At 43.4% G+C, this 72,089-nt stretch overlaps 2 protein-coding genes across 3 annotated transcripts; one reads left to right on the top strand and one right to left on the bottom strand.

Annotated features, from left to right (window-relative positions):
* Window positions 1-1,996: 1,996 nt before the first annotated feature.
* On the bottom strand, window positions 1,997-9,302 carry cisd2 (CDGSH iron sulfur domain 2). Of its 2 annotated transcripts, XR_014569218.1 has the most exons (4): window positions 9,111-9,302; window positions 4,559-4,773; window positions 2,218-3,239; window positions 1,997-2,031 (listed from the first exon to the last, which is right to left on the bottom strand). XR_014569218.1 is itself a non-coding variant. In XM_083764810.1 (3 exons), the coding sequence occupies exons 1-3, from the start codon at window positions 9,211-9,213 to the stop codon at window positions 3,147-3,149; spliced, it is 411 nt and encodes a 136-aa protein (XP_083620936.1). In that variant the 5' UTR covers window positions 9,214-9,302; the 3' UTR covers window positions 2,003-3,146. The 2 variants fall into 2 exon arrangements, 1 of the variants encoding a protein (XP_083620936.1); XM_083764810.1 differs by having other exon boundaries at window positions 2,003-3,239.
* Window positions 9,303-21,841: 12,539 nt separating this feature from the next.
* On the top strand, window positions 21,842-46,872 carry suclg1 (succinate-CoA ligase GDP/ADP-forming subunit alph). The gene is made up of 9 exons (XM_083765126.1): window positions 21,842-21,927; window positions 25,161-25,261; window positions 25,778-25,894; window positions 27,581-27,793; window positions 29,474-29,531; window positions 30,875-30,958; window positions 31,702-31,853; window positions 41,380-41,568; window positions 46,359-46,872. Exons 1-9 carry the CDS (start codon window positions 21,894-21,896, stop codon window positions 46,383-46,385), a joined length of 975 nt encoding a protein of 324 aa, XP_083621252.1. The 5' UTR covers window positions 21,842-21,893; the 3' UTR covers window positions 46,386-46,872.
* The last annotated feature ends 25,217 nt before the right edge of the window (window positions 46,873-72,089 follow it).

The following is a 72,089-nucleotide window of genomic DNA, read 5'->3' on the forward strand; positions in this document are numbered from 1 at the left end:
CAACAGTCCACAAATCCCATATATGATACAACAATTTGCCAGCAGATGTCACTGTTGAGGGATCTTGCCTGTTTTCATTACAGCTCAAAAGTTCAGAACAGGCAGAGAAAACCACAGAACATCCTCTGAATGTTCAAAGCTCAGGTTGTGTGGGTGCAATTGAGGTCATAAAACCTAAAAGAAAGAAGACCCTGTCAATACGTCATTAAAGATTGACACCTACAACAATCTGTAAAACCAAACCATCAAAAAGATTTTTTCTATTTATGTCTTTCTTTTGTATTGTTTGTATACATTGTGAACTGTTGTGAAATCGGCTGTTATTTTTTTTGTTTTATTGCATTGATATGGCCTCCTGTTTTAGCTGTTTTGAATGGTGTGAATAGAATTCTGTTTAGTTTTATACAAGAAGACAAATCTTTAAAAAAATGATTTTAGCAATAAATTGTTACGAATACATGGAATAATTTGTTGCTGTGTTTGCAATTTGTATGTACAGTATATTGAACCTGAGCACTCCATAGCCATCAATCTAATTTACAGTACATCTGAATCACACATTAAATTAATCAGTTAGACCCTAACCCTCCATATTAAATTATATTCATATCACCTGGTCAATTCTAAATGGTACTTTAATTAGAACTTGCCTCCAACACTGCTACTATTCTCCTTTGTCTCTCAAAAGGTTACCACATTTATACCTGGGAACTGATTCTGCTAAATGTCTTCTAAATCATGTTTCTATAATCGGTGGCACTCAAACTATTTCACGTCAAGGACCCGGAACATTATATCGTTGCTGTCCGGAGGAAACATAACTACATTTTTGAGGTGAATCAGGGCTATTGAACACCCTTTACGTCTGTGTGTTGTTTCGAAAATATTGAACAAATGTAAAGTAGTAAAACACGCATTGGACAAAACCTCTTAACTCCATTAGACCCTCAAACAAAAACAACTAATTCCACCACCTCTCTCCTTCTCATGCAAGTAATTGACAATATCTAAAGTCACAACACCAACTTTCATGAGGCAGTATTGCTTCATTTAAAGAAATATGGTTTTCTTAATTTCCTTAAAAGTATACTATTCAGTCCTGAAAAAAGTTATGAGGTTTCCTCCGGACAGCAACGATATGCATTTTGCCGCCGACCCCATTTGAAAATATGTTGTTCCAGGGACACCCCCAGAAGCAAAGATGTGTTAAAAACGTTCGCTCTGAAAGAATATATATTCAAAGATTTGCACACATTTTCACTATTTAAAAATAAATAGTGCTGCGCTACGAGCTTGTAGATCTGCTATTTTTTCAACAGCTAAAGTTTAAAAATAATGATTAAAATCTATAAGGTGACACATATGCGTCAAGAACATAAACCAGGCCATTGTCTCTTATAAAACACGAGCAATGAAAGGACTTTATTATTGTTAATTATGAAAATATAGATCTGACAGATTATTCTCACCTTTATACAACATTGATCAAGAATGAGGGTGATTGTATACGTTTTTTTCAACAGGAAGGCAAATGAACAGTCGTTTTGACATTGATGATGATAACACAAGGGGAGTCAGACAGGCACATATTGATGTTAAATACTTACACATAATTGGATTCTGCTTAAGTTGAACATTCTCAAGGCAAATGGTTGAATAAAGGCAATGAACATACATATTACATTACAACATATTAAAGGACAACTTTGTTTTTCAACGAAGGTTCATGTTTTAGGTTGTTGTTCATTTATATATATATATTTTTTTTTTCGAACAAGTGGTTAAAAGTTTTTTTTTTAACAAAACATTACGGCAATGTCTTTGTTATTTACTATAGTCCACTCCTACTACACCTAAAACATGAACTTTGGATGGGAAAAATAAAGTAAAACTTAAAAGAATATTTCATGGTTTAAACTTTGCGAGCGTACGCAAAGTTTTTTAGGACACGACAAGCAAAGAGATTCATATCTCTTTGCTTGTCGTGTCCTAAAACCAGAATATGAATCATCAGGCTAAACAGTCTAGCAGCTGACAGAATACACAATTGTACCGGTAATAGTCCAACGATCTAAAGCGCTGAAATGAATGCTTGGTCAAATACATTCCATGAATTGTGCGTAAAAGGTGGGATTTTTTTGTTGTAATTCTCAACATTTTATTCTTAACACCAGGCAGGATTTGGAATACAGTATATGTTGGCGTATAGTACAGTACAGTACAGGGTGGTTACATTAGTGATGGTTACTTCATTGCTATTAATGCCATGATGGCAATTAATAATAACAGTAATACAAAATATTCCTAGAGTGGTCCCAGATGGTTTTCAAACAGGTGATTGAATCCAAGACTCCTAAATTGACATCTATACAGCAACACAGTGCAAAGTTCTGACTGTAACCACAGTAGAAATGGCTATTGAACATCAAGTGAACCAATGCAGGCACATACAGTAACTGAACAAACATCTGAAATAGTTCCGAAACGGAAACGATTCTCGCTCAAATGTGAATCTCGCTTTTCCTCCACAAGAATTGAGATCACGATTCTAACACGATTCCAACTTTCCATGAAATTATTAATTTAAAAAACAAAAACATAAGAGTAACTAAAATGAATTGGACAGCCAACTAGTCCTCTGACAACCTGGGTGGGCAGCGGACTGACCTCATGTTTCCTTCTATGCATGAGGAGTCCAAGCTGCTTCTTTTCACCTGACAGGGGGGGGGGGGGATTTCCCGGACGTAGCGCGTGGAAGGAAGACGTTATTCCGACCAGTTCCTTTCCCCTCCATCAGGCTACCGACTGTGCCACCGTGCCCCTCATCCATTTGGTTCCTAGCTATCATTTAGCTGGGTACCCCCTGGAACTCCCTCAAGGACCCTACTTTGGGAACCACTGCTGTAACAAGTTCGGACCCATGGTTATCATTGCACACTCACTATCATTAACGAACAACAAAAACATTTTCTCAATGTAGAACTGGGGAGTGTGTGACATAAATGGTGTACAACACTATGCAGGATCAATTATGCACTCATCAGCACAAACACAAACATCTGCAAATATAGAAAACAAACCTTTTCTAAACACACAAACAAAACGAAAAGGAAGAAAATGTTTTGTAAGAAATTAAGGCAAACGTACTAGCGAACCATCTTCTTTTTGAGTACGAGTGGCCCCACGTTGTCGCCAGTTAGCTCATTGTGCTTTATGTGCGACATGTCACAAACCGGAAACTGAAAACAGAAAGAATTCAACATATTAGCTGAAGAGTAATCATTAGCTGAATTGATTGAAAGTGGTTTAATACTGTAGTAATAATAATACATTATATACATATATTTTATTATATTTTCCTTGAGTTGTTAACACAAGTTCTAAATTAGGAAGCAGAATATTATCACGCCAAGTGTTTGTTTCATACAAATCCACCGTAGACATGTTACGAGCTACTTTCTGTAGATATTTGTGTTGGACTTTGGAAGCACTCATTTTTATTAGCGGGTCGTGCTGCTGCCTCCTGCATTATCTGCAAATTCAAAACAGGTGGAACGCAGGGCGGTTCAGTGACTTTGACGAGCGCTTCCAAACTACAATACTTTCTTGTAGCTCATAACATGTCTACGGTGGAGTTTTAGGAAACAAACGCTTTGCCGATTGAACGAGGATAATTCAAGCTTGCCCTACAGTAATGTTGGTGAGTTTAACGTCGTTTCATACAAGCAGATCGGACATTCGGTTTGTATGAATGGGGAGTCAATGGAGGGTATTGCAACTCTAGATTCATCTCATCCCATTATAAACAAATCTAGTGTTGCAAATTGCGGCTACAACTATGTAATCAATTTGCAAGAACACTTAAAGGACAACTTCACCACTTTTCAACTTATCTTAATAGATCCTCACTAATAATCATGATAAAATTGCATGATTTTTTTCTATACTCAGTCTGTGTCTCAGAGGAGGGTTCTGGGCAGTTTAGAATCCCATCCAACAGTGACATCATCATTAGGCAGATGTTTTTTTTAACAAGATGTTTTTTACAAAAATGTTTAGATTTTTATCATCGTGAGAACGATGGCTTCCATTTTCGCATTGCAACTTTTCAGGACTAGAGAGCCTGCAGTTTCTATTTAGGGTTAGGTTTAAGGACTTCAGTATTTTGTATACAATTGTATGCATAAGTACAGAACAAAGAATGTTTGTTTTTGCCATCTTTGTTGAAGAGTCTGAGCAATATGTTTTAGTTTATGTTATGCCAGTGTTTTTTTGTTGGCTAAGACTAGATAGTTTAAGTAGCCTAGGCAGGCCTAAAGTTCAATGGATTGTTCAAAGACTGAGCTTAAATCAGAATTTGCTACTAAAGGTAACACTAAGACTAAGTTGCTAAAATACTTTTAGTCTTACTAGAATTACTAAAATTACTAGGTAAGGTTTCTGGTTTAGGTTTAAGTTTATTCTAAATGGGGAACAAAGAACCTTTTTTGCATGGTGGGGAACATAGGTACGCTCCCGTTGAAAAGTGGTGAAGTGGTCCTTGTTGTGTATAACTTACCGTTTTGGAGCGCCAGCAGCGACAGTAGCAGATGTTGCCGGTGTTCAAGTCCTCTATATCGATCTCGTTGACCACTTTACGACACTCTTTCTGGATCTTCAGGTTGATGAGACTGTCCCTCTGCTTCTTCTTCTTGGGCAAGAAGGGTCGAATGGACAGGTAGCCCAGCAAGGTCAGGATACCCAGGAGAGGCAGCAACCGGAGCCACTCTGACACTAAGACAGATAGAACAAGCACACAATGTTTACACAAAGAGGGCCACATTAAGATGCCGCACTATGTATGAAAGATGTCGCTCTGGATTAAGAGCGTCTGCTAAGTGCTAAATGTCTAAATTGTAAATTGTATGTCACCCACCAAAGACCTGTGGCCATGGGACAAGTAGAGTGGTAGACAGACAAGATGCAAAGGATCCATTTACCTTTGTCATATTGTTACAATGTTAGTTGTCTCCAAGGCACTTATTTTCACCTGACGGGGGGGGGGGGTTCCCTGGTTGGACGTAGCGCATGGAAGGAACACGTATTCCAACCAGTTCCTTTCACATCCATCAGGCAATTTAGAGACCAGGATTACTGCATATTTTTGTGAGGGTTTATTTCCATGTGAAAGGCACAATTATTAGTCAAGCAGCTTACACCTGACGCCTGCCCTCCCCCCTCATTCCAGAGATCCACATCTCCGGGTGAAACTCCTCAAATCTGTCCTAATCATTCCAGTTTAGTCACCCCCACTGTTTCACCTAACCTCAGGCAGTATCGTTTTAACTTGCTTCAAGTCATTTTCCCAGCCTCCCTCCGACATGGTTCTGCCCTGAAATAACCCTGTACCAGTGTACTCTGACTTTTGGTGCGGAATTCTAATTTCCATCATCCCCTTTTCTTTTGTACCTCAGCTTGGACTTTAGTCAAATAAACTGTTTGCCTGCAATTAGTTGAATCCTGCCTACTGAGTACGTAATATAATTATAATTATCAAATTTAGGGAATATAATATTATCAATAATCATATTTCAAGATAAGCTATAATAGATTTGTCTAAAATTGACGACGGGCATTTCAATTAACTCATCTAGAATTTAAAAAAAAACACTCGTGACTAGGCTATACACAAAACACTTCAGGCATCTCCTAACTTCAAAGCCATTTGAAATTAATCCTCGCACAGAAATTATTCAAGGTTTCCAAAAATCTTGCATGCCTTGTCCGTCTCAATTCTCAAAATATTTTATGATGCATGGATGGAACGGATCTCAGAGACCCATAATTTATTAATTTGTGAGAGTGGTTTTCAACTCATTTCACATCAAGGTCCATTATTTATTCAGCATTTGAGCCAAAACCCACCATTTGATGACATTTAGCCCCAATGTTTTGTTATCGTTCGATACGATTTTGTCCACAGTTCCACGCTGTATTTTTGTTGGTACCATTAGGAGAGATAACAGGCAAACGATGATCAAAATATTAATTATCATGACGTTATCTAATTGTGCAGACTTCTTGTAAATTAAGTAATTTACAAGAAGTAATTTAACTCTTAAAGATCTATAGGTGTCCATGGTTACCAACACTTCATCATTTAGCTGGGGGACCACCTGGAACCCCCTCAAGGACCATTGGTTGAAAACCATTGGTTTTATGGTGACCGTTCCTGCATCACTTGTCACAGCACAGTTCACAGAGCATTGCTCAGCATTGGGGTTTTTTTGGGGCTATTAATAGGCGGAATTTGACACTTTGTAACCAAAGGTCAAGCGAATCGGGGACTGCCCATGCCTCCTCAGCTCGTCCAGATGAGAAATTATCCTCTCATCTATCAAATTATCTTTTTTATTTCATTACAATATTTCCAAATGTCAATTCTAGCAGCTCTCTCTCCCTTAGGTCACAAAATCAATTCAGGAACCGGCATATGCAATCCCTCTGCAATCCTACAATGTTCTGTACTGTGGACACACTTGCGTACTGTACTGTGGACACACTTGCGTACTGTACTGTGGACAGTGGACACACTTGCGTACTGTACTGTGGACACACTTGCGTACTGTGGACACACGTGAGGAAAGTACACTGCTGTCCAAGAGCACTTAAGTAAGTAGCCTTGCCGAGCCATGAGGCCCATAAGGCAGGAGCCTATCTCCTGTTTCTGTAGCGTGAGTACAAGTACACTCCCTGGACATGACGCTAGTATGTCGCAGGGACTTACACCCAATACAACCCTTGATGCTGAGTGCCAAGCAGGGAGGCATTGGGTCTCATGTGATAGTCTTTGGTATGACCCGGCCGGGGAGGACACTCAACCACAAGGCCACTGATCTGAAGAGCAGTAGGCCTACAGTATCTCTAACTCACACAGTGAGCTGTTGAATGACTTCATTTCCTGTTCTATGGTTACAATCCTCATCTTCTTTTCCTTTTGGCTTTTCCCTTCAGGGGTTCGATCGCCACAGCGAATCATCTGCCTCCGTCTCACCCTGTCCTCTGCCTCCTCAGCGAATCATCTGCCTCCATCTCACCCTGTCCTCTGTCGCCACAGCGAATCATCTGCCTCCATCTCACCCTGTCCTCTGCCTCCTCTTCTTCTTCACACCAACATAGCTGTCTGTCTGTCTCTAAACCATACAACATAGCTGACTGTCTCTAAACCATACAACATAGCTGACTGTCTCTAAACCATACAACATAGCTGTCTGTCTCTAAACCATACAACATAGCTGTCTGTCTCAGTCTAAACAATACAACATAGATCTACCGCCAGTAATGTGATCCTGGCGGTTCGCGAGTGTAGGATAGCGTTACCGTTGTTAAATTCAGGGTACATTGCGTTATGGGCTCCCCCATATCTTGCAAGTATGATTGAACCCTACAAACCCTCCCGCGCACTCAGATCAGCCAACGCAGGGAAGCTGGAAGTACCCTCACTAAAAACGCCGGGACAACGCTCCACACGTCCCAAACTCTTCTCCCTTCTGGCTCCAAAACTGTGGAATGCACTTCCCATTGCAGTCAGAACTGCAGCATCACTCCCAATCTTCCGCCGTAGTCTGAAAACCCACCTTTTTAGACTCCATCATGGCCCATAGCACTTACCCTACCCCCTTAGATAGCATTTCTGTAGACTTAGATAGCATCTGATACAGACTTATAGCATGTTATGTAGACGGCACTATAATTGCATTGTATATAGTCATAGCACGCCATAGTACGTATGTATAGCATAGTAGTATATATATAGTTTATATGTATAGTCTCATAATATAGATATTCCACTGTTACTTTCTTAGCTTACGCATGTTTTATGATAAATACTTTTGTGATGTATTCCCATGCTTTTGTTCTTGATTATTGTAAGTCGCTCTGGATTAAGAGCGTCTGCTAAATGCCTAAATTGTAAATTGTAAATTGTAAAATGGCACAAAGTGCATTTTAGAGAGAAACTGGGGACCTGAGACGCTTCCCAGGTTCGAGAATAGACTTTTACCAAGGTCTAGCAGGCTTTGTTTCGGTGAGTGGTTTCGTCGTTTTGTTTATTTGCTGGTATTAGAAAAACAGCGCACGGGAGTGGAAATATGACCAGAGGGCTGTGGAAGGTACTTCCACAGGGCGTCAGAGAGAGGCTCGCCTTGGACCAGGGCTAGTCACCACTGTGCCCATTCAGTAGAGTGACCCCCCATAGGGATGCAAATGTCTGCTTTTGTCTTTATGCAGTGGTGGGTCTGGGACAGCAGCATACTCACCTGGCAGGTTTTTAGTTAAGGAACAGACATTGCTTAATTTTGGACATGATACAGCTATCAAAGAACGCAAGGGAGCTACGTTTGACACAGTAGGCCTACTCAAGGACTGAAAAACGGTAGTGTACTGTATACCATTGGGAGAATAAGAAAGAGTGAGCAGCAATAATATGTGATTCATACATTGAAGCTGTTATTAAGGTCATAATTTAATAACAATTCACTATGTATATAACTTTAAAGGAAGTAGTGAGATTGATTTGGAATAAAACTATCAGACAGACAGATCTGTCTGTCTGGACACAATTCATAATGTGAACTCCTGCTCATTACTGCACCACACACACACACACACACACACACACACACACACACACACACACACACACAAACAGCATTTAGTGAAGAAAGTATGATACAATATGTCCACTATAGTACCGAGGTGATGAGATCAAATCAGAGTTAACAACCGTAGCAACATTAATTGTAACAACATTTTAGTAAAGAAAGAGGGTTTTGATACAATGTCTCTCCAGTACGAAGATGAGATCAAAGTAGCCCAGACATTTAGACTCTCGTCTAAATGTTGGGCTAAGATCAGAGCCAGAGGACAACCGTAGCAACATTGTGACAACATTTGGTAAAGAAAGTATGATGTCCACTATAGTACCGACATGATGAGATCATAGGACAACCGTAGCAACATTGTAACATTTTGGTAAAGAAAGAGCGTTGATACAATGTCTCCAGTACGGAGATCACAGATCAGAGGACAACCGTAGCAACATTGTAACAACATACTGTACATATAGTTACCTGTTAACTGTGTGAATCCTCCTATGGACTCCGGTAGAGGCAGCTTCCTGAGGTAGGCTGGAAGCTGGACTTTAATGATCCTGCATATGGATTCTAACACCATGGTTGGATAATAATATAATAGTTCTACTAGGGTGAAGACAAGTACAGCTACTCAGCTAGAAAGTTTCACATTTGAGTATGGTTCCCTCAGGCTGCTCTACGTCACTGCGCTTATTTTGGTGTAAAGCCTCCGTGCGTACAGTGGCCGTGGTGAAACGTGGACACGACCACAACGTAACGCAACGTCCGTTGGAGAATAGGCGCAATCAGGGTTGCCACGATGTGTGAGAGAAATAAGCAACCGGGTCCATGAAAATTAAGCCCAAAATAAAGCCTGAACTACTAGGCTATTTGAAAATGACAAATGTGGAATATTTTTGGAAACATTTTAACATTTGACAAATCGGTCCTTGACATGAGAATGGAATGTGTGAGAATTGGCTTAGATAGTGTCACCTGTGGACACTAACTGTAATGAATGATATACACAGACAATATGAACTTGAACTGAAATACATGTTATGCTGGCAAGTACGTGCCACTGTTGGACTGTAGGGGTGGGGCTGCGTTTGTCACCTGTGGACACTAACTGTAATGAATGATATACACAGACAATATGAACTTGAACTGAAATACATGTTATGCTGGCAAGTACGTGCCACTGTTGGACTGTAGGGGTGGGGCTGCGTTTGTCCTCTTTCCTTCTACAGACAATGAGAAGGCGGTGTCGCACCGTTATTGGAGGACCCGGGTATAAGAGAGGAAGCATTCGGCAGCGCGCTAGAGAAAACCGAGCTGAGACAGAGACGGTCGCAGACGCCGACACGCCGAATGCCACGCCGTACACGAAACAACGCCACCCATCCGACTACACGCCGAGCTCCTGACCAGACCGCTTCCTTGTTACACGCCAGCCTACTCTGCCTAAAAGGGACGGTCAATCCGAGCCGCAACATTGTGTGAGTGTGGTCCTATATTCAACTTCGCTCACTGTCACTGACGAGTCATATCCTCCTTCCCAGCCTCCCCGTCCTGGACGCCGCAGAACAGCGTTGGATCGCCGGCCGCATATCATTGATCGCCCGCCGTCTCCTCGAGGACCGCCGACGCAGATGGTTTACTGCTATATGCCAGACTACTCGGCCTAAAAGGGACGGTCAATCCGAGTCTCAACTTTGTGTGAGTGTGACGCTACGTTGTTTCCTACCACCATCGCTTACAGAGTCTGTTTCCTCCTCCTCAGTTTCTGTCCACGGCCGTGGAGCGTGGAACGACAACCAACTGTCAACGCAGCTCCGCATACCATCGCTTGACAGTTCTCGTTGCCAGGCAACCGACGCCACATACGGGGCTTCGCCTCGTTCGGAGTCCCGGTTGGATAAGAGACAGTGACGTCACGAGGGAGGACGGACAATCTGGGCTCTGGGGCCGTGAGTTGGGAAGCGATAGTGTTTATTATAGTTATTACTATTATTATTGGGCATTTGCTAACTTAACGGTGTGGCACGTATTATTGTAGTGTACAGTACATTGGGTACAGCGGTCATTCAGGCTTCAGAGGGCTGCTTACAGGGGTGGGATATTCTCAGTGTTGGCTTCACCTGTCTCCTACCGCCCCTATTGGTGAACACGCATGTTGTATTTTACTGCTGTGATTTCGATAGAAGTGTTATCCTATTTTGATATAGGCTTATTGCAGTGATCGTTTGTGTGCACTTGATTTGCCGTGGCATCTTTTGTTGGTCGTGCATGTACTAAGGACTTAGGAGATTGGGTGGGAACAAACACTGTACTTTATCCAGATTCCTGAGGTGGGCATTTAAGAGGAGCTTGTGATTGTTGCTTGCCTAGAATACAGTGCCTATTTATATTGCTACGTTTTAATAATTACTAGTCATACTGTATAAATTGCCACATTGCTATATACCTATACATTTACGTATTTCACTTGTATAGTGTTATATTGATTCCTGTTACATGTTTTTATACTTACCTGTTTTATCTCAGAGCATATAATAAACTTTGTTACTTTTATATAACGACCTGCCTGCTGCTTGTGGTGTCTCAGGGGTACATGATCATTGAGCCCTAGTTGGGTGACACAAGTTTGGCGCAGTCGGCAGGACCCCTGACACCCACAACAGTATGGCCGACGATGAAAATGTAAACGAACCTTTAAACCTAGCTCTTGACGGAACAGAACCAGTACGTAATGCAGGCATGAATGCAGTTATGATGCCCTGGTTCATGGGGGCTTCCTGGGTTCCCAAATTCAGTGGAGGGGGAGGGGCGGTTAGGTTTAGTCAGTGGCGGGCTCAGGTTGAATCCTTCTTACGGGCTCAGATGCTATCCCCCCAACAGAAAGTAGACTTCCTGTTGAGTACCCTAGAGGGCGGTGCCCATAGAGAGGCCCTGCTGCTCCCCCATGCGGATAGAGACTCTGACCAGAAGATCTTAGAGGTCCTAAGTCAAAAGTACGGAGACCACCGTTCAGTGGAGACCCTCCGAGAGGAGTACTTTGATTGTAAGCAGGCAGTGGGGGAGGGGGTTGATGACTTCATCCTTCGTCTCCGTGAGTGTTTCCATAGGTGGCAGAGGAGTGACCCGGTCCATGCTGGACCTGCAGATGGAGTATTGAGGTCACAGTTTTCCAGAGGACTTGGGGAAGGGTCTGTGAAGCAAGAATTACAGCGCCACCTGCGGCGAACCCCAAACCTCACCTTCGATGCCGTCTGCAGGGAGGCCAAGTTCCTGGAGAAGGAGGGAAAGGCCCAAGGGAGCGAGGCTATGATCTGCCAGGCTCGAGCTACACCCCAGCCCCCTGTACCCGAACCACAGTCCCAACTGCAGCAGCTAAAAGAGTCCCTCCGGGCTGAACTGAAACAGGAGATACATGACCAGGTGACGCTGCTGGGCAAGACAATCGTCGATGAGATCCGGGGGCAGTTATCCAACCCCCAACCGAACCCTGCGCCAACACCTCAGTGGGGCAGGCCCGCCGCTGCACCACCGTCCAGCCGACGCAGGCGTCCTGACTCCCAAGAGTCACGAGACTACCAGTGGGATGACCAAGGTCGTCCTATCTGCCGGGACTGTGGGGAAGCAGGGCACGTCCAACGTTACTGCTCCCGCAGGGCAACGCCCACCCAGGGTTTTCAGTCCCGCCAGTCACTGTAGGGCGAGTGACTGGAATGGGAACACCTTTAGAGTCCCCAGAACAGTCTGTGATGGTTGGCCGCTGCCCAGAGGTCGAGGTCCTTATACGTGGGGAGAAGGTCCCTTGTGTCCTGGACACCGGCTCTCAAGTGACTTTGTTCAGCCAGTCCCTGTTCAAGCGTTGCTTCGGTGATGCTGTGATGCTGGGAGTAGAAGATCTCTCCTGGTTGACTCTGAGAGCGGCTAACGGCCTACAGATCCCTTATATAGGGTATGCAGTCATGGACTTTACTATCGGAGGGATAGAGGTGCCGGGCCGGGGCATCGTAATTGTTAAAGATGACTGTATGAACACTGACCATGGACTGCTAGGCATGAACGTGATGTCCGAGTGCTGGGAGGCCCTGTTCAAGCAAGGCCATCCGGGGCAGGCTGCTTTCAAGTCCCTCTTCTCCCCAGCTGCCAGGAAAGCATGGGAAAAGGCGTTCACCATCTGCAGAAGAATACAGGTCACCCCCACCCAAGAGGTAGCCCAAGGCGTGGCCAAACTGGAGCGACAGGCACCCATCTTGGTCCCGCCAGAGTCCGAGATGATCGTCTGGGCCTACGTACCTCAGGCCCTGGGTGGGGAGGACTGTCCCGTGCTGGTGGAGGACCTCCCTGATGGCCAGGGCATGGAGGAGCGCAGCTGGCGGATTGCGAGGACTTTGAGCTGGGTCCGTGGAGGGAAGGTGCCTCTTCGAGTCTGTAACCCAAACCCCTCTCCTGTCCATCTCCCACAGAAGCAGGCACTGGCTGTAGTGTCCCGAATCGACCCCCTAGAGGTCCATGGAGCAAAGGAGCTTGTGATCACAGACACAGAACCTGGGGTGCTGGAAGTAGATGTCCGATCCGTGACCCACACACCTATTGCTGACCACCCAGCCTTGAAGTTGGAGGGAGACGGCTTGGACACGGAGCAACAAGGACAGCTCACCACCCTCCTAAGTCAGTGGACGCATGTCTTTGCCGCTCACGAGGAGGACTTTGGCCACACTGCCGCCGTCCATCATCAAATCCCCACTGCAGAGGCACCCCCTATCCGAGAACGGTACCGCCCTGTCCCCCCTAAACTGTATGCCGAGCTGCGGCTGCTGCTGCAGAGCATGATCGACAGCAAGGTGATCACAGAAAGCTCTAGTCCCTGGGCAGCACCGGTGGTATTGGTGCGCAAGAAGGACGGCTCCTGGCGCTTCTGTGTCGATTACCGCAAACTAAATTCCGTCACCCACAAAGATGCTTTCCCCTTGCCCAGGATCGAGGAGTCCCTCACCAGTTTGACACAGGCAGCCTGGTACAGTACCCTGGATCTGGCCAGTGGATATTGGCAGGTGGAGGTGGCTCCGGAAGACAAAGAAAAGACTGCTTTCACCACGCCGTTGGGCCTCTACCAGTTCGAGAGAATGCCTTTTGGGCTCTGCAACGCGCCCGCCACCTTCCAGCGGCTCATGCAGCGTTGCTTGGGGGGACAGGTACACGACCATCTGCTCATTTACTTGGATGATGTGATCGTGTATTCTCCTGACTTCCAGAGCCACCTTAAGCATCTAGAGCAAGTATTTCAACGCCTACAGGACCACGGCCTAAAGCTCCAACCAGGGAAATGCAAGCTCTTTAGACGCCGGGTGACCTACCTTGGACATGTGGTCAGTGCGGAGGGGGTTTCTACAGACCCGGAGAAAACCCAAGCTGTCGACAACTGGCCGGTCCCGACCACAGTGAAGCAGGTCCGCTCCTTCCTTGGCTTTGTAGGCTACTACAGGAGATTTATCAAGGCTTTCTCCCGGATTGCCGCCCCGCTGAATCATCTGCTGCAAGGGGTGACCGGTCGCCCTTCTGTCCCCGTGAATTGGACACCCGACTGTCAGAGGGCCTTTGAGCAGCTGAAGCAGACCCTCCTGAGTGCCCCCATCTTGGCCTTTGCAGACTTTTCCCAACCCTTCAAGGTCTATACCGATGCCAGCTTGGAGGGCTTGGGGGCAGTGCTATCTCAGGTGCAGGAAGGACAAGAAAGGGTCATCGCCTATGCCAGCCGCAGCCTTAACCCCACCGAACGCAACGACCAGAACTATAGCTCCTTCAAGTTGGAATTACTGGCCCTTAATTGGGCAGTGACTCACAAGTTCAAAGACTACCTGTGGGGGGCACAGTTTACCATCTACACTGACAATAACCCCCTAGTACACCTGAACACAGCCCGGCTAGGAGCGGTCGAACAGAGGTGGGCTGCTCAACTCGCCAACTACTCCTTCGACATCAAGTACCGCCCTGGCACCGCCAACAAAAACGCAGACCTGTTGTCCAGACTACCAGAGACTCTTACTGCAGTGGCTCAGGCTGTGGAGGTTCCGGCTGGCCCTGCAGAGGAATCGGTACAGGATCGTCCTACCAGCACAAACCCCCCAGAGACAACGCTCTGGAGAGCATGGCAGCAGCAGGATGCAGAGTTGGGCCAGATCCGCGAATGGCTGGGAACCGGTGAGCCCCCATCCCGAGACATTCGCCGCTGTTTATCTCCCTACCTGTCTAAACTGTTGCAGGAGTGGGATCATCTGGACCTACGCGAGGACCTACTGGTGCGCGTTTGGGAGGAGCCAGACACTAAGACCCTGGCATACCAGCTGATAGTCCCTGCTGCCAGAACGCATGCACTCTGGAAAGAGTACCATCAAGCAGCAGGCCACTCCAGTGCAGAGAAGGTGGTGTCCATCCTGCGCCGGCGGTTCTTCTGGTCGGGTATGGGAAAGGATGTCCGAGTTTGGACTGCGGACTGTCCAAGATGTGCAGTGAGTAAAGCAGGAACAGAGCCTCGGGCCCCGTTGATGTCCGTTCAGAGCAGCTACCCCTTTGAGGTGGTGGGTCTGGACTACTTGTCCCTGGGCAGGCCTAATGACACTTACCCATACATACTGGTCATAACTGACTTGTTTTCCCGTTACGCATTTGCAGTGCCAACCAAAGACCAGACAGCGGCAGCTACAGTGAAGGCACTGTGGGCAGCATTGATCCAACCGTTCGGTTGTCCCGAGAGGTTTGTGACAGACCAGGGACCTGCCTTTGAGTCCATCCTGATGCGACAACTCTGTGACCTCTATGGCTGCACAAAGAGTCGAACCACACCTTACCATCCCCAGGGGAATGGGACTTGTGAACGGTTCAACAAAACCCTAATCGGCCTGCTGAGCACGTTGGAGCCTGAAGTCCAACCCCTGTGGCATCAGCAGCTACCTTTTCTGGTTCAAGCCTACAACAACTCGACACATGCGTCCACGGGGATGACACCGCACTACGTCTTGTTCGGCCGACATGCCAGACTACCCATTGACCTGCTTCATGAGGTATCTCCCCCGCAACAAAGGGACTCCCTGGAAGGATGGGTGCAGAGTCACCATGACCGCTTGACAGCTGCTTATGCACGGGTGAAGACCAATGCTTCCCAGCGCCAGGCCTGGGACCAAGCCCGCTACAACAAGAAGGCCCGAGCACTCCCTTTGTTGCCAGGTGAACGTGTCCTGGTGAGAAACTTCCGGCGGCGCGCCCAAGGGAAGCTCGCCCCACGCTGGGTTCCAGATCCCTATGTGATCCTCTCACAGTTACGTCCTGAACAACCAGTTTACGTCATTCGGCCTGAAGGCAGGGGGGGCCCCACTCGTACCCTCCACCGCAACAATCTGCGGCCATGCCCCGCAGACATTGGGGAGAGGCCAGAGGAACCCGAACCCCACAACCGTCCACAAGAACCCCCAGGGGAATCCAACAGCCCCACTATCCCCCTGCTCCCATGGTCTGCATCCAACCTTACTGCCCGAACAGTTCCCAACTGCCCAGTAGTACCCCTGATTCCACCCCCCGAACCTACCCAAGTCGAGCTTGAGGTAGGACCCATTGGCCCTGATGTCAGAACAGTGCCCATTCCACTATTAGAAGAGCCCCTTGCGCCTCCTGCTCCTGAACTGGCAGACGCCCCTGGCCCTCCTGGTCCCCCTACCCCAGAGGTCCCAGTACTGCCCGTTCCCCCATTAGATGAGGCCCCTTTTGCCCCTGCCCATGAACAGGTAGATGCCCCAAGTTCTCCTGAGCCCGCCCAAGCAGGTCCTAGCAGGTTGGTCATTAACGAGGGGGCTGTTTTGAATAGGGAGGGGTTAAGCGGTGCCCGTAGTTTGGTGGGTGGGACGTCTCACCCCCCAGAGCCTGAAGAGGACCCAAGCAGGAGCCAGGATGATGTAAGGAAGGGTCAATTGAATGGACCTGACCTTCGCCGCTCTCGGCGAGTCAACTTTGGCATGCCTCCATTACGGTTTCGACAACTCTAGTGGTCGGGACGACCACTGACAAAGTAGGGGGGAATTATGTCACCTGTGGACACTAACTGTAATGAATGATATACACAGACAATATGAACTTGAACTGAAATACATGTTATGCTGGCAAGTACGTGCCACTGTTGGACTGTAGGGGTGGGGCTGCGTTTGTCACCTGTGGACACTAACTGTAATGAATGATATACACAGACAATATGAACTTGAACTGAAATACATGTTATGCTGGCAAGTACGTGCCACTGTTGGACTGTAGGGGTGGGGCTGCGTTTGTCCTCTTTCCTTCTACAGACAATGAGAAGGCGGTGTCGCACCGTTATTGGAGGACCCGGGTATAAGAGAGGAAGCATTCGGCAGCGCGCTAGAGAAAACCGAGCTGAGACAGAGACGGTCGCAGACGCCGACACGCCGAATGCCACGCCGTACACGAAACAACGCCACCCATCCGACTACACGCCGAGCTCCTGACCAGACCGCTTCCTTGTTACACGCCAGCCTACTCTGCCTAAAAGGGACGGTCAATCCGAGCCGCAACATTGTGTGAGTGTGGTCCTATATTCAACTTCGCTCACTGTCACTGACGAGTCATATCCTCCTTCCCAGCCTCCCCGTCCTGGACGCCGCAGAACAGCGTTGGATCGCCGGCCGCATATCATTGATCGCCCGCCGTCTCCTCGAGGACCGCCGACGCAGATGGTTTACTGCTATATGCCAGACTACTCGGCCTAAAAGGGACGGTCAATCCGAGTCTCAACTTTGTGTGAGTGTGACGCTACGTTGTTTCCTACCACCATCGCTTACAGAGTCTGTTTCCTCCTCCTCAGTTTCTGTCCACGGCCGTGGAGCGTGGAACGACAACCAACTGTCAACGCAGCTCCGCATACCATCGCTTGACAGTTCTCGTTGCCAGGCAACCGACGCCACATACGGGGCTTCGCCTCGTTCGGAGTCCCGGTTGGATAAGAGACAGTGACGTCACGAGGGAGGACGGACAATCTGGGCTCTGGGGCCGTGAGTTGGGAAGCGATAGTGTTTATTATAGTTATTACTATTATTATTGGGCATTTGCTAACTTAACGGTGTGGCACGTATTATTGTAGTGTACAGTACATTGGGTACAGCGGTCATTCAGGCTTCAGAGGGCTGCTTACAGGGGTGGGATATTCTCAGTGTTGGCTTCACCTGTCTCCTACCGCCCCTATTGGTGAACACGCATGTTGTATTTTACTGCTGTGATTTCGATAGAAGTGTTATCCTATTTTGATATAGGCTTATTGCAGTGATCGTTTGTGTGCACTTGATTTGCCGTGGCATCTTTTGTTGGTCGTGCATGTACTAAGGACTTAGGAGATTGGGTGGGAACAAACACTGTACTTTATCCAGATTCCTGAGGTGGGCATTTAAGAGGAGCTTGTGATTGTTGCTTGCCTAGAATACAGTGCCTATTTATATTGCTACGTTTTAATAATTACTAGTCATACTGTATAAATTGCCACATTGCTATATACCTATACATTTACGTATTTCACTTGTATAGTGTTATATTGATTCCTGTTACATGTTTTTATACTTACCTGTTTTATCTCAGAGCATATAATAAACTTTGTTACTTTTATATAACGACCTGCCTGCTGCTTGTGGTGTCTCAGGGGTACATGATCATTGAGCCCTAGTTGGGTGACAATAGCATTTGACTTAGACTTATAGCATGTTATGTAGACAGCACTATAATTGTATTGTATATAGTCATAGCACGCCATAGTACATATGTATAGCATAGTAGTGAATATGTATAGTTTATTATGTATAGTGTATGTATAGTTTCATCATATAGATATTCCACTGTTACCTTCTTAGCTTACGCATGTTTCATGATAAATGCTTTTATGTGATGTATTCCCATGCTTTTGTTCTTGCCTAAATGTAAGTCGCTCTGGATTAAGAGCGTCTGCTAAATGCCTAAATTGTAAATTGTAAATTGTAGAATCCCTGGTTTAAACGACATTAGGAAACAAGCCCAAATAAGCAGCTAGTACACTTTAGATTAGAAACAATCTTCCAAATAACCGCAACTAGCCTGCATAATATTTACAAGCAACTTTACAGAAAACAACAAGCCCAAAGTCGCTTATAATAAGTGGACATGGCACCTGCGTCCCTGGGCCGTGACGTCAGAGCGTTTGCCCAATGAACGTTAGAGGAGTTGGTGCTATCTGATTGGACGCCCGAAACCTTGGCACGTGTGTGTGTGTGTGTGTGTGTGTGTGTGTGTGTGTGTGTGTGTGTGTGTGTGTGTGTGTGTGTGTGTGTGTGTGTGTGTGTGTGTGTGTGTGTGTGTGTGTGTGTGTGTGTGTGTGTGTGTGTGTGTGTGTGTGTGTGTGTGTGTGTGTGTGTGTGTGTGTGTGCGTGTGTGTGTGTGCGTGTGTGTGTGTGTGTGTGTGTGTGTGACTGTGTGTGTGTGTGTGACTGTGTGTGTGTGTGTGTGTGTGTGTGTGTGTGTGTGTGTGTGTGTGTGTGTGTGTGTGTGTGTGTGTGTGTAATGTGACATAGCTCTGTTTACAACATGCTGTAGCCTGCTGCCTACCTCTTCCAACTGTATATACCTTTTCAACTGTTTTTATTGTATTGTGACACGTTTGCTTTGGCAATGTAAACATATGTTTTGTCAACATCATGCCAATAAAGCTCCTTTGAATTCACTAGATTATAAATACTTCATGTGATTGTTATTACGAGCCTAATTTGTAGGCTATCAGTATCTTGATATAAGACAAAATGACACAAAAACAAATGCATATCAAACAGCTTCTATGAATGTGCAGTTTGTCCTGTACATTTTGTCACACTGGCAACCTTTCTTCTTTTACCTCTTTTCCTCTCTTTCAGGGGCATCTTTTAGTGTAGGCTATGTAACCCAAAATGTGTCCTCCTAAGTCCTATAACACAAACATTGAATGCCATTGACTGACAAACATTGAAGACAAAAGTGAGGATGCACATTTTGAGAAGAGCGGCCCTCACTTCACACAGGTGTGATTTTTACATTACAAAACTACCATTTTAAAATGACAAAGTAGACACGGTGGAACAAAATCTCTCTGCAGTCACCGGATGAGTGTGTTCACATAATCACATTCACAACAGTCACATCTCTGGCAAAAATGCCAGAGGTCTATAGCCTACATAAAGTTAAATGCCAGAGGCCTATAGCCTACAATACATAAAGTTAAATGCCAGAGGCCTATATCCTACATAAAGTTAAATGCCAGAGGCCTATAGCTTACATAAAGTTAAATGCCAGAGGCCTATAGCCTACATAAAGTAAATGCCAGAGGCCTATAGCTTACATAAAGTAAATGCCAGAGGCCTATAGGCTACATAAAGTTAAATGCCAGAGGCCTATAGCCTACATAAAGTTAAATGCCAGAGGCCTATAGGCTACATAAAGTTAAATGCCAGAGGCCTATAGCCTACATAAAGTTAAATGCCAGAGGCATATAGCCTACATAAAGTAAATGCCAGAGGCATATAGCCTACATAAAGTTAAATGCCAGAGGCCTATAGGCTACATAAAGTTAAATGCCAGAGGCCTATAGCCTACATAAAGTTAAATGCCAGAGGCCTATAGCCTACATAAAGTTAAATGCCAGAGGCCTATAGGCTACATAAAGTTAAATGCCAGAGGCCTATAGGCTACATAAAGTTAAATGCCAGAGGCCTATAGGCTACATAAAGTTAAATACCAGAGGCCTATAGCTTACATAAAGTTAAATGCCAGAGGCCTATAGCTTACATAAAGTTAAATGCCAGAGGCCTATAGCCTACATAAAGTTAAATGCCAGAGGCCTATAGGCTACATAAAGTTAAATGCCAGAGACCTATAGCCTACATAAAGTTAAATGCCAGAGGCCTATAGCCTACATAAAGTTAAATGCCAGAGGCCTATAGCCTACATAAAGTTAAATGCCAGAGGCATATAGCCTACATAAAGTAAATGCCAGAGGCCTATAGCCTACATAAAGTTAAATGCCAGAGGCCTATAGCCTACATAAAGTTAAATGCCAGAGGCCTATAGGCTATAGGCCCTATAGCCTACATAAAGTTCAGCCTTTGGTGTCTCCCAGACAGTGCTCTTTGCTGAGTGGCTTTTCCCTGTTGCCAAGGATGTTTTCATTGCCTCTAAAATGTGAAACACCCTACCAACAGCCATTAATAAATGTGAATCCCTAGACTCCCTAGACTCCTTAAACTGTCTATTTGTACGTCTCTAAATGTTTTGATGGCCCAGCGACCCTTTGCTCTCAGGGGCCCTTCAGGGAAATTTGACCGCATGGTTCTGGGTTTGACGCCCTGAATATTTTGATTTTGTTACATTTAGGTCAAAAAGATGATAAAAACACGGAAAAACACAAAAATGTTGCGCGCACGCGCCCTATGGGGGTCCCTCGTGGGGGTTAATCCTTCCCTGGTGGACCCTCTTGTAAACAAGTGATGCTTTATTGGGTCGTCCACTCACAGTTAACAGTCTTTGTATTGAGTTGTGCTTGAAATGTACTGTAATTCTATATTCTATGTAATACATATTTCAATCAATCAATCACTCCTTTCTCAAAGAAACTGGCCCCTGTAAAAAAGTGATATTTCTATAGGCTATAAGTATAAACAAGTCTTTGTAGTGCTTTTCCTGGTTCCATCCTCATCCAGTTTTTGTATTTACCTGTCAATCAATCAATCAATCAATCAATCAATCAATCAATCAATCAATCAATCAATCAATCAATCAATCAATCAATCAATCAATCAATCAATCAATCAATCAATCAATCAATCAATCAATCAATCAATCAATCCCCTTAACAGTCTGTGTAAATAAAAACGCCTGTGGTTTCTGTACTGACCTGACCACATACTGCTCGTGGTAGTGGCGCCCTCTAGTGTTGACAAAGCGTTATTTCATGTATGATGTGTAAAAACATCAATATCCAGAGTTCCATGCCCGAACGTACTTATTTTAGTTTAACATAAATAAAATAAATGAAATATATTAGTGTTAAAAAAAATCAGAACCTATGATCAAGAACTGCCAAATAAACTCCATCGGGCCAGTCAGGCATATTGTGTGGTCAGCTATCAGCCCAGGTCCACAGCCTCAGTCAGGCATATCTGTGGTCACCTACAGCTCAGCATTAGGTCCTCAGCCTCCCGTGTCATTGGTGAATGACCGAAGATGTCTCACTGTAGGTTGTTTACCCGGCTGCTCTGTAAGTACAACACTGCTATTTAATAATGTTTAAATAAACCACAGCACAGACTAGTCTGTTGTCACTGCAGAACAATAGTAAAGGTCAAGGAGAACACACCGTGTTTAGCTGTCAGCTAACAGTGCTAGCACAGTGTTTGGCATTTCGCTTTGCCATGGAATGGATGTTAGCCGGTGGCTGCTACAGCTAGCCAGCCTCAGTGGTGGTAACCCTGGTTTAATTGAATACTTTATATTATCAGTGGTTCCCAAACTTGTTCATGTCAAGGACCCCTCAACATGACACTCATTAGTGTCATTTTGAAAATGTATGCCAAGGACCCCCATAAGAGAAGATTTGTACAGCTCTATAGCACTGATTTTCTACAATTTTAATTTCAAGGACCCCCAGTTTGACATGTATTAGTCTACGGACCCCCATTTAATCGATTTTCTATCCCTGAGACCCTGATTTATATTTTAAAATCAATGTTAATTTAACTCTGAGAGTGTACAAATCAGGTGTACACTCTCAGAGTTATATATATTATAGCTGGGGACCCCCTGGAACTCCCTCAAGGACCCCTGGGGGTTCCCCGGATCCAACCTTGGGAACCACTGCTTTATATGAAGTTTGCAGAAACGAAAAAATAAATCACAAGTGCAATTCAAGGTCTGCTATTAAAGAGGATTTATTCCCCAAGTAAGCCTATGGCTGGCTTGTTTCCATTGGGGTCCATTATATTCAATTCAAATGAACATTTAATGACACATACACTATGCCAAACTGTTAAAAATCAAAAGGAAATTATATGTACAATAAGGTGGGTGGGTCTTTGACCTTTTTACTGGGGACAGTTTCAAATTTCAACCACCCGTAAAGAGTGGGTTCACATTCCTTTTACTGTTGAGCCTGACTGCCTTCACTTTACAATTACAATGCTTTGTTTACAGTTCAGTTCACACTGACGGATACATAAAATACAAAGATACACAGCACATTTGCAACTGAAGTTGAAAGCAGCTCAACTTATTTGTATGTTTGAAGCTTTGCTACAAATGCTGGGTTGTCTGTTTGTATATGTGTCTTCATGTCGCTGCATAACGGCCATTGGAAGGATCAGAATGTTTGTATGTGACTTCTTCATGTCGCTGCACGGCGACCATTGGAAGCGAATGGTGGCCTGTTGTATCAGAGTAGAACTTTGCCCTCGCATGACTCTTGCTTATTTTAGCATGACCATGTGCTTCCTGCGACGCCCTGCACCTCATGCAAGTTATCTTGTCCTGGCTACGATTTAAAGTTTCATTCAGCTTTATGGGAGGCAGCTTATAATGTTTCTATGTTCAGCAGCATTTCCGAGGGGAGCTAGTCCTATGATACTACTATGTCCAGCTTTGAGGGTGTGTGTAAACACAAACATTGTCCAAACACAAACATTGAAATGCCATTGACAATGGAATGGACAGCTTTGAGTGTTCGTTGCGTAACATTGCGTAACACAAACATTGAAGACGAAGGTGAGGGCGCAAATTCGAATTTGCCGGAATGAGATGATGTATGATCATGTCTGATAAGAGCGCCCCTCACTTCGCATGGGTGTGATTTTTGCCTTGGATTTGACAGCAGTGACCCATCAGTTTGGCACATTTTACGTTAGGTGTTCAAAGTAACAATAATGCCATTTTGATAAATCACTGCCACTGACAAAAGGCTTTAAGGTAACCCTTCCCTGGGTTACCTTAAAACAATACATGAAACAAATCGACATACAAAATGATGGAAAATAATATTATCAGAAACCCATGAATTAATGACCGGGTCTGTAAATATGAGAGTGTTCAAATGGACCCAGCTTATGGCTCCATTTGACTCCTAATATGCCATAGTAAATCAGTGTCATACATATTCTGAAAAAAACCTGGAGACTTTGCATTCAGTAATTGGGTCTTGTCCGTGTTATCAAGATAACAACTTTATAATGGTGTGTAAAAGTGAAAACCAAATGGGCAATACCAAGTCTGTCCCACGGACACATGTGTCTGTGTACGGACAACATTGTTGACCCCATAATACAGGTTAAAGTGCTAAGTTCACTGATTGCTGGTTGCCTCAGAGTCGGTAGATAGAATAGATAGGCCATGTGTGTTTGAAAACGTGGATCAAGAGACTGGTTAATGGTTGGCTATAGATAGACTCAAAGCAATACACATCAGGTAAATTAAAATGATAACTGGTGCAGTGCATTTATATTATAATCTTACACACACACACACACACACACACACACACACACACACACACCATTCGATAATATCATGAAAGTCACTGACCTGCTCATCATGAGCAGTTAGTGTTCAGTGTCTTGTTCAAGGGCAGTAGGACACCCTGATTCCTCTCAAACGAGGGATTTAATTAATTTCGCTCCTATGCCACTAAAAGTTAATGTGGAACACACTACCGACTCCTTCAAAGAGCACCTACGGACGGCTGCAATTCGAAACTGCTGGCTCCCTTTTTTACTTCCTTTATATGATGATTTCCTGTTTTTATAGAAGCGTATATTTGTACGTCTCTAAATGTTCTGATGAATTGAAAATGCTGGACCCTGTTGTAAACAAGTGTGAGTGCTTAATCATGGTGTGTCCAAAGTAGCAGTTTTTGTAGTGACCTGTGCTTTCGTTTCGAAATGTACCCATTCTGCATACTGTGAAATAAGATTTTAAATCAATCGATCACTTTGACAATTGACATTAACAACCTATAGAAGGCAACAAATAAAAAATTTCATCATGCTTTATGTAGCATGTGATGTGTTGCTGAATCATTCCAAGCATTCGTTTTGCAAAAAAACGGCATCATCACATTTGTGATGACGGCCGTTTTAGCCCAAGGAGTGTTTTTTGTGTGCAAAACTAATGCTTGGAATGGATTCAGCATCATGAAAACCCCCTAGTTTGATACGTCATATGCTACTTAAAGCATGATGAAATTTAGATTTGTTTTCCTCTTATCACATATATATGTTGAGCAATTATGACAATTGCTCAACACATGCAAGTTAGCATCCAGCAGTTTCTACATGCTGGGGACCCATACTCAAACATTTCTAACATAAAGCCTTGGTGTACTCAACATGGCCGTGTTCACATTCTGGCAAGTGGACTTGCTGTTTATACATTTATGTTCAATAAACTAGTCAATCAGGCTACACCCCAAATCTCACTCTTTGTGGCCTTTCTTTGTCCTTCCAGTGCAGCAGACTGGAGTGAGGCACTGTTATACTGCCAGTAGGAAGAACCTCTACATCGACAAGAACACAAAGGTCATCTGCCAAGGGTTTACCGGGAAACAGGTTTGTATACAGTAACTACATGTCCTGGCTTCACAGTGTAGCCAATTACTGGATAACTTCCTCACATTAATGCTATCATTTGTTGACTGTAAATAATCATGTATTGATTGATATCAGGGTTTATGTTAACAGCTTAGTTGAACTGATGGTATTCGTGTGATGCAGATGTCTAACATGCTCACACCTTTAGCTGTCCACTTTAACCTTTTCAATATTCTTTACAGCTTCTCTCATGCCTAGAACAGTGGTTCTCAAACGTTTTCATCTCCTCTTATTAGAGGGTTCATTTGGTTCCATTTGTACAATCTGAGTTACAGTTTGTAGCTATCATTAATTTAGCTGGGGACCCCCTGGAACTCCCTCAAGGACCCCCTGGGGCTCCCCGGGCCCGACTTTGAGAACCACAGTCCTAGAATGGCATGTCAATATTTTACGCTGAGGCTGAGAATGTGTGGTTAACTGGCTATTCCTCCAGTTGCTATAATCCTTGAATGGTGAATCTCTGCTTCCCTCTAGGGGACATTTCATAGCCAGCAGTCTCTGGACTATGGCTCCCAGCTGGTCGGAGGCGTTTCTCCCGGCAAGGGAGGAAAGACGCACCTCGGAAAGCCAGTCTTCAACTCCGTAAAGGAGGTAGGTGTTTTACTGTAACTAAAGCCAGTCTTCAACTCCGTAAAGGAGGTAGGTGTTTTACTGTAACTAAAGCCAGTCTTCAACTCCGTAAAGGAGGTAGGTGTTTTACTGTAACTAAAGCCAGTCTTCAACTCCGTCAAGGAGGTAGGTGTTTTACTGTAACTAAAGCCAGTCTTCAACTCCGTCAAGGAGGTAGGTGTTTTACTGTAACTAAAGCCAGTCTTCAACTCCGTCAAGGAGGTAGGTGTTTTACTGTAACTAAAACCAGTCTTCAACTCCGTCAAGGAGGTAGGTGTTTTACTTTAACCCATTTAGACCTGAGGACGATTCTACAAATGCCTTCTAAATCCTGACAGTTTTCTGAAATGCCTCATGTTTCCATGTCCGTCATTCTCAAACATTTTCAAGTCAAGGACTCCAAGATTATATGTAATTGGCTGCCGAAAGAAATCTGAAAGTATGTTGTTCCAGGGACCCCCCCCCTAACCTGACGCTGCCAGATCCAAGAAGCTTGCTACACAAATTTGTTTCACAGCTTATTGGGATCTGGGATCGCAGAAGCAAATTCGATGACGGGGCTGTTCCTTTTTTTCAAGATACTTGGTAAATGATTGTCTATCACCATGTGGGCTTGCAAACACAACCAATCATATTGACGTGTCTATATAGCTTCACATCCGGTTTCGCACATATCCCGCCCTTAGCTCATGCTGATTGGTTCGGTACGGAACGGATTTTTGTCAGCTCAACTCCCTGAGAGATCCCAGATGAGTGCTGTGTTGGGGAACATGGTTACCCAATACCGCCCTCATCTGGCAGCGTCAGGTTACCCCCCCCCCCCCCCCCCAGAAGCAAAGATTTGAGTTAATAACGTTTGCTCTGAAAGAATATATATTCAAAGATTTGCGCCACATTTTCACGATAAAAAAAAAAAAAGACCTACAAGCTCGTAGCGCGTGCTATGAGCTTGTAGATCTGCTAGTAGTATAACATAATGCTATAAACGCCAAAAGAGGCTCCCGTTCAGAATGGGTTAACTAAAGCCAGTCTTCAACTCCGTCACGGAGGTAGGGGTTTGACTTTTAATGCACAGTAAATTGTCGGGAGTTATCTCAACATTGAGAACTGTGCTGTATTGAAATGAACGTGCGCACTGCGCAGGCTTTCAAAGAGCAATGAGATTAAACGTTGACAATCATGGTATTTTTTGGGGGATCCCTGGAACCATTAGATGGCGCTGTTTCATAACTTTAAATTGAGTTGAGTTTTTCTCCCCATACTGTACATGTTTTCCCCCCTTTTTACTTTCTTTATATGATGATTTCCTGTTTCTTTTTTCTTTCTTCTTTCTTTAGAAGTGTATATTTGTAAGTTTCTAAATGTTTTGATGAATTTAAAATGGTGGACCCTGTTGTAAACAAGCGTAGTGCTTAATCATATTTTTGAAAAATCGTGAAAAAAATTATATATATATATATATATATTAAAAAAAAATCTTTCTTTCAGAACGAACATTTTTAACTCAAATCTTTGCTTCTGGGAGGGTCTCTGGAACAACATATTTTCTATCATCAAAACTATCATGATTTTGAAGACATTTGTAGAATCTGGTATCGGGTCGAAATGGGTTAATCAATCAAACGCGCCTCATGCTTTCAACTTCTTGTGTTTTTTGTATTTTTTTAGGCGATGGCGGGCACGGGGGCACATGCCACTGTGATCTACGTGCCTCCTCCCTTCGCGGCGGCCGCCATCATCGAGGCCATCGACGCAGAAGTTCCTCTGGTGGTGTGCATCACGGAGGGAATCCCCCAGCAGGACATGGTCCGAGTGAAGCACAGGCTGCTGAGGCAGACCAAGACCCGTCTTATCGGCCCCAACTGCCCTGGAGTCATCAATGTAAGGAGAGACACACACACACACACACACACACACACACACACACACACAGTGTTGTTTTCATTGACTACCTTTTTCCACTGACGAAAACTAAATGGAAACTAAGACTACATATACTGACAATTCTGTCAAATAAAAACTAGACCAAAATGTTAGGAAGGGACTATAGTGGACAAAAGGTCCAGTATAAGTCATTTTACACTTGTTTGCAATCGCATGCTGCCAATGGCAGATCTACAAGCTCACAACACGTCACGCTGCGACACGTTGTGTGGGCTTGTAGATCAGCTATTTTCAGCATGTGAAAAAAACATCCTACGACTGCATCAAGGCCCTAAACACATTTTGTTTGACTAAACCAACTAGTTTTTGTAGTCGACTAAAATCTCATGACATTTAGTCAACTAAAATTAGACTAACACCAACACATTCCAGGTGACTAAAATGTGACTGAAACTAAATAAACTTTTCAAAAGACTAGAACACTGACACACTGACACACACACACACACACACACACACACACAATGGCACACATAATCACATTATCATACAACTGCCCAGGAGTCATCAATGTAAGAAAGACACAATGCATGGATTAAAGTTCTCAGTCGCCACGACTGATATCATAGAGGCCATCATCATCTTGTCTTCTTTGGAGATATGTTGCCAATGTTGTTTTTGAAATTTTAGTTTTAGTCATAGTCTCTTGAATAGTTTTTAATTTAGTAACTAATTTACGTCACCTGGAATGTTTTAGTGTTAGTCTAGTTTTAGTCGACTAAATATCAAGAGTTTAGTCTACTAAATCTACAGTTGATTTAGTCGACTAAAATGTATTTTGGCAGGCCTTGATGCCGTCATAAAGGCAGATTTTTCTTTTCTTTACACACACGCTGAAAATAGCCGATCTACAAGCTCACAACGCGCCATGTTGTGAGCTTGTAGATTTGTCTTTTACTTATACTGGATCTCTTCTCCACTAGTCCCTAACTAACATTTTAGTGTAGTATTTATTTGTTGACAAAATTGTTTACATACAATTTACATAGACCTGCTCTGTTTCACACAGATTTTGCTAAATATTTACTGTATAGATTTTAACCCATTTAGGCCTGACGTTTAAAAAATGTTTTCTAAATGACAGATAGCCTACCTATGTTTCTATATCAGTGGTGCTCAATATTTCCCCAACAATTATATGTAATTGGCCTCCGACCCCCATCTGAAAATATGTTGTTCCAGAAGCAAAGTTTGGTGTTAAAAACGTTTGTTCTGAAAAAATATATTTTCCAAATTTGCGCCACATTTTCACGATGTTTCAAAAAATAACAGACCTACAAACGTGTAGCGCACCACTCGGTGGCGCGCCATGAGCTTGTAGATCTGCTTTTTTTCAATAGCTAAATTATAACAATGTTTAAAACACTAAAAGGGGTTCTCACCCAAAATGGGTTAAATCATTGAATCCTATCGTATAGCCATAATTACAATTTAGGCATTTAGCAGACGCTCTTAATCCAGAGCGACTTACATTTAAGCATAATGAACCAACAACGTCCATGCATCGTATCGTCAACCATGTATCGTGATGCATATCGTAGCGCTGTTAAAATGTATTGTTACCACCCCTGCTAGTAACTGCAGTTATTTCTGTGAAATTATTATTTTTCTTTGCAGCCTGGGGAATGTAAGATTGGGATCATGCCTGGCCACATTCACAAGAAGGGCAGAATCGGTAAGGTTTTGATGAATTGTGTGTATGGAAATGTGAAAGTATTCAGAGGCCCAATAACCTGAAAAGGAAATGAGTTCTACATTTATATATGCGAGCATGTTCCTAGACTAGCTCATTCAAGACAGGGACCCTTTTTGGTGTTTTAAGCATTATGTCATACTTTAGCTATTGAAAAATTGCAGATCCACAAGCTCATAGCGCATAACATAGATGGTGTGTGTGTACTGCATGTATATCAATCACAATATTTGTATTACTCACAGTAGAAGGTTGATTTATACGTTGAATATTTGATGATGGAGGCCGTTTGGGAAATGGCCGTGTATTCAAGGTTAACCCATTATGACCTGAGAACAGATTCGACAAATGTCTTCTACTGTAAATCATGACCGTTTTCTGTGTTCTGTTTATATGTCAGTGGTGCTCAAAGTATTTCATGTCCAGGATCCCAAACATATGTATTTGGCCGTCGACCCCCCCCATCTGAAAATACAGTAGTTCCAGGGACCTCTCCAGGAGCAAATATATGAGTTAAAAACATGCGCTGTGAGAGAATATATATTGAAAGATTTGCACCACATTAAAAAAAGAAAAAGAAGATCTACAAGCTACAGTAGATCTGCTATTTTTCAACAGCTAAAGTTTAAAATAATGGTTAAAGTGGAGATACAGATGCGTTCTCAGATCTAAACGGGTTAAGCTGCACGGAATTGGTGTGAACGCTGGCGAGTGTTGCTAGTGAAACATTCCCCTCGTTGTAGGCTGGTCTGTGCTACGCTGCATTGCAATTAGCCCTTTGCTAAGTCCCTCCCCAACCTGTCCTTGTCCAATGGGCACGTTAGCAGCGAGGAGACATGAGGGCAAGCTGTCCTTCTCCCCCATAGAGATGCATGTTAAATGACGGGATTTCTCCATATAAATACATCGATCATTTCAGTAGCAAGAGCATCAAAATCTCTCGTCGACCAGGCCTGCAGTAGGCTATGCACTGGACAAATTTGTATGACATTATTTAAATGAACTAGAAATACGAGGAAATGACAGGGGGAGAAATCAACTTTTTAACGACTACCCGACAGGGGTTTTCAGGTTACACGGTAAGACTACGGTCATTAGTATTATTGCCATCACCTGGGGTGGGTCAATTGTGTAATCTTCCTGACGTTAAGCCGTGTATATGTTCAACAACACAGCCATGCAAAATAACACTGACAGCTATGCAGTGACAAAAGCTTGTCCTGCATAGCAACAGTTGCTAAACTACTTGGATTGGCATTGGACAATCGCTTTTTGGGGTGGGATTTAGCGAAAGGATAATTTACATTTCCCTTTGTGTTTTTTAGGCATCGTGTCCAGGTCGGGCACGCTCACATATGAAGCGGTGCACCAGACTACACAAGTTGGCCTCGGCCAGTCACTCTGCATCGGTAAGCTTTGTGTGTTAACCGCCATCCGTTTTAATGAATTTACTTCACACTAGACTGCAATACGGAATGCAACATTTTAATGGCTCTTCTTTGATCCAACCATAGCAATTATTTCTCAGTGTTTCTCATGTTAATGTTGATTTATTGCCTGAGAACACAATATGCAAATTCGGCTAAAAAAGTGTATTGTAAAACGTTTTGTAATGTTTGAATGAGTTATCTTCTTTTTCTTTTTTATCTGTAAAGTACTCAAAATAACAGTACTGCTGTTATATTTCTTGCAGACATGTATGATTTGTGTAACTATGTTTTGCATTCTGATAGATATTTGGAAACACTTGAACATACAGTAATTTTGTGAACCCCTCATAAAACTGGTATACTTAGTCTCTGGGATAATTGACAAACATCACCAAAATGTAATAAATTGTAAAGCCAAACAGCTTTTAGATTTTAGGAGCAAGCTCACAATGTGTTGCAGCGTGACAAGTTGTCCTGCTTGTAGATCTGCAAATTTCAGAGCACAACCAAACACAGAATGACTTGTCTTTTAGTTCTACTGGATCTCTTCTGCCAAACATTTTAGTCTAGTTTTTATTTGTTTACGAAATTGTCAATAAATGTACTCTTAGTCATCATAGCTTAGTTTTTATTTAGTTAAAAAAAGGTAGTCGACTGACACTTTTTGTCATGGCTTTTAGTCGATGAAATCAAACCCTGATGATGTTTGTATCTTCTTCCAGGCATCGGTGGCGACCCGTTCAACGGAACAGACTTCATCGACTGTCTGGAGGTGTTCCTGCAGGATCCGAGGACGGAGGGAATCATCATGATCGGCGAGATCGGAGGCAACGCAGAGGAGAACGCAGCCGAGTACCTCAAACAGCACAACACGGTAAGGAGGGGAAGGGGGGGACACAAAACCAGCACATTAGAATGTAGGCATATAGCAGACGCTCTTAACGCAACGAGTGCCGGGATTTCTTTCAAAATAGGAGCTCAGGGTGCCGGGCAGATTTTACTCAACTCTGAAAGCCCTTCCGTTTCCTACAAAAACCACAAGGCATAATGTTCCGTCTTCACCTCACGATGTCCAATATTCCAAACGAGAGGCTTGTTGAAGTCAAATGAAGACAGAAGTATGGCCAAAGAAGTATTGGTCAAAACCATGTAGAACTCCCTAGATTAGGAGATACGATGCATTCTTTCTGAGCCGTAAACGGGGAATCAGAATATCTTTGTCATTGTACAAGACAATTTCGTTGTCTTGTACAATGACAATAAAGATATTCTGATTCTGATTGTCATTTGGCATTTAATGTTTGTTCAGACAACGCTGAAATAATTGCGATTATCTAAAATAAGTGTGATTAGGCGAGTATGTATTACTTGTGACAGAAAGGCCTACCTGTCTGGTCTCTGTGAGGAGTGACCATCTGAACAGAAAGGCCTACCTGTCTGGTCTCTGTGAGGAGTGACCATCTGAACAGAAAGGCCTACCTGTCTGGTCTCTGTGAGGAGTGACCATCTGAACAGAAAGGCCTACCTGTCTGGTCTCTGTGAGGAGTGACCATCTGAACAGAAAGGCCTACCTGTCTGGTCTCTGTGAGGAGTGACCATCTGAACAGAAAGGCCTACCTGTCTGGTCTCTGTGAGGAGTGACCATCTGAACAGAAAGGCCTACCTGTCTGGTCTCTGTGAGGAGTGACCATCTGAACAGAAAGGCCTACCTGTCTGGTCTCTGTGAGGAGTGACCATCTGAACAGAAAGGCCTACCGGTCTGGTCTCTGTGAGGAGTGACCATCTGAACAGGGAGATTCACTGGCTTTATTCAAGATGTGTAAGAGATTGGTCACGGTGGTGATTTATGAACATCCTTTTCTGTGCCATTCACATTTGGGGTGAAGCGAGCTGTGAAAGAAAGTCGTCTTTTTTTGGAGAACTGTGTGGGTGGATTATATAGTTAGGACGCAAAATAACTTTCAAGTGGTGCTTGAATAGGCCTCTATGTGGGATTTTGCTTGCTCGGAGATGAGTTTTTCCTCTTTTTTTTGTGTTTGTCGAAGGTGCTCTGGAGCTGAGAAATGGATTTGATTTGCTTCCTGGCTGCTCTAATGCATGCAAATCTCTCCATGGTGTCTCAAAAGAATAACTCCTCTCAAAGTACACCCCCGCTTCGCCCCAACCACCCACCCACCCAATCACCCCAAGTGTTGACAACCAGAGACCATTCGCGCGAGACAACGACATGCATGAAAAAAAGACCATGGGCGTGACTGAACACATTGATCTTCCACTTGAAGTTGATTTTCGTGTAGTGCACGGCACACACAATAGTTTAGTTAAGCCTTTTTAAATGGATCGGGCCAGCACAAAATAAGCTATTGTGTGATAGAAGCTTGCTTAATTCTCCAAGACATTTGTTTTATTAATGGTTCAAACTGACGTCTCTTTCAGTTAAATATGTTTTATGGTAATTGCATTAAGTAAGACAGACGGGTAGTAATGGTTTAGTCTGGGGCTGGGTTTGAGAATGAATGACCATTCTTGGTATGGCCAGCCACGCGCTATGGTGAAGAGTTGATATAATGATTTGGGTCAGTGCTTCTCAACCAGTGGTCCCCCAGCTAAATGGAGAGTTGGTAACCAAATGGACCAAAAGGAGTTAACATTATTATTATGTTTTAATTATTTAGTCTACTCTGTCCTCCAGGGGGAGTCCTCATTCTTTTCTAAGAACAATTATTCAAAAATACATAACCAGTAAAAGAAAAACCACACCTCCATGTATTAGAAGGACAATGTCAGTCGCCAGAAAAGAGATTATATCATGGTTAAAATGGAGTTCGAAGTTACAATGGACTGAGTTTGTATAAGAAGGGGGTGGGGCAGCTAAAATTAATATTACATATCTAAATACCTAATCGAGGTAGACTATGAAATGACCAAACGTTTATTTGAAAGTGAAATATCCCCTTTTAAGGTCCAATACTTCATGAAATGCTGGCGTAAACATGCCCACACCGTCTTGCAGCTTAGTGCCGTTTACCATTGTTGTGCATTTGATTGCAATTATCCATGTGTCAAATGTCAATTTTGTAAATTGTGGCTTTTTCACAGCACTATTTTTGAATGTGCGTCTTTGACACAGCCATGGAGAGTTTGTGAAGCTGGTGCCAAGGTGTTCCGTTGGCCTAGCAAAGGCCTTGAAACTGTAGAGTGCCAAATGGAGTAATGCAGTGGCCAAAAAACAAACAAACACGTGAGGTTCCCAGTTTGATCCCTGTGGGCTCCCCAGAGTTAGTGTCAAAGTGTCCTTGAGCAAGATTCTGAACCCCTAATTGCGCCTGATGTGCAGGTTGGTGCCTTGCATGGTTTCCTCCACCATCTGTGTGTGAACATGTGTGTGAATGTAATGCACAATCTATGTAAAGCGCTTTGGATAAAAGCGCTATATAAATGCACTATTTACCATTTAACACTAAGTGTTTATTTTTTGCATAGTTGGGAGAAAATTTATTCCCAAATATGTGCATAATTACCTAATTTAAATGCACAGCACGAAGTGCATTGGAGCAGTGAGACCCAGTTTGCTTGGCAGCGGGCTTAGCCGGGCATTTCAACCTTTGTGCTTTGAGAATTGCACTTTATTATTTGTGAGTGTTTGTGTCGCAAGAGCCACACAATCCATTTCTGAATTTGCCTCTTATTGTTGTCTTCAATGCAGCCAATTGATCACCAGTATGGTTAACTTAAACATCAGAAGATTAGAATGTTGAAGTACATGACCACATTAACAGTATGTAAGTCCAGGCTGCTGGATTCCAAGTACAGTGAACTGCATAACAATGATATTCCAGGCTGAAGGGAATCGCTGATATGCAGGTCCCGAGAGACACACCAGTGTTGAAATCAGGGCTCGACAGTGCGACTAGGTAGCCGCATATGCTACTAAAAATAGCACCGTGCAAGTTTCAATTTGTTTCAATTTGTAGAACTGGTGCGTCTACAGAATTTGACCGTTCAATCGTGATAAAGACAATTAAGGCTCTGATCCCGCAATACACATTCTATTAGTTTCAGTTCTATACCTACATTTATATTTGTAGTACGGCGGTGTCGTTCGCCAAAAAGAGCAGATCTACAAGCTAACAACGTGTCGAGGCTCGATGCATTTTAGCACTCTGTGCTCATGTGCTGTGTGTCTGTTGTTCCCTTGCAGGCAGCACAGAGCGTCGGAGTGAACGCAGCATGATGGCGTCCCCGACACGTTGAATACTAAAATTTGTAAAGTTTGAACGCCAACTTTTAACCAAACGCGGGAGAAACACTGTGCACGGCTGCACACACAAATAAAGAGTGCACGCGCGTGCACATGACGGATTATTATCGATCAAAACAATCCTTAGCGTCGCTTACAAAAGCATGTGTTGCACAGCATGAATGATATTAGTAATCACCGACCTGGCTGGATAAATATCAGTGGTCCATCCATTGTGTGACCTGCTTAATAAGCAACGGTAGGCAGCCGAGTTTAGTAAATGAATAGTCTACTGTAGCTGACGCTGTGTCAGATGTTCTGTCTGAAGCAGTCAAAGCCAAGGAGAATGTTACAATTTAATTCACAATCGAGCAGAATATCACATGATAGAACAGCAGGATAAAAACGGATAGTCTGTCTGTCTGTCTATCCATCCATGCATCCATGAGCAACATAGATAGCTATATAGATAATAATTTAATTTATCTGCATAAAAAAACAAATAGTCTATCAGCATAAAAACAAATTGGTTATATAGATTATATAAAAATAAACATAAAAATGATATCCTGATGAATATCAATATTTTGATAATTGCTGAAAAGATTTTGTGATATAATATTTTGCCATATTGCCCGTCCCTACCTCATATCACTTTATTAAAGAAAAATCACACCTGGGTGAAGTGAGGGACAATCTTATCATCATACATCATCAGAATACCTAGCTGTGATTGGATTAATAGCTGATTTGCTCGTTTACATATGACGTACATATGACATTTTCCTTTCAATGTCAATGGCATTTAATGTTTTGATGTTTAATTTACATCATATTTAGTGGAATTTTGACCTGAATTCCCCTTTCATTGTCAATGGCAAATCATGAGATGTGTGGGGACTAAATCTATGTATACCGGTATACATAGGAAACACATTATTTGATAACTTTTCACCGTGCTCCTAAAATAATTAGTGTGCTACTAGATTTTTCAACTTAGTCGCACACGTGCTATTTGGAAAAATGCTAAGCGTCAAGCCCTGGTTGAAATGCAAGGAGTTGTTTATCCTACTATAAATGTGCCACGTCTCTGCGTGCGCGCGTGTCTGCGTGTTTGTACGGTTGTAATGCACGTAACTCGAGAACTGTTTGCTCCACCGACTTCATATTCGACACACACGTTCCACCCCCCCCCCCCCCCCCGGGCACTGCCCTCCGCAGGGAGGGCAGTGCCCGGACTCGAGTCAGTCGGACCCAAGGTTCTCCAGAACCACCACAAAAGGTCGGCCATACCAATAAAAAGGAGTGAGGTTTGGTCCTAAAAATGGGCAGTTTTTGTGCATCTTATGCCATTTACACAGTTTGCACTTTAACAAACTCCTCTTGGATTGTAATTGGATCCAGCTCAAAGTCACTTGGCGTACATGAGTGAGAACATTTGGAATCACGGCGACAGAAGGAAGGGTGCCTGGTGTGCATCCCGCCGTGGACAAAGGTGTGAGGTCCCCATTGCTGCATGCAGCTTTTTATCCGTTTTTGTGATTTTTATTTGTGTTATTTTCACAGGCCTACGTTTTATAGACGGGGTATTTTCAGCTCAAAAGTTATTTTTCAGTTCATTGAGTCTTTGAGATATGAAGCACATTAAGTTGTCTGTTCCCTCCTATCGCTGTTGGACAGATTATTTTATAGAATGTGCAGTTTTCTGGGCCACAGGAATCTGCACGCTAATGTCATGATCGATGAGTCGTCATGCCACATTACAGATACAGATATACAGATATTTATAAAGCCTAACTGGAAGAAACATATATTACACCAAATACATTCCACTACTTTGCCTGTGACCACAATGGTAACATATTTCCATTAGTTACTTTACTACCCCCCTCCAGTTTACAATTTCTCCACAGTCATTGAAATGTTACTAAACTTACCTGAATAATTTAGTCGACATTTGCTAAATCTCACTTTGCCATTTAGCTTCTCCTCCAAGATAAATGTTTAATTGTAAAATGCAGCACTTGAAAGGACCCTGCTCAAAGGTTTGAGCTTGTAGTGCAGTGATAAATAATGAAATGTTGTTGAAAAGGCATTACAATATAAAGGTGAAACACATTCATGTAAAGATTGTTACATATGGTCTATGTCAGGGGTGGGCAACTTTGACGATGGAGAGGGCCTCTATATTTCCACCCTCACTCCAGAGGGGCCATGTTGCATATTACTGTCGTAGCAAAAATAGCCGATCTACAAGCTCAAAAAGTGTGGCATTGTTTGAATTGAAACACTGAACTTTTCTTTCTTGCTATTTTTCAATTGGAATCCTGAAAAGTTAAAATTTTATTTAATTGCAAATGCCTTTAATTATAGTTACGTTAACTTTTTATGAACTAAATACAAAACATTGGACATAAATACTACTCATTAAGCTACTAATGACTGAAGTAAGTAAAGCAGTATTCTGACATTAACCTGAGGGCCGCATTAAGTGAATGTGGGGGCCGCATGTGGCCCCCGGGCAGCCAGTTGCCCATGTATGGTCTATTTGCATGGATTAAAATAGCCGATCTACACAACCGTAACCACAAGCACGGGAGCAGACGCTAGTGTCTGAATTACATCCGGTCCCCGATCTACACACATCGCAACGTGTTGCGAGCCTGTAGGTTGGTTATTTTAACAGGTTAAGTGCTATACTGCCGGGAATCCACAAGATGGGGCCGTTGCCCGTGCTAGAAGTTGTTTAAAAAAGTCCCCCAAATGACCCCAGATGTTTTGGTTGGTTTGTAGTTGAACCGGTAGTGAAAGTCGGCAATTTCGTTATACTGACCTAGGATCTTTTTGTTTTGTTATGAGCCATAATCAAGGGGCCAGCTATGCACTCCAATGTTGAAGCGCTGGGCCCTAGTGGTAAGAGGAAGGACTGCAGGCGGACCCGTGGATTCTTGACGAGGAAACCCCATGCAACCGAGCGCCCAATGTTAAAGCCCAGCTGCACTTCCGCATTTCCGGACTTCCAAATGCTGAATCAGCGAAAAAATGCGGAAATAGACGGTACTTCCGGCAGCCTTCCGGGTGCTTCAAAACGCCACTGAGCAACTTCCACTGACATGAATAGCGGAGGGGGCGGAGCTTCGCGCCAGTTTAGTCTCTATCCTTTTAATACTCTATGGCCATAATGCATATAGATACGGCTTGTGCGCGTGCACAGGCGCGCACACAGGGTTTTTGGCCGTTTTTACGTGATAATCGCTCAGAGCTAGCTAAAAATGTTGCATAATGCTAACGTGATGCTAATCAATAGAAATGAATGCGGATTAAACAACTTGCCTTTACTGCTCTGGCACCGGGGACAAAGTAAGTACTATTTATCCTGTTAAGATGAAAGAGTATTTGAAGTGATCAAACTAGTAGAATACAAGTTTAGAAGCATCTTCCAGAAAACATGAATGGTCTCAGAAATGTCATAAAAGCAAATTCCTCAAATCTGTGATTTCTAAAGCTGGTCGACCCCTAAAACAACATCGTTACATGTTCAGTCTTGAGATTTAACTTTTGCTTTATTTCAGCTTTATTTTAGTCTATGGGGCCGACGTTCTGAATGGAGCGTCGCAGTCCCGCCCCCTCGAGAGACCCGGGAAAGAATTCCCCGTTCATTTTCCTCATAGACTTTACGCCGCGGACAAAGCCAACTCGAGTTGTGACAAATCAAATGTTCAAACACAATGTTCTGGGCCGAACAAATGATTAGAAGAAAAAAAGGCAGAATACAACACTTTTTTTTTTCTTTTTTCTTTTCTTACAAATTATTTGATCGGCCCAAAACATTGTGTTTATTGTCATGATTTGTCACAACTCGAGTTGCCTTTGTATGAGGCTTAAAAGGTCTTTAAATAAATAGTTTTTGAAATGTCTATTGGGAAAATGCATTGGGAATTATTTCCTGAGCCTGGCGTCGTCATGAAAGGGGGCGGGGTTGTGACGCTCTATAGAGGAGGCCATGTAGTGGTCACTTTTTTAACCCATTCTGACCTGAGATCAGATTCATACGAGGTTTCCGCCGGACACACACTGGTCTGATGAACCCATTCTGACCTGAGATCAGATTCTAAAAATGTCAGTCGCTCTTCGATTTTTCAAAAATAGCAGACCTACAAGCTCGTATCGCGCCACTCGGTGGCGCGATATGAGCTTGTAGATCTGCTATTTTTAAATAGCTAAAGCATAACATGATGCTGACACCAAAATTGGTGCCCGGTCAGAATGGGTTAATGACAAAAGATTGTTCCTATAAGTTGCCGTTTAGTTCCTGGAGACTAACTGATGGTTTTATTGTTCAGCTGTGGACAGGAAAATGCTCAAAAAATGCAATAACTTGTTCTACTTCTCAACAAGTTCCCACTGACAGGTTTTATGTTGCAGAAGAACACATTTCAAGGTTCGGTTTCTGCATCTGTGTCTGGGAAGCTTGCCAATGTAGCATCACGGCCTTGCAAGAAGTCACCTACATACAAATGTGTTCCTATCCTATATGGGAGGGCTGCCCAAAAGGTAGATCGCGATCTACCAGTTATACATGACATTCCCCTAAATATATGATTTCAATCAGTGCCGTCGATACCTAAAACACGCTAAAAAGTGCCAAACCGACCCTCAAAATAACAAATTTCACCGCGGCTCCGCCAAGCAATAACGAGTGGCTGTGTGCGCGTCACCTCAAACAGCGAAAATAGCCGATCTGCATGAGGAATAGCAGCGCTCTCGTCGGAAGGGGGGGAAGCACAATTATCCTATGAGTAGGGCAACCAAATGGTCAGCCCTGATTTCAAAAAACAACTTTTTTGGCATCTGCCACTTGAATTAAGTTGACTCGATTGATCAGTAGCATTACAAAGTTCTTAATTGTTTTTTTTATTTTTATTCATAGGATTTTGTTTTAAAAAGAAGTATACAATTTAAATGTTTCCAGCTTTCCAGTGTTTACATCCTGCCTTTCTCTTCCTTATGATCCTGTCGTTGTGTAAAGTCTAATTGATTGATTGTCACATCATGGCTCTGTTGCTCGCTCTAAAATAACTGATTTTCAAGCTAACAATGCAACAGAATATTGTTGTAATGGAATATAAATCAGGCTTTATGATGAAATATTAGCCATTACTCACATGTAGTCACGCAACACTCTCTGTCTCGCTCTTACACGTTGTTTGTGGCGAACACACTTCAGATTATGATGTTGCTGAAGATGAAATATTAGCTTTCGCCACCTTTTGGAAATGATCTCACCTGCTGGATGTAAGCGATCTATCAGTGAGGGAGCAACGCTGACGGGGCTAATCACTGCCAACATGACTAATTACCAGCTCAGAAATGAGATCATGTGAATTGGCGACAGCCTGTGACCCTTCCTGGACGCACACACACGCGCACACACACACACACACACACACGCAATTAAATTGTCTGATTGACCCATCGTTTTAATAATGCCAATGCTGATCGAGACAGTGGCCACTCTAGTAATAATATGGGAGGAGGACAGACTGAGGGCTTTGCACTTCTAATGAATATAATACATTGCAAAAGAGATGCAACTGAATCTTTTTATTTTTTTCATCCCTTTTAGTATTCTGTTTCCTCCTCCCAATTCCATTCACTTGTTGTGTAACTGCTCTGCCCTCTTTCACTCTCACTGGTCCACGCTTCTCTCAACGGCGCTCTTGTGTTGTCCATCCATCTTCAACCGCTTATCCGTAGTCGGGTCGCGGGGGCAACGGCTCCACCAGAGAGCTCCAGACATCCCTCAACATTAGTGACTTCCTCCTGGGGGGGATCCCAAGACGTGCCTCGAGGACCTCCCTAGGGAGACGCTCGAAAGGCATCCTAACCAGAAGCCCGAACCACCTAAGCTGGCTCCTTTCCAAGCGAAGAAGCAGCGACTCTCCCCCGAGTGTCTCTCTGCGTGACTGAACTTGCTTGTATTCGCGACCTCATTCTTTGGGTCACTTCATGACCATAGGTGAGAGTAGGAACGAAGATTGCTCGGTGGACGGAGAGCCTTTACCTTCTGGCTCAACTCTTTTCATCACAACAAGCAGACAACGGACAACTTGTGTTGTGTTCTTTAATGTCATATCTCTCTCCGTCTCCCCACCTCCAGGGAGCCAAGGCCAAGCCCGTGGTGTCGTTCATCGCGGGCCTGACGGCCCCTCCGGGCCGCAGGATGGGTCACGCCGGCGCCATCATCGCCGGAGGCAAGGGCGGAGCCAAAGAGAAGATCGCCGCCCTGCAGTCGGCTGGCGTTGTGGTCAGCATGTCTCCTGCCCAGCTGGGCAGCACTATATTCAAGGTGAGGTCCTTTTCTGTGTGTGTGTGTGTGTGTGTGTGTGTGTGTGTGTGTGTGTGCGCGAACAGCATCAGAGAAGATGGGGGTGCACGATTATGAAAGTATGACCGATTAATTGCACTTGGTTGCATGCTGAAAATAGCCTATTGTGAGCTTGTAGATCGGCTATTTTCAGCAAGTGTAAAAATAGTCATTACAACGGCATCAATGCCTGCCAAATTTCATTTTAGTTGACTAAATCGACTGTAGATTTAGTCGACTAAAATCTCATGACATTTAGTCGACTAAAACTAAACCAACACATTCCAGGTGACTAAAACTAAATTAAAACTATTCAAGAGACTATGACTAAAATTTGCTGCCAAAAACAACACTGACCTAGACCAGGTGTATTGAGTACCCTGTATCAATAAGCTTTGGGCTTATATCAAGCCTGTTATGGAGCATAGCAGCCCATGACGTCATGTTTAAACAATCAAGACAAGAGGTGATCAAGAAATAAATCTAATCGCCCAAACATATCTGTGTGAACAAAATTACGCTTTTATTAAATTGACGGTACACACATTATGTTTCTTCAATATTACCGTATATTTTCCAAAAGTAAAAAAAGGTCAGTTGCCTTCCGTCTGTTTCGAAAAGTACTGTATTGTAAGGCTCTCAGTAAACGATACTGGTTCTGTTTTTACCAGGGGGTCCCCAGCTAAATGATAGTTAGGAACCAAATGGACCCTTAGTGTACAATTGGAACCAATAGACCCTAACAGCCATTAAATGGGGGGTCCGTAGACTAATGCATGTAACACTGGGGAGTCCTTGAAATTGAAAACAGGTTGAGAATCATTGCTAGAGCCGTACAAATCTTCTCTCATGGGGGTCCCTGGCAATATATTTTCAAATGGGGGTCCACAGACTGGTGACAATTTGGGGGTCCTTGACATGAAAAAGTTTGGGAACCACTGGCCTATACTATCAGTGACAGTGGTGTTCCTCCTTACAACTTGGCAATAAAATGGTATTTGCTGTATCTGGCTAGATGGGAATTTAACTTTTAATATGCAATAAACAGGCAATGTTGAAGGGGAGAAATTAATAAACGTCTGACAGTGGCTGAGTTGGCACCACGCTGCCTCCTTTTTTTTTTTTTTCAATTTATTTATTACCGGGGAAACACTTTTAACAAGATGTATAAAAAGTGAAAGCATTTGTATTACAGCCATTCATCATCTTATACTTTCATTAGCGGGGCACCCGGCGTACAACTGCACACCACATATAGATTAAAACGTGTTTTTCGTCCCAAGTTTAATTCATAATCATTGCGAGTAATGATGAAAAACGTGCTCTCGCTCGTTGTTAATTTTGCAGCCCATTGTGTTCATACATCTCTGTTAATGTCATTGACCGCTGTAATCGGAGCGCTAACGCACAAGAGGAGAAAACAAACATGTGCTGCTGTAGCATTATGGGCTGAGGAGTGAGTGGACTAGCATCACATTCTGTGTCTCAAACCCACTGGTTAGCCACTTAAGACCCGAGACCACATTCTACTAAATGTCTTCTAAATCATGACAGTTTTCTGAAAAACCCTATGTTTCTATGTCAGTTGTTCTCAAACTATTTCATGTCAAGGAGGCCAAAAGTTATCTGTCTGTGTGCGTGCGTGTGTACGGTTGTAATGCACGTAACTCGAGAACCGCGTGCCCCACCGACTTAAAGTTCGACACACACGTTCCAAACCACCACAGGGAGTGCAGTGCCCGACCTCGAGTTGGTGGGACACACCGTTGTCCAGAAAGCCCACAAAAGGCTCTGGTCAGGCTCTGGCAATGGATCTAATGAGCCCAACTCCCCTCACCTGTGCAATTCCCATCCTCTGCCTCAGCCAATTAATTGCCATGGCAACCCCACACCTGGAGGAGGACGGCGGGGGGAAAAAAGAGAGCGAGATGGATTCTGGGCGACGGTACCTGATACCCTCTTTAATCATGTAGGGACAATTTCAGGTTCAACAACAAGGAATATACGTATATTGCAGATGTGACCTTAAATCTTAAAGGACCTATAACATAAAATTCAACTTTTTAAATTTATTTTGTGTTTTTGGGGCTCCAATTATGTTTGTTTTCTATCCCCACAAATAACCAATTTTGAACAATCAGGCTTTCATAGGTGCTTTAATGGAAATTGCTCTCAGGAACAGCTCAACTGATTTTGTCCTCATCGTGATGTCATCAATGTCACCCTAATTCCTCCTCTACCTCAAATTTGCATTTCCATTTTGTTTACAATGTCCACCATTGTTGATTTTCCAAGCTGGCATGGAATGGAGACAAGCCTGGTTTTATCTAGCATCAGTATTATAATGACTCAAATATGAAATCATCAGTAAAAGTAGTATATTAGCTAAAACTGCTTTCAAAGTCCAGAAAGAAATGACTGGTTATATCGGAGTGGTGATTGAGGCTCAAACCATTCGAATATAGTCAATATGATTAAATATTAAAAGCTGTTCTTACTTTAAAAAGTGTCTTTCGATGTTCGATGTTCACGTATCGGTGAGTGTTTATAGTCCACAGGAAATGAGAGTATTTATTTGAAGCATTGCAAATATAAGAATGCAATAAAAAGCAGCAAGGAACATTAATAATGCTGAAAGTGTTTGTGTTCCAAGTCTGCCATCTAGCATATTGTACTGTAGCCATTTATCACAATGATGGCTGTAGATACACATGCACTGTATTCCACACACACTGTATCCCAGTGTTTTTCAACCAGGCTTCCGTCGTTCCGTGACACTTTAGCGTGCCGTCTGAGATGACCGGGCGTGCTGTGTAAAAAGTTGACCGTGCGCACAGTCAACAGTTTTCATGTAGAGCCCTTCCATGTGTGTGTGTGTGTGTGTGTGTGTGTGTGTCACATGTTTTCTATTCTAAATCCAATTAATCATCAGTTGGGCTGAAGGGGTTTGGCAACTTTGGCATGAATGACCATTAACTCAACGTATAAGTGGGTAATCCTCTATCTGATACGATCATTGTACTGTATGTTATAACGGGGAAAGGGAATGTATTGTGTACCTGCTTCCCCGACCGCCTTCTCTCATTGTTTCTGCTGCACATTACATGGATTAACGCCTTCATGGCGGGAACCCCGTTTGGTGTTTTAAGCATTATGTTATACTTTAGCTATTGAAAAATAGCAGATCTACAAGAGTGCCACGCTACGAGCTTGTAGGTCTGATATTTTTGAAAAATCTTGAAAATGTGGCTCAAATCTTTGAATATATATTCTTTCACAGTGAATATTTTTAACTCAGATATTTGCTCCTGGGGGGGTCCCTGGAACAGCATATTTTCAGATGGGGTGTCAGCGGACAAATGCAGATAATTCTGGGGGTCCTTGACATGAAAAAGGTTGAGCACTACTGACATAGAAACATGAGGTTTTTCAGAAAACCGTTTTTTTTTTAGAAGCCATATATTTTTAGAATCAGTCTCGGTTCTAAATGGGTTAAAGTTCTCAGTCGCCATGACTGAGTTCAGTCCTTTGGATTCCATAGAAGCCTTCAGCGGTCTTCTGTGAAAGCATGCTTGCTGCGCACAGAAAGTATCTACAAGCTCACAACACGTCACAGCGTGATGTGTTGTGAGCTTGCAGATCGGCTACTTTCGGTCATTATTTACTTTAAAGTCTGAAAGTCTCAGAAATGTCATGATGCCATGATTGATGACACGTGCACACATGCTCTCTCCCTCTCCCTCTTCTGTCAGACAGAGCTGAGGACAGAGAGTAGACTGAAGGACATTAGAGTTTCCTCCCTGGTATTTAAGGCAGTTTGACCGGAGGATTATTATGAAGATATAACTTTCTCCACAAGATGGCAGTATGCCACTGGCTATTGAAGTCATGTGTAGAATGGGCCAGACATCTGTGTGTTCTTTCTTTAGAACTGATCATGCATTTGCATATGTTGTGGAATGGGGATATTCTAGAAGGAGGGACATTCTATCATCCTGCCTGTTTGATATGTTTGTGAATTGCATCTGTAAACATCCTGTGTTGTAATGGCTGACATGGCTCTCTGTCATATGTTGCCGTCATGTTTTTGAACTCTTTGCACTCTTAAAGGCAGTGGTTTTCAACAAGTGGTACCGGGGACCACCAGTAGTCCTTGAGGGGGTTCGAGGTGGTCCTCAACTTAAATGATGGAGTTGGTAACCAAATGGACCCTTATAGATCTTTAACTCTTGAGAGTGTAAAATTGACCCGTACGGGTCCATTTGGTTTAATTTTACACTCAATAGTTGCATTATTGTTAAACGACTGCATTAATTAATTTGCATTAATTAATTTAGAAGAAGTCTACACAATTGGAGCATGTAAAATAATTGTTATTTTCATCAACGTTTGCCAACATCATTGAATTGTGGACAATCTTAGCCAACGATGACAAATATTCTTTAATGTTGGGTCTGAGAGGCTAAATGTCATCAAATGGTGGTGTGTGGCTCAAATGCAGAAAAGACAATCGGCCTTGACATGAAAAGGGTTGAAAACCTTAAAAGAGCTTTTTTCTTATTACCCCCCTTCCCCCCCAGGGGAAACCTTTTGTCTGGGTCTCTTAACGATGGCCCTCGCCATTTCTTCTGAACGCCAGATCTGAAACTCCAGATCAAAAACAAGTTGTTAGGGAATGATTTATTCATGGCCAATTCTATGTCCTTTCTCAAGACTTTTTTTCCCTCTTTTTTTCTTCTTCTCATTTCTCTCTATCTTGTCCACTTTGGCAGGAGTTTGAGAAGAGGAAGATGCTGTAAATGGGGCCAGAGAGAACCTCACCCCACCCACCCCACCCACCCCCCTCCGACGGCAGCCGTGAAATGAAAATTAACAGCCCAGCGGTTCTTGAGGTGGCTTTGTTTGCCCTGCAGGCTTCACACAGTTCAACAGTTCAAGCTCCATAGCACATGCAGTGTAGCTTTTTGCAATTTCTCTCTCTCTCTCTCTCTCTCTCGCATATGAACTTGTACTTAAGAATTAAGTAACGCTGTCTTAATTGTACTGTAATATCCTAGTAAATAACTATTTTAACACTGTATGTATCCCATCTGGTACAACAAGTGAACTGGTTTCCCACCTGTTTATGCACCATCTGTTCCGTGGTCGACGCCTGGAGGAGAAGAAGAGAGAGGTCATAATAGCGATCTATTTGTGACTTTTCTATTTTACCCTCACTGTAAAGAAATTAACCCCTCATCCATTTTCAATGGCTGTTGAATGAATAAGAAATAATTTCTCAAATCATTTTCTGCTCTGACTGGTGTCTGTTTTTTGCTGTGCTTATTATTGTAGATGTCTTCTGGAAATCTAAATAATCTGAATCGAGCATACATGGGCAACTGGCGGCCCGGTTAATATCAGAATACTGATATAATATTAATTTCAGCTGTTATAATTCCAAACATGCAAACATGACCCGCTTTAATTACTTTAATACTGACTAATATTAAAATGTTGTCTTTATGTCCAATATATTTATATTTAGTTATAATGTTAACATAACTATAATTAAAGGCATTTGAAATGACATAAAAATGATACATTTCTGGATTCCAATGAAAAAATTGCCAACATTCAGGATTTCAATTAAAAAATAGCAAAAATTGCAATATGCAACGTGGCCCTCTGGAGTGAGTGCGCTCGTCAAAGGACTATAGTATAGGCTATATTGTACATGGTAGGGGTTCTCAAAGTTTTTGGCCGGGGACCCCCGGAAATGCTTTGGCAATGTCTCTGCAATTTTCTTTCCTTATTTTTATCCCACGATTTTGCAAACTATTTTTTTCACCCAGTGTCAATTATCTATGCAATCCTGGGTGCGGAGAACTTCGTCCTGTGAGCTCAGGGTGTACAATGTTGAGGATCCACAGCAGCAGTCAAACCAGACGAACGCGTGAAGCCGTGCAGGCCTTCGTTGTCAGTGTCAGAATCCTGACGCTGACGAAGGCCTGCGCGGCGAAACACGTTTGTCTGCTGCTGAGAATCCTCAACATTATTAAACAAGACTGTGTGGATTCTAATTCTCTTTCTATACATCCTCTTTTGAGGCCACCAGGCTGAGGCTCTGAGCCACTCTGCTACATAAACACATAAGAGTTGTAGTGTCTCGTGTGCTATATATGCATTATAAACCTGGAATATAAAATAAGGAATTTATACTGCATTCTTAAGCCATTCAGGCCTGAGGCCGATTCGCCTATACTGGAAAAACTTCAAATATTTATTCAAAAATTACAAAACAATTATGTTGCCATGATAATATACTGGATTGGCAACAACAACAACAACCCCATAATGTGTTCCCGTTAGCCTAAGATTTAGACTCTCGTAGACGTTTTTATCGATTCTGACGTCATCACTCTACGAGAGTCTAAGCGACCTTGCCCCATGGGTTGCTGTCTGAAAAGCTGTGCCTCAAAGTAACTCTTAACTTCAAGCAATTGCAACCCGTACGCCTGTAGTTTTCAATAAAAAAAGTATTTTAATCTCGGAATCTGGCATCCATCTTGGATTTCCTGACATTGTAAATGTGCAACAGTGCCCCTAGTGGTCAGGGTTCTGGTTCCGGACAAGTGGGGCAGCAGGGAAAGCGCCTTAGATTTTGCATTTGTACAAGTTAAGAGTTACTCTGAGGCACAGCTATTTCAGACGGCAACCCATGGGGAACCCAAGGTCGCTTAGACTCTCGTAGAGAGTGATGACGTCTAAATCTTAGGCTAGGTAAAAACCCCAAAAGGGGTAACGTCGGCCACTTCACCCCTTTTGCAACCAGATCTTATTTTAATGATGTTTAGGACACACATAGCCTGACCTAAGCAGAGACATTTCTGGCCTAGATGGGAGGGTCGCGCCTCAGAAATGCGCGCACCCTGATTGGATCTCATCGATCTGTCCGTCACCCCCGGCCCCTCCTCTCCCCCCTAGTGCAGCGCTACGTCACATCATTTAGAGCGACGCCCACCCGGAAGGGTTGACTCCCACTTTTAGACTGGTTCAGCCCACGGCTTTTTCCAGGCTTTCATCTTTCGCGCAGACGAAATGAAAGCCTGGGTATCGAGGCTAGGACACACACAACACTTTCCTGTTTGTTTTTTGCTTCTATTTGTGTTTAGATATTTTAGTCATGATGCCATTTTCATGACCAAAATCTGTCGTGAAAATGTGGTCTCACTTCCTTCCTGGACTACAAGTCACACCTCCAGCCAGCCTCCACAAGCAGGAGCAGTGCACTAAAGCATTAAGGAATTCAGCAATCCAGTCAAACACACAGACTTCATTATTCTTCTGGACATGGGGTGCAAATTTCAAATTGTGCTACGGTTATCTACTACAAATAGGCTACTATTAATATTGAGTGACGGCAGTTTCTTGTGAAATGTCGCTTTTAATCACTACGGCATATGAGACATGAAGATTTACAGTAGGTCAAGCATTCAGGATGTCCGTTCTGTACCATGAATCAAACTTAAATTACACTACGGGGCGACTGGGGAGCCTGTTAGAATAATTATGAAACAAGGAAAATATCTCTATGCATCAATACTCTACAATCATTTAATCTTTGTCCTTGTTTAGACTTGTTTATGTACCAAACTTTTCATCAATGCCAAAATGCCTTTGAAGTGCTTCTTGACTGTATAAAGCCATTCCATAAGTGAATAGAATCAAAACAACCTGAATACAGCTTGCTGATAATATCTCAAACCTCTCAGACATTATTGTCCCAACTGGCTGGTTGTCTACAGTGGTTTTCAACCCTTTTCATATCAAGGCCCTTTTATTTATTTGGCTTTTGAGCCACGGAACCACCGTTGAGATTAGATGAGGTTTAGCCTCTCAGTCCCAAAATGTAGAATATGTTGCCGTTGGATAAGATTTAGTCCACAATTCCATGCTGTGTTGATGTCGATTCCATTGGGAGAGATAACAGGCGAATGATGAAAATAACCATTATTTTAATAATACCAGAATTTTAGAGCTCTATCATAGAGTAAAAGTGAAACGCCAGTCAGCGCCATCTTCATAATAGATAAATAAGACGGGTGAAACAGCTTTATTAGGCCCGGCTCGTCCAGCGTACATTTTAGGCCCAGCCCCCTAAAAGGTCGGGTTGGAGTCAGGGAGAATTTGAAAACTCCACTACCTACTCGTCGGGTGGCAACTAAATTCAGTTAGTTGCAAGTACTGTAACTATGGATTATTTTCTTAGCAATCAGTTTTGCTTTGGATTAATCAAATGATATATAAATGTGACAAATGCATCTCATAGATTTATTTTTAATAATCAACTAAATCCATTAGCCCAATTACTTTTAACAGTAACTGTTGCACTTGCAGCCTAATAAACATTAGTTTATGGATGCATTTCTATTCTCTGGGTTCAAATTCTCTATTGAGCTTTATTTGTCACAAAGTAAAGTACTCTAACTGTCCCCCCTGAAGTGACAAGCAACTGAAAAGTTTAGTTTCTAGAGAAGCCCTAGCTTGTGCATTTCAACCGTGATTACGTTTATAATTGTATTCTTACATTTCATATCATATCCTTGTGCAGCATATCACAAGGTGGTCGCAGTTAACTAATGAAACCTTGCGTTTTTGTTACGTCGTGTCACACTCAAATTTTGTCACTCAATTTGTCACATCACGTCATATGTGCCCAGGTCTCGTGACATCATCAGGGATCATATCATAGTAAATGTGACCTGCTGTCGCAGCCCATATATGGAGATCCCTGATGTAGTCAATATTAGTATATGGATATGTCAGAACCTGTTCTGACATTCCATATGTTGATCCTTCTCCATCCATCCTTCCTCTTCGATGTCTCCCTTTTGACTGATACCTGTCCATTTAAACTCTAGACGGGCCTGCCCCAAAGTTATTAGTGCAGCCATGCCTGGCAGCCGGCAAAACCTCAGGCTACCTACCTGGGCCCTCATCAAACCCTGTACAGTGTACACTCAAGACACTGCCCCCGCTGCGGCGCTGCCACCCTTAGATCTCCATATATGGAGCTGACCTGTTCTGACATTCCATATGTCTATCTGACCTCATCAAACCCTGTACACTCAAGACATGCCCCCAGGCGTCTTACTGGTATAAAATACTGTATAAACATCTCCTAAGAATGTGATATAAGGTACTGTCACTTTTTCTAAACCATGTACAACTTATTGTCTATTCTAGACCTTGAGATCTGCAATTCAGTTCTGCGGCATCGTATGTGGATTCATGTTTATGAGAGTTCTACTTTAATGGGCCTGAAATATATGGTACATTTTCACATTCCGTGTAGGTTAAATTGACAGCTCATTAATGGTTGTAAAGCGAAATTAGACTAAATGAGGGGAAAATGAATCCGGAAGATATAATGCCACAGATGGGCAACTCTAGAAGAATATTCTTTTTAATAAACTCTGGCACTAAAAGAGTAATGAAGCATATAATAATATAATGCCCTACACACGCTGGACATCTTTGCAGCCTCATTCTTATCTTCTTCGTGGCACCCAGCCTAGATAGATTATTATGTGTGTACACATTGTTGCCAATTACTTTTTAATCTGTATTAGCAAATTAACATAATGATTGGCAGTGGAATTGAAAGCCTATTTGTTTAGACGGAGGCTCAGAAGTTCACTCTGTCTTAACTAGTTGCCAAGCTGTAATTGTGCATAGGGACATACTTGGTGGAAATGAGGCCTTATGGTATTGATGCAAAGCTTATTTTATATCTTTTTGAGAATTTGTTCTTTCAAAATTGTTGAACTTGAGGCCAACAAACCCTGGGTGGTGTCTCATTGGGTCTTCTATTACATTTTTTCATTTCACTATCTTTTACACAGCTGTGCACCATTACATTGATATGTGTTACTTAACGATTCAGGGGTAGGATATATACACGGAGGAGTGAGCCTGTTTTATGCCCCACAAAAGGGGAGGGGCTGGAAGGAGCGCCGCAGCTTGTGATTGGTTGAGACAGGCCGTCAGTCAGTGGTGTAGAGAGCACTCTGCTGTGTGCTCATTGTGGGGGACGACGACGAGGATTTACTATTCTGTGCCTGTCATGACGGGTCGCAACTCGAACAGGGCCGAGTCGTCTCGAGCGAACTTCGAAGCGTTCCACACAGCAACTCCCTCCTTACTGGCCTACCGGCATGCGCACTTAAAGCTGCTATAAGCAATAATATGTCAACATTTTAATGACCTTTTTATTTTTTATTTTTTTGGTATTCAGACAGCCAGCAATGGGTAGAACGCTCCCAAAAAAATGTTACTCTCTGTGACACATCTAGGGGCCACAATCTGCATTCAAAGACTTTCCTAGAAGCTTTGTCATTGGTCGATTTGCCTATCTGCTTCCTGATTGGTTAGTCATTGCGACTGTTTTCTTTCGACCAATGACAAATTGAGACTAAATTATTTTTGGGAACGCTGGCTGTCTGAATACCTAAAAAATAAAAAGATCATTAAAATGTTGACATATTATTGCTTATAGGAGCTTTAAGCCTCTCCAACTGATCCAAAATGCCGCAGCTCGCTTGATCTTCAACCAGCCAAAACTCACATGTCTCCAAATATGGAGTGTTGTGATGTCAGAACAGGCCAGTTCCATATATGGACGGTGGGCAGGGAACCTGTCCAGACCCCGGGCAGAGGCCTTTTGTGGCGGTTCTGGACAACGGACTAGACACTGCACTCCCTGTGGGGGTGTGGAACGTGTGTGTCAAATTTGAAGTCTCGAGTTACGTGCATGTATTTCAATTGCATGACAGGACAGAGCACTGAGAGGAAAATAGTGAATGCAGTCTTCACTCCACTCCATTTCTTTTTCTGGCAGAGTGGCTATACCCAATTGTTTTTTTGTATTATTTATTTTATCACTGACTAGGGCTAGGCCTTTAATATGCAGGAGGCATTGTTTAAAGTATGAATAATGTTAGCTTGAATAAAGCGTCGCAGTCCCGCCCCCTCGAGAGACCCGTAAAATAATTCCCCGTTCATTTTCCTCATAGACTTTTTAAAAAGTATTTATTTAAGGCCTTTTACGCCGCGGACAAAGCCAACTCTTGTTGTGACAAATCATGACAATAAACATAATGTTTTGGGCCGAACAAATAATTAGAAAGAAGAAAAAAACGGCAGGTTATAACACTTTTTTTGTTGTTGAAAGGGGGCGGGACTGCAACGCTCTATTATGGGTGAACATATAGATACACTCAGTTATTCTCAGTATGCTTTTATCCAATCTAATCTTCGGGTAATGACCCACACTTCATGACCATAGGTGAGAGTAGGAACGAAGATTGCTCGGTAGATAGAGAGCTTTGCCTTCTGGCTGAGCTCTCTTTTCATCACAACAGTGCGTGCATCACAACAGTCCTCTGTTTATGCATAATTAAAAAGCCCTACTGAAAATATGCAGAGCTATATTCCAGTATATTTAGTATCTATGTCACAATGCATGTTGAGGTGTTATAGTTCAGATTGCCATGACCAAATCAAAGCAAGATGCATATTGTGAATATCCTTCCTTGGTAGACAAGGTTGATACATGCTATACCGATCCCGCTTTAGTTTTTCTTTAACAGTATTCTTATATTTGTACATGTCATGGGTGCCTCACAAAATCAAATCAACCTTTATTTATATACTGTAGCACGTTATAACACAACCAAAGTTGACCAAAGTGCTTCACAACAAAAGATAAAGATTAAAGCAAAATACATCAGGCATAAAAACATAGCATATCAAAACCAGCGTGAGACACGGATAGTACTGTACAGGAGTGCCTAAATAGGTTAAAATCAGTTCACATTGAACGCCAGGCAAAAAAAGGTGTGTTCTAAAGAAGGGATTTGAAAATGTCGATGGTTTGAGCAGCTCTAATAATTATGCGGAGGTTGGGGGCTTCCACCGCAAAAGCACGGTCACCTCTTGTTCTGAGGGTCCGGGTTGACGGCACGGTCAGTGACTGGTCCGCAGACCTCAGAGCTTGTGGCTCTGGTGGTGTTGTGGCGCTGTAGGAAACAAGGCCTCAGAGCTCGTGGCTCTGAGGGTGTTGTGGCGCTGTAGGAAACAAGGCCTCAGAGCTCGTGGCTCTGGCGGGGTTGTGGCACTGTAGGAAACAAGGCCTCAGAGCTCGTGGCTCTGGCGGGGTTGTGGCGCTGTAGGAAACAAGGCCTCAGAGCTCGTGGCTCTGGCGGGGTTGTGGCACTGTAGGAAACAAGGCCTCAGAGCTCGTGGCTCTGGTGGGGTTGTGGCACTGTAGGAAACAAGGCCTCAGAGCTCGTGGCTCTGGCGGGGTTGTGGCACTGTAGGAAACAAGGCCTCAGAGCTCGTGGCTCTGGTGGGGTTGTGGCACTGTAGGAAACAAGGCCTCAGAGCTCGTGGCTCTGGTGGTGTTGTGGCGCTGTAGGAAACAAGGCGCACAAGGAAAAGGGTGGGACATCAGCGAGGAACAGTCATTCGTTCTATTCTACCTCCTAATGGGGCCTGAGATCACGTACGGCCTATTCCTCCTCATTCACAAACGCTAAAACGTAATTTATATTTGCAGATTAACACAAAATTACTGTCACAGTGCAAAGGTTCACATATAACAATATCAAGCAACGTATTCCAGTCCATTCATGAATGTCCACCACCATCATTATCTATATAGTTTCTATATTCAGTCCATTACACGATGAATAGCTCCTACATTGAGTAATCTCAATGTATGAGTTAGTTTCTCCATTCCAAATATCTCCTCCACAATGCTCAGCCACTGTTCACAAACTGGAGGTTCTGGTTTGTATCATAGCCTTGTAAATACTTGTTTTACTAGCTGCCAATAATACTGACCAGGTACATAATCTTCTCTCTGTGTATTATCCTGGTATAGTACAACACTGGTGTTGGGTATCTCATAGCTTAATATCTTGCCGGATGGGAACCATGAGGTTCCCAGTTCGATCCCTTTGGGCTCCCCCAGAGTTGGCGTCGGAAGTGTCCTTGAGCAAGACCTCTGAACCCCTAATTTCTCCTGATCTGCATGGTTTCCTCCGGCATCAGTGAATGTATAATGCACAATTTCTGTAAAGGGCCTTGCAAACGGCAAACACGCCTATAGATCATTTTCAATGAGACCTGCGTTTTTGCTCGGAGAAGTCGCGGTGCGACAGCGCAAGCGTATTTACGTGAGCGCGGTCCCGTGAATTTGTTGTGCGCGTGCTCGTTACGTGCACACGCCCGCGACTCACCAGACCTGGATTCTGTTTAGCTTGTTTGTTACGCTTGCGTTGCGTCACTCTTCAACAGACCTGGAGGAGACCTGTGTTGATCCAGGCAACAACGCCTGCGTTCATCACTTCAGGTTTGCAAGGCCCTTAAAGTGCCTTGGATAAAGGCGCCCATTTTATCTTCTTTATCTTTGACCATACATTATAAAATATGTGTTCATTCATGGTAAACTCCACCACTTCTTATCGTACAGTAAAAAGTTTTACTGCACAGCTCACAGCTGGGTATCTATCTAGCACAGCCCGGTTGAGGAGAGCGGATGCACTAATGTGATTCCTACGAAAGAATAGATCATTATATTGAGAGAGACGTAATGATGAAATAATAATGCTTTCTCTAAAGGGGGTTTTCCTGACTTGGAAAAAGAAGGGAACTAAATATCACGTTATGCGGGACGGTAGAACAAGTGAAAGCTCCCTCCCGTGACTGAAATGTTACAAGTTTGATATCTGCGAGAGCCACCGTTTATTATCGTCAATGTGTCCCACAGAAGAAAAAAACGGTTGTATGTTTCAGAACCGGACGGTGCTCTGAAATCACATTAAATGCATCAAGCATCAAACTAATGGGGACACTAATCTCCTGTGTTCAACACACCGTTTTAATTGCAGAACAAAATATCATGACAACTGGCCTGCATGGGCCGTGGCTCAGCGGTCCAGGCACCTTGGCTGGTAATCCAGTCTGGCAGTGTGCCGCGGGTTCGACTCCCGATCCCAACGGCCTTTACTGCATGTCACTCCCCCATCTCTCTCCCCATTTCCTGTCAGCCTACTGTCTATCCCTCCATAAAATATATAAAATAAAGGCAAACGACTCGCCCCTTTACCAACTCGTCGCCCCCGCGATTGTTTTTATGTAGTTAACTTTTTTCTTTTTTCACAAAATACACAGACCACCCGTCCACATCCCTCCCCCCTCCGCACATACAAATCCACATACATAGAAGACAGCACAGTTAAAGCATAATAACCATAATAATAATATTGTACAAAATAAATAATACAATGGAATACAAAAAACGTGGAAAAAAACGAAACTAAATACAAAACAAAACAAGAAGAGACAAATCTACTATACAGAAAAAGTTGTTTCCGGAAGCAATCGATCCAGACTGAGATAGCTGAAAATAACTAACCTATAACATTACTGATACAGGTAAACCCTTTAGAATTTTTCAAAATATAAGTAATCTTCTCAAGAGGAACACAACTGTTCATTGCTGAGAACCATCTTGCGATAGGTGGGGGGAGTCTGACTTCCATGTTATTATTGCAATACATGTCCTAGCAACCCCGAGTGCAACCTCTATAAATTAGATTTTGTGTCTTCCTAGATTTGCACTGATTGCAGTGAAGTTTCCTAAGAGGCAAAGTTCCAGGTCCAACGGTGTAGTTAACAGTTCATTTAGTATTTCCCTCCCTCTCTGAAATCATCTTGTATACAGATTTATTTGATTGTATAGTAGTCGATCTCTATACTCGTTTTATTAAACACATTTCTTCCATGTAGCCCATGTTTTGTAATGGCATCATCATGCTATTATGCCTGTGGATATACAGAGTGAATTTAACAATGATACATTTATCTGATAATACCTTTTATATAATCACCAACATATGATTAAAGTTTCTTGATTAGGAAAAAGACCCCTTGAGATGTACCATCTCGTTTTCGAGGGGCTCCCAAAATAGATACATGTCACAACATTATTGTACATGTAAACAAATTACATACACCTATCATGGACAGGACAAAACATTAAACATTGCAAACCTTGAAAACCTTACAACCTCATTACGGCTTTGAATCCAATAATATACTGTAGCACATTAAGATTCTATGTCCTATACAGTGAGTGCAGAAAATTCAATAAAATAAAATAATGATAATAGTAGCTAGGTAGAGTAGTGGGGCGAGATGGAAAAGGGGTGACCGTACCTGTTACCTTTTCATGTTCATGTATTCAATATTTTATCTCGAGTGCACTCGTACAATAATCTCTTTGGATTTCGGTACAAAGTTCATTGTCAATAATGGACAAAATACACGTTCATAGTTTCATACACATTCTCCTTTTACAAAAATAGACATTCCCTTGTCGTCCTAATGGACATTGTGTGATCTCCTTTGATCCGCTTTGTGGTAATGTGTGCTGGTAACGGATAAACCCTGACCTCATGACTTTGCAGTTGTCATCTCTATGGCAACTACAGCTGGAAAAAAAATGCTTTGCTGTATTAGCTCGTATAGTCCGGAGGACGCATCAGTGTCACCACTGACCTCCATAGCTTTTTAACCACTTTAACCATCATTTTAAACCTTAGCTGTTGAAAAATAGCGCATCTACAAGCTCATAGCGCTGCACTGTAGTTCTATTTTTTTTTTTATCGTGAAAATGTGTGCCAAAGATTTGAATATATATTATTTCACGGCGAACGTTTTTAACTCAAATACTTGCTTAAGGGGGCAGTAGGGGGGATTCCCTGGTACAACATATTTTGAGATGGGGGTCAAATACACTATTGTGGGAGTCCTTGACATGAAATAGTTTTGAGAACCACTGATATAGAAGAATAGGATTTTCAGGATTCATAAAACTTTAGCATCGGGTCTCGATCAGGTCTAAATGGGTTAGAACTAAGCAGAGAAAGAAAGTGCAAGAGAGAGGACGGGGGAGCTTTTCATTTTCATCTCTTTACCATCTGTCAGTAATTGATCCAGTTTATGAAAACCATCAGAATCATTTAAGACTCCACACATCAAATTGTGGGATTCTAGCGTGGCTGGTGTTTACCAATTACTGCAGCCTAAATTAGTTAAGCTATGCCATTCAAAACCTATTTATGTTGCAACATGCTGGACACGTACGCTGACGAGATTTTAAAAGAACATTCTGGGCACATCTGCTGTCTTTTGGTAAATGGCATGGTGCATTTATATAGCGCCTTTATCCAAAGCGCTTTACATAGATAGTGCATTACATTCACCCATTCACACCGATGGCACATCTGGGCACATCTGCTGTCTTTTGGTAAATGGCATGGTGCATTTATATAGCGCCTTTATCCAAAGCGCTTTACATAGATAGTGCATTACATTCACCCATTCACACACATACCGATGGCAGCGAAAACCATGCAAGGCACCAACCAGCACATCAGGAGCAATTCGGGGTTCGGAGTATTGCTCAAGGACACTTAGACGCTAACTCTGGGGGAGCCCGGGTTCGAGCTGGCAACCTTGCGGTTACCATCCGGACACTCTACCCGCCACCGTCTTTTGAGTGACGTCAATCGTAACAACAATATTACGAATAGATTTTGATTAAAGAATTACAGAATGGTGTTGTATGTCATGTAAAATCCTTCAGGTAGGCTTTTAGTAGAGCTAAACATATTTAATCATTTCCAAGAGCCTATAGGCTCTATTTCTTTAATCAACTTTTTAACTAATTTAAACTTTGACAAAACACACATCAACACATGCCTACATTATATGCTGAACACACTTACATTACACACACTTTTTGAATACAGATAAAGACTGTTGAATCTCTCCATCTGTTATTAATGAACTCTTTTAGTGTCCTCTCTCCAGTCTCTCACCTTGTTTAATATATATTATTCATTTGAGAAAAAGTCAATCTACCTTTAAAACAGTCACTTATCAAAAAATGAAGCGATAAACTAATATCAATGCTACTTTTTTATCAAAGGTACTTTTAGTCCCATACTGCAGAATAACTACAGTAAGGTTAATAGACTAAACTATTTTGACCACTATTTTCCCTCTGACTACTCTAGCCCACAAATTCGACAAAGAAACTGTCCATAACTGTATTTCAAATATCTTCTCAAATATAATTCTCCCTTCTACATATGACGTATGACGTACCTGAAGCCATTCGTGGTCAAACTGAAGAACTGCCTCATGTATGAAAGTTGTTGCAATGTTTTTTCCCGCGCACTGCGCCGTCACGTGTGTCCATTGTCCTTCCGTGGCCCATCCAACACATATAATCATCTCCCCCCTTCCAGACATTATGTGAATATGAAATACCACACAATGACTGGAAAGAAAAATATGAACCCTGTGTAGCTACAGGCCGATCGAAACGCAACACCATGAGCTTGCAGAGCTGCTGTATTTGAAGAATGAAGAAACGTGGTCGCCGCTTGCGACCACTGATGAGATGAATCGAACCGCGCCGTCCTCTCGCCGCATGCCGTGATGAAAGCTCTCGGTCGCCGCCTGGTCGGAGACCCCCCTCGGTGAAGACTCACTCGGTGAAGGCTGTGTAGAACGCCTCCCTCTGGCTGCTTGGTACTGTAGAGAGTCGCCTTCCCCGCCGAGATGTGAAGCAGGTGATGTATATTTCCTAGCAACTTAAAGAGAGAAGAGAACGGACGACGGACAGTCAGATGAAAGTTTCCAAGTCCTTTTTATTGCAGAGTGTACAAAGACAGCAGATCACAGCCATGGAGCTCCAACAGGCAGCCTCGCGGCTCCTGGGACTAACACACAGTTACAGACATTTCAGTAGGCTCTTATACAGGTCAGAACAAAGAGATCAAAGGGACATGGCAAAAGGTGGTTCCCAAACCCCCACTGTCCCAAATGGTCTAAAGTGGTCCACTCATGTCCAAATAAGGTATGGTCACCAGGGAGCCCAGTAGGTGCTTGCCTGCAGCTGTTATCAGCAAGCCATGTTTTAGGGCCCCTAAAAATCCCTCCTGCCCATGCATCCTGTTCAAACATGCCTGTCTCTCACTCATGAGAGACACAAAGATCCACTTTAGTTTATTTAAACTATATTATTGTAAATTGTGATTTCCATATACATCATATCCTCCCTTTGAGGCAACCTTGCCTCATAAAACGAATATGGAACACAATTGGCTAGTCCTCCCTTTTGCACTGACTGGCTGGAACATCAAAAACATGACACAAAGAATCAAATCAAACATTACAGTATGTATACAAAATCGGCATTCGTACATATATGACAATTGACATAACTGATAAACCATATTACAAAAATCTGACACTGAAACACAATACACATCGCTGAATCCAACCCCTTTGCTTATCAAAGCACCCAATTATCGAATTCAAAGTGTGTTAAGGTTTTCATCTAAACACTCTAGATTACAAGGCTCGTACAAATAACCAATTTACTGCGGCGACCTCCTAACCCTACCTCTTATCATTTCAAAGAATTGTACGTTTCCAGATCTTGTGCATGCTAAAGGTTACCTACTTACGTTAAAATCATAGTGTCCTATATACCTTTAGAGTCTCCCCACATGTCATAGCATAAATACCTTGTTGACTTTACCCATTCACAAATTTATTCGAACATAAATAAGAACTTTATGCATAATTAGGACGATTAACACTTATGCGTACGACAGGAGCGCTGTCTTTCGCCTGACCAAGAAACATCTAACTAATTTTACTCCGGTAAATATCTCTATTCAGTTTCCAAATCTCCCTTAGGCATATTCATCCCCATTAAGTCAACTTCTCTAATTAAAATACCCGACACATAAAATCAACATATATGCCCATTATATGTTGAACTAGATAAACATAGACATACATTTGAAATCAAATGGAACGATATCCATCTGATATAATAGAACTATTCTCTGCAATGTTGCTCTCTTCTTCTTTGTCTCACCTTCTCGAGTGTTCATTCATCAGCCAGCGCACACAGGCCAAACGAGGTTGTGATGCAGTACAAATATGCACCGCATGGCGTAGGCCGCTCTGTTATGAAGAGCTGCCCATTGTTCGAAAACTTTCATTCTGAATTCTGATCTGAATTCACTTTTATCACCTCCTCCCTTTTCAGTCACGACATGACTGAACAATCAGAAAGTGAATCAGCGCCATCACAGGAGCCTGTAGGCTCCAGCAAGGCAGAAACGTGTTGCGTGCCGCGTTGCGAGCTTGTAGATCAGCCGCCTTGCCGTCGCATCGAGCAGAGGCGCACGCCGAGAAGAGTGAATGAAGAGCGCCACCGCCTCCCTTTGATCGCTGACCGCCGATGAACGCCCACGGGCCGGCCGGGGTATACGCTATGCCGCGCATCCTCACCCCGCCGCGCATCCTCACCCCGCCACTGTGCATCGCCTCTGGTCACCGATCGATGAGAGCCGCAGCCGACCATCGCCGCTCCTCCCCACCGCGCTGGGAAGGCCGTTGCCATCATGGTGAATCGCCGCTGGTTCGACTGCAGCATGCAGCACGCAGCACCACCGCCGCCGTCCTCCTCCATCCAAAAATTGCCGACCGAAATACTATTAGACTGAAAAATTCCCCTTCTGGTTCTCTCGCCTGACGCAAAAAAGCATCAAAAAAGCGACCGGGATCGGCACCACTGTGATGTATATTTCCTAGCAACTTAAAGAGAGAAGAGAACGGACGACGGACAGTCAGATGAAAGCCTTTTTATTGCAGAGTGTACAAAGACAGCAGATCACAGCCATGGAGCTCCAACAGGCAGCCTCGTGGCTCCTGGGACTAACACACAGTTACAGACATTTCAGTAGGCTCTTATACAGGTCAGAACAAAGAGATCAAAGGGACATGGCAAAAGGTGGTTCCCAAACCCCCACTGTCCCAAATGGTCTAAAGTGGTCCACTCATGTCCAAATAAGGTATGGTCACCAGGGAGCCCAGTAGGTGCTTGCCTGCAGCTGTTATCAGCAAGCCATGTTTTAGGGCCCCTAAAAATCCCTCCTGCCCATGCATCCTGTTCAAACATGCCTGTCTCTCAATCATGAGAGACACAAAGATCCACTTTAGTTTATTTAAACTATATTATTGTAAATTGTGATTTCCATATACATCACAGGTCCCGCCGATGCTGTAGAGGGCCGCTCTGTCCCGCGTCGTCGCCGATCCAGTGCACTGCATGTGCTGTTGTCCAACTCCGATCGCCAAAGAGAAGATCACTTTGTCCCGCCGTAGACTGAACGCCGTTTGCCGGAAAAAAAAATCAAAACTCAACCGATTTGTCAAAATTGTCCACTGGTTCTTTTGCCTGGAATGGAAAAAAACACCCCAAAGACATGTCGCTTTAGCATTTGACCACTTTAACCGTCACTTTAAACTTTAACTTTGGGGGAAAATAGCAGATCTACAAGCCCATAGCGTGGCACCGTCCATATGCAAATATTTGAATATATATTATTTCAAATATTTGCTTCTGGGGGGGAACAACATATTTTGAGATGAGCGGCCAAATAGCCTACATATCATTCTGGGGGTCCTTGACATGAAAAAGGTTGAGCACCACTGACATAGAAACATAGAGTTTTCCAGAAAACGTTTTTTAGAATTGCTCCGGTCTAAATGGGTTAAGGATTGCGATGCTGTCACACATGAATAATCCTTGTGTCCACTCGCCGGTGCTTTGGTCCAGCTGAGAGACCAATAATGAAAACTCAGCAGCGGTGCTCAGCGTCAGCAAGCTGTGGCATGTAGGCTACACACAAATCCCTGCCTGGGCTCTCTTCCTCTTTTATCTTCTTGGTGCAAATATTTTGTCTCGAGAATATCTCTTCCAACGTTTCTTCCCGGAAGATGTTGTATGTATCCCCATGATAGAGGGCAGGTGCTTCCAGGCAGCGATTTAAATCTTTATTTCCACTTCCAGAAAGTTTTTTAGCTTGTGAACGTGTAGTACATTTTTATAAGCATGCCCGCTGGAACCGAATACTGTAGTTGTTAGGGCATGATCCATGCGTTCCTACTGGTGGAGGAAATACACATGAGGGCTGCTGGTTGATGGTTCCGCTGCAAAATAAATGTATTTTACCCTGCTTAGATTAATTAGCACTGCAGGTCTGGGACTCAGGGCCACTTCACCCCTTTTGAAACCAGATCTTATTTTAATTATGTTTAGTAACAAGAAACTAAGTTCTGACACGTGTTTTGGTCCGACGGTCATTAGTCCGACAACCTACCTCTATCCCTAACCTAACCATAACTGCCTCTATCCCTAACCTAACCATAACTACCTCTATCCCTAACCTAACCATAACTACCTCTATCCCTAACCTAACCATAACCGCAAGCACGGCACTGCGCAAAAATCATGGAATACGGATGTGTATAGGCTATTACAGGAAACTCCCGTTAAACTTTCCAACAAACTCCGGTATACTCCCGGATTGTACCATCACACCTGTATATTACCGCATATTAACTGTATATGCCCGCTAAACTTGAGGTTTACGGGCAAAATACAGCGCCCATAATTGCCCGTTAACTCTTTTCACACAGTGCGGGAGCAGCGCATGTTCGAGCGGTAGTCCTACCGTTGTTCCCACATGTTGGACTAATGCTCCGTCGGAAATTGCGTCTGGATCCCGTGTAATATGTGTTTTTAGATATTTTAGTCATGACGCCGTACATGTTCATGACCAAAATGTGTCATGAAAATGTGGTCTCCTGGACACAACGTGTCACAACGTGCTTAAAAATATAAACACCAGATTGAACGTTGGACTAACGGGACTTCGGATCTATGGGCAGTTCCCATTTCAGTGGCTAAAATTCTACGCGTATGCAGCATTGCGCGGAAGCGGGGATTGAACCCGGGCTGGGTCTTGGCTGGGGGCTACAATCACCCCCCAGTCTTTGAAGTGCGTCCTCGCGCTTCACACCGCGGACCGCTGCACGCGCACGCAAGGATATCACGCTCCACGTCCTGCCGACTACGCCAGATTGTAGCTTCGAGCAGAATCCGGGCCTCCCACTCGCCAGACCAACACGCAACCTGTCGTGCCGATAGGGCTGAGACCGATTGGCAGGGCTGTTGTGGGCTGCGTCTTGGCTGGGACCTACACATGCATGAATTAAAGCAGAGATATGTAACTTTCTACCCCGGATTGAACCCGGTTTCCTGCCCAAGAAGAGCAGACTGACATTTTTCTGTATACAAAAAGGGTCAAACAATTATCATTATCACACTTATCATTAACACAAAATGTTCATTCCCTGCATGGTTCCTGATGGTTTTCTTCACATTACCTTAGAATATGACAAATGTATCTCCGGTGTAAGAACAGCTTTGACCCAATATAGATCTCACCGCGGTGCAGAATCTTTGTGGATATCATCATCATCATCATCATCTGACATGTTGCTGCTTATCTACAGGGAAAACAAGACAACAAGGTCACTCCTCCAACACATTCTGTGCTGCTGTGAAAGAACTGGTTTCTGCTGACTATACGCATATCCAAGATGGAGCACTATATGGATGGCTTTCAAGCTTTTCACACTGTGTTTTAATTTGATTCTCACAGTGGGGGACGACTGTTTCACTTTGTGTTGACTGCCAGACAGTGTGTGGTGTCGGTTCACATTGCTGACAGATAGCAAAGCTCTGTACGGATTTAGCTGTCACCATAGCCAACCTGCAGTTACTGAGTTAATATAATTATGTCAAGGAGCATTATAGAGCGTCGCAACCTTTCAGAACAACGAGTGGCCCAGGAAATTATTCTCCATTCATTTTCTCAATAGGCTTTTCCTAAAGTATTTATTTAAAGACGGTTACGCCACGGACAAAGCCAACTCGGATCGTGACAAATCATGACAATGAACACAATGTTTTGGGCCGATCAAATAATTTATAAGAAGAAAAACAACAAAACCTGCCGTTTAATTATTTGTTTGGCCCAAAACATTGTGTTTATTGTCATGATTTGTTACGACAAGAGTTGGCTTTGTCCGCGGCGTAAACGTCTTTAAATAAATACTTTCTGAAAAGTCTATGAGGAAAATGAACGGCGATTTCTTTTCCGGGTCTCTTGAGGGGGCGGGACTGCGATGCTCTATTAGATGGTGCTGCCGACTAGCCATACACAGCTAGTCACTACAGATTTACCACTTTCAGACACTGTCTGTCTGTCTTAATATCTCGTCTAATCTTGCACACATCCGCCTGGGTGACAGCAGACTGCTGGGCGAGCACTGGCGCTTTGGTCAGGTCAGCTCCATATATGGAGATCTAAGGGTGGCAGCGGGGGCAGTGTCTTGAGTGTACAGGGTTTGATGAGGGCCCAGGTAGTGCCGGGCCTTAATCTTTAGGCCTGTTGAGAACCCTAGTTTTCGCACTGCTGCCGGGCTGCTGCACTAATAACTGCACTAATAACTTTGGGGCAGGCCCGTCTAGAGTTTAAATGGACAGGTATCAGTCAAAATGGAGACATCGAAGAGTAAGGATGGATTGGGAAGGATTAACATAATGGAAGTCAGAACACTTAGAAAGAAGAATCACCTGCAAGGAATGTCTTGACAGAAAGTAGGCTATAGCTCATAACATGTCTACGGTGGATTTTTATGAAACAAACACTTTGCAGATAGAAAGGATAATTCAAGCTTTACGTGAGTTTGACGTTGTTAATACAATTAGATAGGACTTTGTCTCTGTTTGGATGAAAGGACCGTCAATGGGAAGATTATTAATTAGGTGCCTAAGTTGTTAACCACAGAAACGCAACAAAACACATTATTACATTAGAAACTCATGTAACCTTGTGTTGTGTGTCTGATCACTTTGCTTCACCTTCATATTTTCACCTAAAGCGCGAAAGCTTTTCAACAGTTGACCTACTAGTCTTAAAAGACTCTTTGTATTCACACAGCGGAGGAGAAGGAGAGATTGGAAGTAAACAGAACAGTCTGCACATCTATATATAGTCAGCTATACCAGATATACCAGCGAGGGAGCATAATAAGGCTTAGCAGGAACGCGTGGTTTGGAATGACAACGTTTTTGTGGGATTCAACAGTGTTACTTAAAAAAAATAACTAAAGATAAAGTCAGTGCCTGACATTGTGCTGTTGTCCGGGACATACATTTTCACTTGTCCATTGTTTTGACCAAAAGGGCAATGTTCTGTCTTCATTTCTGACTTAAGTTCAGCCTGCATCTCGTTTGGAATATAAACTTTTTAGGTGAATCAATATATGGTTTAATCCCCAAAAAAACGATACAAAAGTTTTTTCAGTGGATTCTGGTAGCCTATTGGGCATGCTAAATAAATAACATTCTACAATCAGTCTACAATTTCTTTTTTAACTCTTTTTTAATTTATTTCATAAATTGACTAACCTACAGAAGTAGGTGAGTCAATTTATGAAATAAATATCACTTAACTAGAGACTTTAGATATGACAGCGTGAGGTAAGAACGGAAGATTTTGCCTCCCGGTTTTGGTGGCGGACGGGGACGGAAGGCGGTTTTCAGAGTAAAATCTGCCTTGTCAGATTTGCACTCTTTTGACCACTTAACTTAATAAACTGGACCTGAGTTAGCTCTGCACATATTTGGACCACTATTTTTCTTTTTCGTCTATACCCCCCCCCCCCCCCCCCCAATGCGCCACGTCTCTGCATGCGTGCTTGTATGCGTGCGTGTACTGTTGTAATGCACGTAACTCGAGAATCAATGTGTGCACTCTTAGCAAAGAAGTTGTACTTTTTACACACCAGCATTACTATTATATCGGTTCAGTCAGTACACTTGTCTGAGAGAAAAAAAATAACATCTATTGCAATTGCCTCGACGACCTTACGAGGTCTTAAGATTGTGGCTTTCCCTCTGCACAGGAGCACCCGGGGACGGGCGGAGCGCCTGGTTCCCCGGGCCTGTTCGGAAATCGCGCAAAGTATAGAGGAGTCCCAGGGGCGGGCGGTTATTTTGGCCGCAGGATCCCACCTCTTAATGCCCAGGGGGGTGCATAAGGGTGGGCACCCGGGGACGGGCGGAGCGCCTGGTTCCCCGGGCCTGTTCGGAAATCGCGCAAAGTATAGAGGAGTCCCAGGGGCGGGCGGTTATTTTGGCCGCAGGATCCCACCTCTTAATGCCCAGGGGGGTGCATAAGGGTGGGCACCCGGGGACGGGCGGAGCGCCTGGTTCCCCGGGCCTGTTCGGAAATCGCGCAAAGTATAGAGGAGTCCCAGGGGCGGGCGGTTATTTTGGCCGCAGGATCCCACCTCTTAATGCCCAGGGGGGTGCATAAGGGTGGGCACCCGGGGACGGGCGGAGTGCCTGGTTCCCCGGGCCTGTTCGGAAATCGCGCAAAGTATAGAGGAGTTCCAGGGGTGGGTGGTTATTTTGGCCGTGGGACCCCGGATACGAATAACTCCGCGCGGAAGACCCGGATACGAATGCAGAGCGTTAATAAGCAAAATCAAGGTGCTTGGCAGAGAGGAACACATGTCGTCCTTAATACTCATCAAAACCTTCTCATTTCAAGGACCCCAAGTTTGGTATGCATTAGGCATGCATTCAACGACTACATCGTTCTACATGATTACCTTTTTTATCCTGTTTCTGTTGTTGCTGCCAGTTCCCACCTGATGTTGTGTGGGAGTCGATACTGCTCCAGACTGTTCTTAATGACAGCTAGTTTGCATAATGTCTTGAGGCTGGGACTGAAGTGTAAGATCTGTAAGATGAGTCGTGATCCAAAGAGGATGATGTGATCTCCCAAAAGGCAACAGCACATTGTACCAAGACAATCCGGTCCTTTCCCCTTGGGCTCAACCTTCGTCCAGGAGAAGGTCTTTGAATTCAACTTCCACGGATCATTGAAGCCTCGCTTCTGCTTATAGTTGCCACCACCAAATATGTACAGCTCTCCATTGTATACAAAGGCTGCATGACTGTAACGCTGTTCTGGAAGAAGCTGTGCAGAAGGTGTGTTTATCCAACAGTTGGTCTCTGTGTCAAACACTCTTGTTCTCGCTGCCCCCAAATACAAACATCTTTGTCCCGATGATGTTGGCAGAGTGATCTGATGAAGCCAGTGCTGGTGTACCACTGGTCATGATTAGAGACCAGGTCATTGTGGTGGTGTCCAACTTATAGATGTCATTAGTGCGTCCGCTCAGCTGGGTCCATCCTCCATGGATAAACATGACCTTCTCCAAGACACAGGCTGAGTGGCGATAACTCTCCTCTGGAACAGTTACAGTTACGTTCGGCTTGAACCATCTGTGGGTGTCGACATCAAATGTTAACCCATTCCCCTGTGATCTTAAACCGTTCTTTTGTCTCACAATTCACAATCCCTCCCCAGATATAGATGGTATCTTCTATCTCCGTTGCGCATAGAGGGAACCTCAGGGGAACATTCTCCTCTTCCAGTTGTCAATGGGGGCAACGTCGTCCAGCAAAAAGTCATTGTGTTGAAGACGTGAACATCAATCTGATGCTTGTTGCTGTAGGTCTTCCCGTTATAGAAGAACCCTCCAAAGGAATACACCTTGTCCTCCACTGGTCCAGCAGCACAACCAAAGAAGCGATGGGATGTCTGCGGTCCTCTTCTCAGGGTCGATGTCCAGATCAACATCTCTACCTCGGACTCTGTCTGGCTGACTCTGTCCGTCTAGGTCCTCAATGTCCCTCTCTCAGATGTGAGCGACATCTTATATAGGCGGACAAACTCTAATGTGACGTCACTCACAACACAAACTGATGTCGTGCATAGTCTGTGTTGGGGAACGGCGTTATAAATAACGGCATTACTGTAACAATACTTTGTTTTGGTAACGGAGTAACCTAACGAGTTAGTTTACAAATAGAGTAATATGTTACCTAGTTAACCTTTTCCAAGAACAATGGCGTTACGTAGTTACCTTTAACACCTATATTTCCCACTCTTAATTATCTTTTGCCACAAAGGAAGAAGAATGGCCTGGGGTCTTGGCTGGGGGCTACACTATAGCAATAGAAACAATGGCTGTGCTCTACAGTGCTGGATGTGATGAAACTGAGATTAGTTGAAGAAGGCCGTGAGGGACACACTTATATACGGTACCAAAGTGCTACTCCTTAATCCTTTAGAAGAACTCACTGAACGATAGTACAGTACATAAAGTGCTGCTGTGAACCGCTAGGCCTTAAATAATTTACACCTGAGGCAGATTTAAAAAAAAGCTTCTAAATCCTAAAAACCTATGTTTCTATGACAAGTGGTACTCAACCTTTTTCATGTCAAGGACCCCCAGAATTATTACCTGTATTTGGCTGCGGACCCCCATCTCAAAATATGTTGTTCCAGGGACCCCATATTCACTCTGAAAGAATACATATTGCAAAGATTTGCGCCACATTTTCACCATAAAAAACAAAAAGGTCTGCTATTTTTCAAATACTTAAAACACCAAAACGGGTTCCCGTTCTGAATGGGTTAAAAACAATTTTTTCACATTTTGTACATCAACAACAATTCCCCCATCTAGCTGTGAAGGAAATTAAATGATGCCTACTGGATGAATCCTTCCCTGGGTAGCACTGTGGCTACACTAAATAGATCTGTATTTATTGGCCTATAGTACTGACCAATCACCTTGCTTCGACTGCTGCAGCTGCAGCGCTACAAAATAGCTACGTAGCACCCACAGGGTGGTAGAAAGTACATTTACATTTACTTAAGTACAATTTTGAGGTATTTGTACTTTATTTGAGTATTTCCAATTTCTAATACTTTTTTCTTCTAATCCGATATGTTGAGATGATCTGTATTGTATGTATATATCTACCTTACTGCTGTAATGGCAGCTCTGCCAACACGATACATTTCAGGTCCAAAGTTTGTACTTTTACTCCACTACATTTATTTGACAACTTTAGTCACTATAGTTACTTTGTAGATTTTTATTATTATTACAAAACATACATACATTAACCACTTCAGCCCCTATAGGCCTATGCATTTTGGGCATTTGAAAATAGCCGATCTACAAGCCGATCTCACGTGTGTCTCGTCCCTCATGACTTAATTGGTTCAATTACAATAGAGCAACCGTTTCCCATGCAGTCATATCTTTATAGTCTTCTTCGCTTATCCTTTAAGGTTTTGCAGTCACCGCAAAATGTCTTCTGTTTTTTGACAGCTGGAAACGGTCTTTTTAGTTTTGGTAGTTTGTAATTATCCCAGATTTATTGGTCATTTAAGACCAGTCTTAAATGAATGAATCAGTTTAGGAATTTAATTCCCTTGCTGTGAGATAGATATATCTCTGATCCACACACGGGTAGCACGCACGCACGCACGCTCATCGCACGTGTGGCACACGCACACACACACACACACACACACACACACACACACACACACACACACACACACACACACACACACACACCACTCTGCTTTAATGTGTGTTATTTTGTCCCACTATAAGTACTGTCCTACTGTACATCCTGACACCTGATGGTTTAACTCTCAATTTGAAATTCATCCATTTGACAAGTGATCAATGGATGCTTTAATATGAAGAACATAAACAGAAACGAATGTGTAGTGTAGCCTATGTAGAGTCTCACTCACATTATGGATGGTCCATCTAAAGGACTTTGTAGAGTCTCACTCACATTATGGATGGTCGATGTAAAGGACTTTGCCACAAAGCTTGATCACCTAAATGACATCAGCATTGGCTAAAAGAAAGGGAGCATTAGCATCCGTGTTGTTTAAATCAATCACTGGGTGAGATAAAATGGGATGGCATTGTGAGAAAATGCTTCTTCCTCAGGAATGAATCATGGCGCGGTAAATTAAATTCCACAAGTCTCAGGACATTTTACTGTTCATTTAGTCACTGTCGACCGTAAATGGTCATCAGTCATCTTTCCATCATCCACTGACGAGGACGAATGGTTGTGATTTACTCTCCTGTAATTGAAGAGGTAATAATGCCCCTGATGGATTATGTTGTACGGGACAGTTTGTTCTGCTCAAATACCTCACCTCGTTGTCTGTCTCCCTAATTTAGAAATGTTGCATGATATCACACATCCTCTTTAAAGGACCACTTTGGGTTTTTTACCACCAAGGTTCATGTTTTAGGCTGTAATTGTTATGATTGTATTCTAAGTACTGGACCCTCGTCTGGTTCTAACAGACCAGTCTTGTGTGTGTAGGCTGAGGTTGGTGTGTGACGACCCGGTTGAATATTTCCTTGGTTCGGCGGCGGACAGACAGACGGGCCGGCCCGGGAGAACAATAACATGACACCAGACAGTATCACGCTAAGACGCTCACAAAGTTTATTACATTAATACAGCACATATATAGCTTGGATCCTCATGTCCTAATGACGTCACTGACTAGACATCACAATCACTGCCGCAGCACGCTTGACCTTGCTGCTTGCTCTACTCCAGGAGCTGACTATAAAGTATGTCACAGTTCAGGCAGTACACAATACATATAAGTACATTGTATAGTTACGTACAACTACATTGTACAAGTACACAGCATGTTGTATATTACAACAGTAATTAACTTATTATCCATCCATCCATCCATCTTCAACCGCTTATCTGTAGTCGGGTCGTGGGGCAACAGCTCTACCAGAGTGCTCCAGACTTCCCTCTCCAGAGCAACATTAGCAACTGGGGGATCCTGAGATGTTCCAAGGCCGATGACGTGTTTCCTCCAACTGCGCCTTGGTCTGCCCCGGGGGTCTCCTCCCAGTGGGACATGCCTCGAGGACCGAGAGGCATCCTAACCAGATGCCCTAACCACATAAGCTGGCTCTTTTCCAGGCGAAGAAGCAGCGACTCTACTACGAGTCTCTCTCTCGTTACTGAACTTCTCACCCTATCTCTAAGGGAGATGCCAGCCACCCGTTGAAGAAAACTCATTTCGGTCAAGACCCACCTCGAACAAGTGGCTGGTTTTTCTTTTTTCTTTTTACAAACTTTTACAGCGATTTCTTTATTATTTACTATAGTTCTACTAGTACTAGGGGGCTGCCATACTGCATGTGTGTCATATAGGCTCAATCGTCAGTTCGTCATCACCTCCTCCACATTCAGTGGCCGAAATCGAGAGATCACCACTGCAACCCTCGATAGGTTCAGGACCGGCCATGCATTGCTTACCGTCATTGGTCAGACCAGTCATTAGTCCTACAACTACAACCTATCTCAAACCCTCACCCTAAACCTAACCTCCCACGGGGCAGCACACCTAAACCTAACCTTAACCAGCGGTAGTCCGACCGTTGTTTCCGCATGTCGGTCTGTCGGCGGGTCTAATCTTAGTATGCACCCCCTCACGGTTGGCCTTAAAAAATTGGGGCAGCATCTCCCAGCTCATTGTGTGCACGCACGCACGCGGGGTGCATACTTA

This window comes from Protomyctophum parallelum (genome assembly GCF_964188405.1).
Source record: "Protomyctophum parallelum genome assembly, chromosome: 5".
Lineage (NCBI taxonomy): Eukaryota > Metazoa > Chordata > Actinopteri > Myctophiformes > Myctophidae > Protomyctophum > Protomyctophum parallelum.

Excerpts from the sequence above, each read along its gene's own strand:
- cisd2 (XM_083764810.1), bottom strand. The coding sequence starts at position 9,213 with ATGGTGTTAGAATCCATATGCAGGATCATTAAAGTCCAGCTTCCAGCC. Across the intron at positions 4,774-9,110 it reads AGGATTCACACAGTTAACAG|TGTCAGAGTGGCTCCGGTTG; the intron begins GTAACTATATGT and ends TATCTGTCTTAG. Across the intron at positions 3,240-4,558 it reads GCTGCTGGCGCTCCAAAACG|TTTCCGGTTTGTGACATGTC; the intron begins GTAAGTTATACA and ends TTCTGTTTTCAG.
- suclg1 (XM_083765126.1), top strand. The coding sequence starts at position 21,894 with ATGTCTCACTGTAGGTTGTTTACCCGGCTGCTCT. Across the intron at positions 25,262-25,777 it reads AAGGGTTTACCGGGAAACAG|GGGACATTTCATAGCCAGCA; the intron begins GTTTGTATACAG and ends GCTTCCCTCTAG. Across the intron at positions 27,794-29,473 it reads ACTGCCCTGGAGTCATCAAT|CCTGGGGAATGTAAGATTGG; the intron begins GTAAGGAGAGAC and ends TTTTCTTTGCAG.